Genomic DNA, 58,581 nt, shown 5'->3' with positions numbered 1-58,581 from the left:
CCATATGCATTACTTGGGTTCATCTTGTTAACATATTTATGGTCAATGTACATACATAATCACAAATGATATTGCCAAATTATGTAGACTCTGATCTCCATCATCATTTGAAATATGCTATTCAAATCATAGTCTATCTGAATTGGGATCTCTTTGTAGTACAAGGAGTGAACATCGATCAACTTATATGCAAGTCTAGAAGAATTTAAGATTACACAAAAGCATGAGACTTATAGTATGGATAAATGTTTGTTTCAAACAAACATGTAATCATACATAATCAAGATCTCAAAATTTTTTAATGCTAATTAACTTTTATAATGACCTTTAATTACGTGTATATCTATATACAATCGCAATTGGAATTATATATATATAAATGGGTTCCACTGAATTGAAGTAATGCTTTTGCTATTAAAAATAATGTTAATGCTTTCTAACGGCTTCCCATTATTATAATTCAAAAACATTATTCACAAGAAACCCTTTTTTTTTTATTGCTATATATCCCTTTGTGAATTCCTAAAGATGCATTGATCTTTCAGTTTGTATTTAGTTATGTCAGGTTTTGTTGCCCCATGATTAGTGTAGTTGGACCGATACGAATATTCAAATCTCATTGCACAACCATATTATACACACCTTGATGCATGCATATACGTATTTGGATCAATGATAAATAATATGATTTAATTAATAGTATTATTATAACAACAAGCCTGAATGTAGAGTCCAACATTTGTCAGAAACAGAGAATTTAAATAAACCAAATTGATAGGTGATACATTGTGTCAATATATATATATATATATATAGGAGAGTCAATCAGTTACTGTGATTAATTAATTAAAGGATACAAAGTCTTGTGGTTTGGGGACATATTAAAGCTGAAGTAAGACATTTCAGACTTTAAGCACATGCTTGTTAAACATCCCCTAATTAATCAGAATTAGTTGGTAACTAATCACAGGGCATAGACACACTGCACCTAAAATAAAAAATGCTTTTGTCCACACAGCCAATTTCTTCAAGCAGTTGATTCCTTCTGCCAATCTTAAAAATGGAATCGCCTGCTTCCTCTATTGGTAAGTTCTCATTCCGTGTTCATATTGATGTATTAATGTAAAGTTAAAAATTCTAGAAAGTGAATCCCCCCCCCCCCCCACACACACACACACATATAAAATATTACACAAAGTTTAAGGTGGGTCGCACTCTTTATAACTTTTGGATAGTGCATTTTTCAATAAATGTTAGATTTAATATATACTTTTGAAATGTATAACCAGAAAGTCTTTACATTGATTTCTTTCCAGGGTCTTCAGTTGTCATTTTTCCAAATAAAAAGTAGAGCTTCTAAGTATAAAGTGATCATTACTATTTTAATAATGGTGGTTAGGTTGAATGAAAATAACTTGATTCGCTTATGAAATGCTTGAAATTTGGATGGGTAGATTTGGATTTAAAATTTCACATTTTAAATTTATGCATTTAAAATTTTTCATTTGAGTAATTTAAATAATAAAGATTATTACTATTAGATAGTGTTTAGAAAGTGCACATGGAGATTTGAAATGAAAAGGGATTAATTAGAAGGGGTTTCAAATTAAGAAGTAATTAAGATAAAATTTGAATTTGAATTTTGATAAAACCTAAATCTATAAATTTTTAAATACCCAAATGGGAAATTTGACAAAAATCCAAATTTTATATATATATATATATATATATATCCAAATATAACATTAAAATTTAAAATTTGAATGTTTTATGTAGAGTTGATAATATGGGTACAGGTTAGCATAACTCTCATCCTATGTGGATTACATTTCTACTAACCCGTTAACCAATAACGGGTTGGCGAGCCAGCCTACTAATAAAAAAATATTTTTTTTTTTTAATTTTAAAAATTATAAATTCACCTCTTTTCATTGTTTTTTTAAGTAAAAAAATTATATTTAATTTATAAAAATTAATTATCCAAATAACAATAAAACTCTTTTTAAATCATTAAAAAGACAACACAAATTTAAAATATGTTAATATAACCTAAAATAAATATATATTTCATGTAATTAATAATAAAGACTTAAGTGATTAATAAAGAGCAGGGGCTGATTCAAAGAAATTTGAGGCGCCACCCAGGCAGCCACGCACAAGCACAAGGGAGCAACTGGCAGCATGGAGAAACTCATCCCTCTCGCATCTGTTTGTCTACACGTTTTTTCACCAAAAATTCATTATTTACTACTCGTTTTGTTAATTTTGTTGATTAGACTTTCATCTTTACTAATTTTAAGTTTTACGTCATATTAATTATGGAACTAAATTAATTAAATGCCAATCTTTTTATAAAGCATTAATGTATTTCTTATTTTCAATAACTTTTTTATAGTATGTGTGCATAACTTTAAACAACACATATTTTGAAATGAAATGAGCTAATTATCCTTAATACAAATTACTTCCTCCAATTTAAAATATGAGACACTTTTAACTATATTTATAAAAATTAAGAAAAGTAATTTGTATTATTAAATGTGTAAAAAAAAAGTGGGTACGAGTTATCTTAAGGCATAACCTGATCTGTATTTAAATGAACTAAATTTTTAAACCCAACTCGCTACAATTCTGCAAGTTGTCAAGTTGAACCTGCAGGTTCAACCCATATTATCATATTTACTTTTATGTATTGGGAGAGAATTAGCTTTAATTTATATATATATATATATATATATATATATATTCTCTAATAATGGTCAAATCTAATCCAGCAATATTGAATGAGATTCTTGTCTAAAAAAGTGATCATTTTCTTGATATGAAGGAATTTAAGTCTATTCTCAAATATTCTCAATTAAGATTCCAGCGCATATTGAAGAGAACTTTATTAGATCAAACGTCTAAAAAGGTATCCAACAGCTATATAAATTTGGACATGGGTAATCTTTAAAATGGTATTATATTTGATTTTCTAAAAAATTAATCAATGAAAAGAATCAAAATTGACCTTCGGAATCTGTATTGAACAGTGAAAAAAGCATCTCTGATTTAATTTGATTTCCCATATGTGAATTTAATTAAAGACCAAATCACAAATCAATTACATTGATGGGGTCGTTGTGGAGCAAAGAACATGGAGGATCTACAAGTAGTGTATAGAGAAGACATCGAAGAACAAAGAAGGGCCATTGTTGCTACATATGTTGTTGGTATTATACAAGAATCAAATGTTAGAAACCAAACATGAAACACATGTGGGGGTATAATTGAAGTCTCTTGATACTACACCAATGAACATATATAAACAAACCCAACTGGCAAATGCTCTTACAACTAAAATCATACAGACAATCCTGCTAACTGTGGTTGGGTCGAGTAGAATAAACTCGACACCATCCTTTGAACAAATAATCGATGATTGGAACAATGCAAATGAAAAGAAAAGAAAACCATGCATAATAGTAAAAATTAATCTATGTTGTTGGTATTATTTGTATCCGACAATGCTTGAATATACTAAAATACAGCATGATAGGTATAGAAGTGGATATTAGATTAGGTAGTTAATGAAAGAAAGTGTTGGTTGGCAAGAGAGCATATGTTTGGTGAGGAAGAGACATGGATCCGCAGCATAGATAATAGACCCCCACACACACTCACACGTGATCTTCCTTTGTCTCTCCCACACTTCACTCCATTACATTCAGTTTCCCCTCCTCATTAGTCTTTTCCCTCAACCACCCATTTTTTTATATTGTCAAAGATTCTCTCCACTACCATATCACTTTAATTTCTAATTAGGGTTTCTGTTTATATCATTTTAATCATTTTATTGGGGCTAGCGCCTCAAGCATTATTTTTTTATATAGCTATCTAATTGAGTCATATATATTTAATCAATGTCAGGTCTAGTTGAATTATTATTATTATTATTAAAACCTTTAATTTTTCTTCAATTATTAATTTATGGTCCCTAAAATTTAATCTTTATTAGCAATGAAGATCCTAAAATTTTATAATGATACCTAATTAGTCTTATGATGTTTGTCTCTAAAACTATAAGGACAAATCAATGGCAAAGTCAGAACTCCTAATCAAGGGGTGCAAAATAGTTTAATAAAAATTAACATTTAAAAAATAACTATGCTAGAACTAAAATTATAATAACCTAAATAGTTTTATTATCATTTTTTATTTTAAAAAAATATATTAAAAAAATTGATATAGTCTTTTATTATAAATATGCTCTTTATATCTTATCTAAATCATTAAAATTTTATATATCTACTAAGTTTTTAGCCTAAATATTTTTTATTTAATTCAGAGAATGCAAAATATTGAGAGCAAGGGGTGCAAAATTATAAATTTTATATACCTCACTTATAGTATTTTTTCAAAGTGAGGGGGTGCATTTGCAACCCTTCAAACCAATGTGGCTTTGCCATTGGGATTAATTATATATGGTTATAAAACTTTAGGGACTTAATTAATAAATATTAAACTTTAAGAATCAAATTGATTTTTCATTATCCCTTCTTCTTCATTGGTTTTTCGTTGGCAATGCGTGAGTGTGTCTGGTGAGGAATTTTCAGGTGGATTGAACTTGGAACTGGGCCAGAACAGGGTAGTCTAATTGTCACGCGTTGATCTCGTTTGTATTATTTTACATATAAAATTAATTTACTGGGATGTATAATATTTTTTTTTTGTTCTAGTATTATCTATGATACAGAGACAAATTGATTGATTTAAACAATGCTCTCAAAAAATAAAAGATTTTGCAATAGATATAATGCAAAACACGTGTTTTATAAATTTTTTTGATATAAGTCACACTATACATGATTTATATATTTTTTTAGTTACAAAAAGTTTAGATTAGGAAAGTCCCAGGATTCATTAAGCGTTTAGGTTCAAAGAGTGTTTATAAAGATATTTACAGAATATCTATCAATAAAATTATCATATTATTAATAAAATTTAAACCCATGATTTTGAATTATAGACAAAATTCTTACAAATTGGACTTGTTGGTTTGACTAATAAAAGTATTTTTATTTTTGCGCCAACATAAAAATATTACCGAAAGAGAGCATTTTTGCGGATCCACAATGTTTCTCTGAATACAAATGGGCCATGTGATGGCTTATCATAGGACGTAAATCACATGGGCTTTAGCATATCCACAAACAGGGCCCAATTAGACGCTAACTTCTTAGCAAAGCTCTTTCATTCTGAAATCTTTTATTTTTTTAATATAAATATATACATATATTTGCCACATTTCTCATTCTCTAATTGATGTACTCGTCCTTTAAATTAAAATTAAATATGTGCGAAGTGGGTGAAATTGGATATAAAATAAGACAAAATTTAAGTCCATTTGTTTATGTCAATAACAAACCGTTCTCTTATTAAATGTCAGCAATTGGATTTTATCATAATATAGTTACAATCTATTATATTAAGTTCTTTTTTTTTTTTTCTCACTTTAGGTTATTAAATATTTCTGATCGATTGCTTAGTGAGTATTTCTACATTTTAACCCTTAAATAAGTAATAAAGTAAGAGAAGTAGCCCAGTGTCCAGACAATTGATTGTAATGGACATAAGCAAATGAAATTAAACGATTATCTGCGATCATTACTATGCATTTAGTATACATTTTGTCCTATATAGACAAACTAGTCATGATTGGTCCCAAGCTCGTGATAAAATTATTTAATCGGCTTTTCCAGATATACTTCAGTTGCGGCTGCAAAGTGCACTGCAAACATAGGGGTGACGTGTTCCCAAATTTTACAATTTTTAAGCCGTGGCCCTTGCACAATCCAACTCACCTTATTATAAAATCTTGAATCCCAGCGAAATATATAATCATATTAAATAAATATATTAAAAGTATATCTAAAATATCTATTAGACTATCATCAATATTTTAGTTTTTTTTAATCTAAACTAATTTAGTCTACAGCTTGCCAACACTTTTTTGGGGGATACCTCTCAAGGAGATTTTAACTACGGCTATTTGGCACTTGAATGTAGGATCTTTAGTTAAGAGAAAGAAAAAATATAACTTTGAATTCATATATTTTATTTTATTCGTATTTTGCTTTAGATTATTGTATTTTTTTTCAATAGTGGATTCCTACATTTTTTTTTGGATATTGTAGGTTCCTTCAAGATACCTACACTTTGTTCATTTAAAGTATTGAAAAATAAAAATATAGGGACTTAAAATAGTACAAAAAATACAAGAATTAATAATAAAATACAAGCAAAATATTAGAATGTAAAGTTATGTTTTCATTAAGTGAAATTAACTTCCTAGCCAATTGATTCGTGCATCAGGTAGTTTTTTTTGGGGGGGGTCATGCATCAGGTAGTTCTTAAACCTGCATAACGATCCGCAAACCCCTTTCTATTTATTTTGGCCCATTTTTAGACAAGATTGGGCCTGAAATCCATGTGCACGGATGTCTAAATCTACAGTGCCTATATTTTGTACTTGGTTGGCCCAAAAAAACACCACTTACTTGATCTCTAGTTATGATTTTTTGGGGGCTGAGATAATTATTTAAACTTTTACCAAAAAAAAATATTTAAACTAGCAATACACGCTCATATGTAGACCTGTTTGGATAACCCTCAATAGCATATTTAAACTACATTTGAAATATACTTTTTTGTTAAATCTAATAAATAGTTGGATTATCCAAATAGTTTTTTATCAATTATAAACTGAAAATCAATGTTATATAATGTTTGGTAAAACAAGTTTAAAATGGAATAGATATATTTACATCTGGCTCAATAAGTTAATTCAATACCTTAGGTGTTAAAAATATAGGGGAAATGGCATTAAGAGCCCTAAAAACAGAGTTTATTTCACTTAGGGCCTAAATGAGTATGAAATTGATTTGCAGGCCTTGAGGACTCAAGTGCAATATTTTTTCAGAGTGAAAATACTATTTTGCCCTTTGTTTGATTTGAATCAGAAAATGTGCCCGAACCCTTCAGAGAAAAGAAACTGACTAATCTCTGTCCCCTATTTTTCTTCCTTCTCTTTGCTCTAGCAGAGGAAAAAACTGAAGGCAGTGCTCTGTTCTCATTTCCTTTCTGTTCTTATTTCACCGCCGTTCAAGAAGCTTCTCATTTCTTTGTTTATTGTCTGTTTGTCATTGCTCGAGTGGTGCTCATCATTTCACATGCCGCCATGCTCTCTTCACTGTTGCTCACCGTCAGCCTAATTCATTTGTCAACGGTGCCGTTCATCACCAACGCTCCTGCAACTTCACCCTAAGATTCTGTTGGAGTCTTGTTCTTGTCGTCTGAAGCTCTCATCGTCACATAGTCAAATCCAGTCTCCTGCTGTCGCTATGCATCTGAACCCTTTGATGTCTGTGGCTTTAGTAATTTCTTTTATTGTTTGCTTGAAACTCATAATGTCTTCGCTCTGCATATGGTAGTTTGGTAGTATGCATTTTTCCTTTCCATGGTTTGTTCCATTAGCAGATTACCTTCCCTCCGTCTAAAATAAATAATGTGTCTGGCTAAATGAAATAACTCATCCATATAATAGATTTAAAGATTGCTTCGTTCCTATAATTATCTCCATGAAATGCTGCAAGAGAATAGTGTCGGCTCAAATCCTTTTTATTTTGAAAAATCTAATGCATCGCTAGAAAAAGAAAGTGGATAGAATAAGTGGCTAGGGGAGGGATACGGGTTTGAGTTGTCCTTTTTTGTTTGATAAGGGCTTTAAATTTGAAAGGAACAAGAGAATGTGTGGGTTATGTACGAAGCATATGTAAAATAGGTACCATGTTATTTTGAAGCTGTGGGGTCATTTGATGGAAGAATTAGAGTATTTACATGCCTATACAAGCTTGTTCTGATAGTTCCTATCATAGATCTCATAAATTAACACACATTTCAATATAATTTAAGCACCATATATGATTGCCCATAGAATGTATGTAAGAGCACAAGACAAAATATATTGAGAAAATACATACACCAAAGCTCCTCTCGCAATGTCTAATCTTGTAACACTTCCCTTGTCAAATGAGTTATTTATATCATTTATTGCTGCTTCTAATGCTTTTTGCTAAAAGACAAATTTCATTGTTAAAATTAACATACCTTTGTATAGGCTTAACTACTCAAGCATGCAACAAAACTTTCAAATCTCTGCATATTGGAAATGGAAACTCCTAAAACATCATATGTTTACCAACAACTCCAAACTCTAAAAGAAAAGAGAAATCCCAAGGGAAAGTCAATACCCGATTATATTAAAGCTAGTTTAAAACTAATTCTGCATATAACACCAGATATTGGAAGGGGGAATACTATGCAAGACTAATGCATTTGTAATAATCCCCCATTGACACGATCGTTATTATACAAGCCTAGATAATTCAACCATTCCCTTCATCGTAGAACAAAGTAAGCAGCAGTGCATCACCCGTTTGAAATGTTCTGCAACCTTCTTGTATGTATTCAGATTAAATACTTTCATAAATCCCCATTATATATGCAACATAATAGCAGCGCAGCACATATCAAGGACAAATTTTAGATACAGGCGTTTGCTATCAATTATTTAACTAAAAAAATCACATGTGGACATTTTTCCGTTGGCTCCTTCTAAAAAGTTTATCCCCATGTTATAATTCATTGAAAAATTTTGATAGACGTTACCTAAAAGAAAAAATTAAAAGCTTTTTAACATATCAAACTGAGAGTTTATGACTCAAAACAACTACTAGAAATTCAGTTTTGTGGAATACGATAACTACATACAAAACATAAGCTTGACCTCTCGTTTAGGGTATTTAGGAATAAAAAGCCATGAGTTGTTTAAAGATTGTCGCCTTTACAAATTACAAAGAGAAGTGAAACAACCCCTCACCTAAATGCAATGTTACAAGTGATAAAATGAGCAGTGAAGGAGGATTGAATCTGTCTTTATATTTTTCTTTTTTTGTTTTGGTTCTGAAATTATGTCACTATTAGGTTACTATTAGTAAATTCACTTTTCTTGATTTGTTTTGCTATCCTTGATTATTTTCTCTTCTGCTAATCATAGTTAATTTATGCAAGTGCAAAGCATAAAATGGCTTCCAACAAACCATAAATGATATCAACAACGGGATGGCATGATTTTAGAAGAGAACTTTTGGAGATCAATAAAGGCAAGTACAAAAAGGTAGGCAATTCAAATGAGTCTGCAATTGAGATATGGAAAGAAATGAGCATAAAGGAGAGGGAGTCATATAAAATGAAGGCGATTGAAAATAGAGAGGTGAAAAGAAAAAAAAATATGACATTCCTTTCTACACTCAATGCTCTCCAGCAAAATTTAAAGAAATTGCTGAGTTCATAAAAGAGAATGGCCATTTAAAAGAGAAAGTTGAGGCAATTGGGTTTTCTAAGTTGTTGGATATCGAAGGTTTGAAAATCTTAAGAGAGTTATGCCATGAGATCATGCAATCTTATGATCCCCCAACTCAAAAAATGACAATAAGGGAAAAACAGTATTAGTGAGGGCAGGGGACTTACAGGCTATTATGGGGCTACCTCATTCTACAAGGGTAGCAGAGTTGAATGTTAACAAAGAGTTAGTAGCAGAATTGAAGAGTGATTATACATCAATATCATTAAATGACTTGAAGAACAAGATCACTTTAAATGATGAGAATGACAAGTTCGAGTTTCATTTTTTATTGTTGACACTTGGAACTCTTTTGTGTCCTGGTAGAAGTCCTCGAGTTACTGATAAGGCATTGAAAGTACTGGTATGTATGAATGATGCATGGTCTAATTTTAATTGGGCTACTTTTGTGTTGGAGGAGTTGAATCGAGAGATTCAGCTTTATAAGGAGCATATCAAGAAAGGAAAGTCAAAGGGAACTAAATATATTAGAGAATGCTTCTACTTCTTATTAGTAAGCTACGTTATTTTTTTTATTCTCATGAACCTTAGTTGTTACAATTATTCTTACATTGAATTGATGTTTCAGATTTTCTATCTCCAAAATTTTCCTTTGAACAAAGCTGTACCCCCAGCTAGTGAAGCAATGGGGTATTGGACTGAAGAAAGGGTTAATGAAATGGTAAAGGTTGAGCGCCAGAGCTACCATGGCTTGTTGTACACTAAAGTACCAGCCCACTGTGATACCAACCTTAGTGCCTTGACTCGGCTGCCTTCAATTACTGCCTTTCATGATAAGGTGGGCATACTTTTAACCCAATAGCATTTTTGGATCCCTTAGTTATGAGTAAGTAAACCCTAAGTTCAAAATAAGTGAACCTTTTAATGTGCAGGACATGAATGATGTGTACGTAAGAGTAAAGGCTTACATGAAAAAGGTCTATTTTGCTAATGTTAATTTGTGAACATTTCATTGTGAAACATGAACATATTATTGTGAATAAGTGCACATTTCATGTTTTGTAGGAAACGAAGGAAGTATAGGAGAGAATCATGTCTTACATGGCTAATGAGCTGCTAGAGTTGCAATCAAAGAGGGTTGTCATAGAAGAGGAAGAGGAAGAGGAAGAGGAAGAGGATGAGGATGAGGAAGAAGATAAGGTAGGTGAGAATGACAAGGACGATGAGGGGGGTGAGGAGGGGGAACATGATAAGGATGAGGATGATGCAGACATAGAGACAGAAGAACAAGCAGAGAGGATCTTAAAAACACGAAAGTTGAAAAACAAGAAGGTGGGAAGGATAAAGAGAAAGATAGAGATCAAGAGGGAGAAGAAGCAGAGAAATCAGACATGGATGCATCTGAACACAAAATGGTTGTCGAAGAGAAAGGGAAACTTCTAGTGAGGAGATCTAAAAGGAAGAAGAAGGCTGTTGTTAAATATCTGTGGATGCCACTTGTTACCTAGAAGAAGAGAAAAGTTAGTGACAAGTAATGGCTATATAAATTGTGCACGGATTGGTGTACAACAGAGGATGGTGGAGAGTAAGTAGAAAATTACTGTCATAAGAAATTAAAAAAATGTTCCTTACTACAAAGCATCATAACTATTTAGTTTTGGTTAAATGCCACAGGATATTTGTCTAAATGTACGACTACTATCTTTCACGAAGTGAGCTACGTTCTCTTGGACCAGCACAATGGATAAGAAATCGAGTAAAAGAATTTCAGACCTATATTTAACAATGAAAGTCCATATATGTACAATTGCATGTTCGTAAATGAACAACTAAAGGTGCATATATGTCCATGTAGGTAATTACTATGGTCAGCAGGACTCTATTAGGTGATCAGAAGGAACAGTCATCTCATGTCACGCATCATATTTTTGATGTTGAATTTATGGTTAGGATGATAAAGAATCCATCACAGTGGAATATAGATGAGAATGTAAAGCATATTATCCCTGAGCATTTGGGATATAACTTAGGCGACTGTGATTTCATATTTGGGCCTACGGTTGTTGGAAACCATTAGTTCTACTTTGTCTTAGAGCCAAGGACAATGAAATTTTATATTCTTGATTCTATGGTTGATCATGAGCAATTAGAGGCTGAGGAGGAAGAGATGAGAAAAGAAGGAAGAAAAGGGAAGGGAAAGTTGGCAAAAAAAAAACATCCGAAGGATTCAGTGTACAAGGGCCAAATAATGATGGGTGCAAATATTGTACGCTCTAAATTATGAACACTTGCTTTTGAATTTGTCAACCTTTTAGTATTTGTTGGCTGACCATTTACGTTTACAGAGGGAGCATTTCAGATCAATTTTGCTCAAGGTGAAGCCAGAATTATCTCAGGTGGAGTACAGTAATGACATACTCTATCCACGGGTCTTCAAGCAAGAGAACAAGTAAGTTATGCTAGTATAATGTTGAAATCTTTTTTAGAAACAAAATATTCATTCATATCTCATTCTATTGCCTTTATTGTGCAATGATGATTGTGGAATTCATCTCATTATGTGGCTTAAATTTTGGAACAATACTGTCAATGTTGATCATCCTCAGCTTACCATGCTTAGACACATAACACAAGAACTATTGGCCATGAGGCGTGACATATTATGCTGGCTGGTGGAGCATCCCAACAATGTCATTCGTGAACATCCACTTTCACTTGTAGAAATAGGCACATGAAAAGACAAACGTAGGATTGTAGAATTAGGTTCTCCGACTAAGATTATGTATATATTCGAAGATGTTTTTTTTGTAATTTGGAAATAGTTTTTGTTTGTAATTGGAATTATGTATATATTTGCACGAAATGAAAATGAAACCCAAAGTCTCAACCTTTCCATTATGTACAAGACAACACCCCCTTATGCATAAAACGATGTCTATGCATGTATAATTAAAAATCCATGAGTTCTAAGTAATTCAATTACCTTATTTAGCTGAAATGGCTACGCAAACTATGTATGACGGAACACCCACTATGCACAAGATGATGTCCATGCATGCACAACTAAAAATTCATGAGTTCTGAGTAATTCAGTTACCTTAATTGGTTGACATGGCTACACAGACCATGGATGACAGAACACCCACTATTTAGTTTTGGTTAGATGCCACGGGATATTTGTCCAAATGTACGACTACTATCTTACACGGAGTGAGCTACGTTCTCTTGGACCAGCATAATGGATAAGCAATCAGGTAGAAAAATTTCAGACCTTATTACAAGGCATCATAATTATTTGGTTTTGGTTAGATGCCACGGGATATTTGTCCAAATGTACGACTACTATCTTACACGGAGTGAGCTACGTTCTTTTGGACCAGCACAATGGATAAGCAATCGGGTAAAAAAATTTCAGACCTGTATTTAACAATGGAAGTCCATATATGTACAACTGCATGTTCGTAAATGAACAACTAAAGGTGCATATATGTCCATGTAGGTAATTACTATGGTCAGCAGGACTCTATTAAGTGATCAGAAAGAACAGTCATCTTATGTCACGCGTCATATTTTTGATGTTGAATTCATGGTTAGGATGATAAAGAATCCATCATGGTGGAATATAGATGAGAATGTAAAGTATATTATCCCCGAGCATTTATATTAATTGGGAATCCATCACGGTGCAAAACATCTAACAATTTCTTCTCTATATACAAACAAAAAATATATGTCATTCCCAATTATTCAAAAAAATATTAATTGAGAATGCTTCCATATACATAATTATAACTGCCTATGCACACTAAAGAAGTATAATATGACTATTTGTCATGATGGGTTAGGATTCTTGCATGTCTTGCGATTGTGTCCGGCCTCCCCACATCTTGAATAATGATAAATCTTTTTATCTTGGAATTGAGACTCTATCCTCCTTGTTCTTGGCCTCCCAGGAGGATGGCTGGTTAAAGGCGGCTGCAAGAAAGTTTGTAATAAGTTATCTGTCAGTGTTGCTGTATCAGGCTTTGGAATGTCAAAAGTCTCAATCGGGATCATATTATTGCCATAGATTTTTTCTTGACAACTTAAATGATACCATTCCTCAACATATTGATCTATATTGCCACGTGAAAACTTTATGGCAGCATATACATGAAGACATGGTAGTCCAAACACCTACCATGCTAGGCAAGAGCATTGATGTAATTTAAGATTTACTCGCATATCTTCATTTAATGTTTTCACCCTAATAGTGTTTAGTGTATAAAAATCTGCTTGCAATATATCACCTCTTAACACATTTTCCTTTAGCTTGGTCTCCACATTTGGTCCAACACTATTTGTCCATTTTTCCAATGCCACTTTGCTGTTGTGTAGATTCTTCGCTAATTTCTCCCTATGCTCGTACATAAAAACAGCAATATTATATTTCCTTTCCTTGACAACCCCAGAATTAAAGGACTCAGTAATATTGGTCGTTATGTTATCCCACCTCCTATGGGCAAACTTGCTAAGTGCCCATCTATCTATGTCACCGTGTGTTTCAAGCCATTAAAATAAATTTGAACAAAAATTCATCATATTTGACATTGCAACATTGAACTCACTAGGGAGTCATGCATAAGCTATTGCATCCAGGAGCTTGAATGCTGCATCCTTCATCACTTTATTCTTTCTCTTACCTCTTGTGACTTTCAAAAACTCTAACCCAAAGTTTTCTTTCACATGACGGTAACAGAAAGCATACCTGTCACAACCATATATTGCTTGTACACTAATGATTGAATTATGTCTGTCAGACACTAGTGTTATCTCTCGCGATTCTGTTATCTCCTTAATATTTTTAAAGAAACCATAACCACTCCTCAACTATCTCACCACCTACTATGGCATATGCTACAGGAAACATCTCATTATCTACATCATATGCACATGTTGATAGTAGAGTTCCCTTATATGGTCCACTCAAGAAAGACCCATCTATATATAGTATGGGTTGAGCACCTTCCATGAAACCTTTTATGCTACATCCATATGCAACGAACAAACATTGAAATCTATTGTATGGCCTAGCTATTCATTTTGCAACTGTGGTCGGATCACTTTCAATTAGCCTTTGACACATTCTGGGAATTAACATATATGATTCGTTTGATTGACCATATATTTTAGCCAAAGCTTTCTCCTCGCCTCTATATGCTTGATAATAACTAAGTTTCAAACCATGCTCCCTATAGATGTCTCGTCTAATATTATTAGGAGACTTGCTTATGGAAGTCCTCAGCTCATCAATTATTATGGATGACGTTAGTGTTGATCTGCTTTTATGGGTAACATTAAGATTATCTTGTGCAAAATGAAGATGTTGATCCTTGAAAGTTCTTATACTTAAGAAACTATTATCTTTTCCACCTAACTTGTATGCTCCAATATACCATGGACATCTCTCAACTGCACAATTCACAACAACTTGGCCTGATTTGTTCTTTAGAAATTTGTATCTGAACTTGTGCGCTAGGTTATACTTGTATAATGCCTTCCTAAATGCCATAGCATGAGCAAAAGTTTGTCCTACTCCAACAAGAAAATCCTTCCATTTGCTAGCATTCATCTCTGGAATAGGGATAAGAATACATTGGATAGCTAAATTATCTTCTCCACTTTCTGTTGGAATGCTTCCTCTAGAGTTGCGTAAGCTGAAGCCTTCCAAATCAATATCTCAATGCTGAGGAGATAGCGAACTTCCATATGAAAATGGTAAAAACTGATCTATCCTGCATTTACAAAAGTTACCACATTATTAGTGCTATGTATTAATAACTTGTATTTTACACAACTAACTATTCAATATAAACAAGTAAATATTCATGTTTGCACCAATATATAATCCAGTATTCCTAACAATGCATTTTTTGACCCAAATAACATGAATGTCAGTACTTACTCTTCAAGATCATCTTCAAGTACAGCCCGTCTAGCAACATACACATGAGCAACTCTTTTATTATATTCAAACAATTGTTCAACTCTAACATCATCAAGGAGATCTATGAGCTTGAATCAATCTCAATAGTGAACTTTATGTCATTTTCATTATCACCATGGAAAACTTCTAAAGATAAAAATGATCTTAGCTCTGTATATTTCATTCCTTTTGTTATGGTTCTTGTAATTACATTTTCACCCTCATGCTTCATACCACTATCAATACTCCTCAAAAATTCACTGCCACAGTGGAAGAAACAAAATAATTTTTCTCAAGAACTACTTTCCATCTTTTATATTAACCTGCAATGAAGAAATTAATCAATCTAGGTAAATGTTCACATACAGAAGCCTAACTTTTATTTTACATAACACAAAGTTCAACATAAACAATTCAAAGTTCATTTTCATACAACAGATACTCTAATGTCTTTGACAGCAGATTTTCTTCACATTAGGAGTCATATTATATTCAATTCACATGTCAAAATTCAATATTAACAGGTCAACCATAGATATTGTACAACAACTAATCCATTCTAAAACTTTCATAACCAACTTAATGGTTCAGCAACCTTTAGCTTCTATCAGTAGTTCAGGCTTTGATAACAAATTGCACAAGTAAGCAAATAATGTATAACACAATATCTAATATAGACAACACAAGGTTCATATATTCATCTAAAAGTCCATGTTATTCAAATTTATCATTAGATTAAGCTTCAATGGAATGCTCTCAAGTTAGGAAAATATGACATAACATAATATCTACTATGCACAACACAGAGTTCATATATTTTCACCTGAATTAACTTAATGATTTAGCAACCTTTAGCTTATATCAGTAGGTTAGGCTTCCTCAAGAAATTGCACAAGTAGGCAAATCATATATAACACAATATCCACTATGCACAATATAAGGTTCATATATTCTCACCTGAAAGTCCATGTTATTTTAATTTATCATTAGGCTAAGTTTAACAAAAGGAATGCTCAAGGTAGGCAAACATGGCACAACATAATAACCATTATGTACAACACGAAATTCATATATTCTCACTTGAAAGTCATGTGATTCCAATTTATCATTAGATTATACTTAACATAATGCACATCTCAATGTCAAAAAAAAAAAAAAACAGCTGAAAGTTTATTTTTACACAACAATACTCCAACATTTTTGTGAAAGATTTTCTTCATATTGGATCATATTTTATCCAGTTCACGCGTAAAACTCCAATATAAACAAATCAACCATCATTATTGTGCAACAACTAACCCACTCTAAAATTTTTATGGCCAAAATGGTTCAGCAATCTTTACCTCATATTAGCAGTAGAATCACAAATAAAATTTCAATTTCAACAATATCACATTTAATTTTATACAATAAAAAGTCCATCTCATATGCATCCTACCATCTCATGTAAGACCCCCCTTAAATGTTTCCATTAAATGAACTACTACATATTAAATGAGTGAAATAATCTCTGTCACCACTTCACCAGTAACTCACATGCAGTAATGAAAAACCTTAAATTATTTTTACCCTTAAATGATTTATGCAGCAATAATGGATGCCTCTCATTTCTACAGCAAGAACAATAAAAATCTCAGCTCATTTCTGCTGCAACACGTTAGAAACCAGGAAACCTCCACCTCAGATCATGAAATCATCAAAGCACTGCTTAAGATGTAGAGATTTTAAAATTTATGCACTTTGAAAGTTACTCCTCTCCATTAGAGATCATAAACCTTCTCATTCTCCAGCTGAATACCCATCCCCACGTCTGTCATTCTTTCTCTGCGTTGGATTTCATTTTTGTCCATAAGGGCAAAATAGTATTTTCGCTCTAAAAAAATATTGCACTTGATGCCTCAAGGCCTGCAGAGCAATTTCAGATTCATTTAGACTCTAAGTGAAATAAACTCTGTTCGTAAGGTCATTAATGCCATTTCCCAAAAATATAAATATAATTATAAAAATTATTAGTTTATATGACTAATCAATTTGACGATCATAATTAAATAATATATTTTTTATAAAAAATTATTATATATATATTGAATTTTACACATTTGTATATGATTATGTACAACAGCAAGCTCCCTATAACCTCTATACTTAACATTTAACTAATTTTTCAACTGATAAAAATTATTTTGTAATTTTACAAAATAATTTTAATAGAGTTAATGAATTGAATTATGTTTTCAGTTTTCAGACAGCTGAGATACCTGTCATTAAAATAATGATCGTAATATTTGATTTTTTTTTTAAATTTAGAATTGCGATTTTTTGCCAAATGTTGCTTTGCGATTTTTTTGTGGGGTCGTGGCGCCAGAGTACCAGAATTTAAATATACTAATTTTTCGCCGTCAAAAAGACGAAATAAAAAAATCCATTTGTTAAAATTTTAATAAAAGCAAATGTGCGCATTCGTCCAGAATTATATCTTTATTCATGTTTATTACATATATTATCCTGTTACTAACTAATTCTATTTTTCTTGCAATTGTTCACATTATTGTGTTTTACATTTTATGTGACTCAAATTCCAATATACATTTATAATATTGGTGGCTTTTCAGTGGCTGATAATATGCCGGAGTCCGAGATCTGAGATTGGATGACAATTTTTTTTTTTTATATTTCTTGTCCAAATTAATTTAAACTCCTATTATCTGATGTCATAAGATGTTTTTTATCTCAAATTATAAAATATTTTTAAATAAAATATCACATACTTCCTCCTATCTTACTTATAAAACATATCCTAAAAATGCTTTTTAGTTCAAAATATAGGATACTTTATAATGATTAAACTATTTTTTAAATTTCACTCCTTTTTAATCTGTGAAGGTATTTAATATAATTATATATTATTTAAAATTAAAGATAAAAATGAAAGTATATATTACTTTTTTATAATACAACAAAATTTAAATTTTTTTTAATACAAATGAAACAGTTGAAGGTGTCATATAATAAGGACGAAAAGAGCACTAATAAATCTCTTTTAAAAGTACATATAATTTGAAATGAGAGAAATAACTTATAAGTAACTTGAAAATACATTTGATATATTTATTTTTAACACGGTTATAGATTTCAATACTTGAATTCAAAATTTTAAAATAAGCTGATTTAATAATTTGCCAAGTTAAATTAAATGCCTATCTTGGCTTATAATTTATTCTCCTGCTATCATAAACTAGATAAAATAATGAAAGAAATATAATTCTTTGTATGAAAATATTGTTATCACATGAAATAAATATAAAACAAATAAGTGAACAATATCAAAATAAGATATTAATGAATTGTCCATGGACAATATAAAAAAGAAAAAAAAAACACAGAGAGAGAGAGAGAGAGAGAGAGGAGAGAGAGGAGAGAGAGAGAGAGAGAGAGAGAGAGAGAGAGAGAGAGAGAAGAGAGAGAGAGAGAGAGAGAGAGAGAGAGAGAGATTATCATTTCATTAAAACCTTTAAATACTTCTTTGTCAATAAATTTTAATAAAAAAATAATTTTTACCCTTATTGACAAGTTATAATTTCTTATTCAAGTCTTATAATTTTTTAAATAAAAATTATTATTTTTTAAACAAATTGTAAATGAAATTTGTTATTTTAAGTACTTGTTTTTTAATAATAAATATTGCACGCGTGACAAATTATATTATCTTGTTCAACTTTTACAATTTACATATAACAAAAATTGTTATTCTTTAAACAAACATTGTAATTGAAGTTTATTTTTTAATAACAAAAATTATATTTAATAAGTTATAATTTTTTGTTCAATTTTATGATTTACAAAATAAAAATTATGATGGTTTTTAAGTGAAAGTTATGATTGAGACTTATTATTTTTAAATAAAATAAAATATTTAATTTAAAAATTTATTAATATAAAGGTTTCTAAAATTTTCATTAAAATTATAACATTTTAAATAATTAAATTATTATTTTATAAATTAAAAGAAATTTTATTTATTTTTTTTTAAATTTAAGATGTCGGATTATTTATGAATTGATGTAGGGTGACTTATGTTGAGAAAACTTATTTTGTTTATTGAAAAAGGAAAAAAAAAAAAGAGAGAAAATATTATTTTAATGAATTAAACAAAATAACTTAATTATAAATTTTTTTTAAAAAATTAAATATTATCCTCATTTATGTATCAAAATTCCTGAGTCTTCTGTGGCCAAGAAAAAAAATTGGTCACGTCTTTTTAGACATGTTACTGTTGATTTTCCACCGCGAGATCGATTATTGGTTCACGATGATGTAATTTTCCACGTATCTAACGGTTTAGAGAGGTTAGGAGTCAACGACGCAGTTCACACTTCGTCGCGCTTGCTCTCAGACCCTTTGGCGTAAGCGATAAAGCAGGAAACTGCTGACGTTCAATTCTTCTTGTCTGTGGAAATGGAAAATTTTTAAGAAAGTGAAACAGAAGTGAGCTTCGAAGTATTCTACACTTCTGTCTTCACATCATTACCCCTGTTTTCAAGGATACTCAATTCAGCTCAATCAGGTTCAGATTTTCTCCTTCACGCCAAATGTCTCAATTACTTGCAGTGAAGTAAAGTGGATAATATTTACCTGGGATGTATGGGGGTTCATGGTTTTTGATCTTTGAACTGTTTTCCTGCTCAGTTTGGGGAGTTTCTTTGGTGATTTAAGTTATCGGTTCCATTTGATCGGTTTTGTGGTGTCAGTTGTTGGATGAATTTCGATCACTGCGTTGCCTGAGTGAGATAGATGAAATGTTGAATCTACGGCTTTGAAATTCATGTTATTGGTGTACTTGAATTCCGATTGGGTATGTTTCTGTTAATTTAGGCCTTTTTTTTTTTTTAATTCGCTGTCATTCTAGAAGAAGCATGGAGATTTGGTTCTTAATGTCATGTTTATCCTGGCTTCAATTGGGTTCTTCCGGGCTATGCAGGTTATGTGATTACTTGACTTCTTCTTTTCATTCTATTAAGCCGTCTGTATCATGGACCGCAAAAAAAAAAAAAGTCGTATATGACACTCCTACTTTATTTTTCCTTCTTTGTACTTGTTTCGAAATTCCTTTGATATTGGAACAAGATCTTCATGCTGTAACATTGAAAATGAATTTTGTCGTTATACTTATAAGGTTGCGGCAATCGTACAACTGCCACTGTTTTCTTGTTACGCGGTTCCATAAGCTTTTTCGTAAGTTGGTATTGACAATAATCTGATCGATCTGTGACCTTAAAGAAAATGAAGAGTGACGTTTAGTTTCTGCTGCCTTCCTGCTTTCAGGATATCGCTAATGTTGTTGGAATCAGTTTCTGACCTGTAATAGAAATTTGATGCACAATTTTTTTAATCTTTGAGATTACCTGAACAGGATAATAAAAAGCCAATCCTTAACAGTGCAGAGTGCTGCCAGGGATCTTGGCAGTTGCCACACATCTTTCAGCAAATTTAAGCAGAATTGTACATGATCAGGAAGCAAAATAGGAGAAGGTGCAGGTTGGAGACCTCGTTACTACCAATCCATGCCTTTTTGCCTTTTACTTTGGATGACTGATTTAGATGGATGTTACCTCCCCAGAACCTAATAGAAACCCCAAACCGACCATTATCCTTTGCTGATGGAGCAGTCTGAAAGCCACCATCAGCACGTAATTGACATCACAAGGAATGGTGATGCTTTAGCCAGCTCATCTCATGTTGCTCAACTTCCTGAAATACATTTGATGCACAATGAAGATCAACGGTCTAGTGGTACACGAGACCCTGCTCATCAAACATCTTCCTCATCTAGATTAAACTCTAGAAATTCCTCATCAACAAGAGGTGAGGGGTATCATCATCGAAGAAGGAATCCATTAAATTCTGGACTATGGATTTCAGTGAGCTTGTTGTCACTGTGGGTCAGATCATAGCATCAATAGTTGTCTTGTCATTGTCGAGGAATGAAAATCCGCAAGCCCCATTATTTGCATGGATTGTGGGCTATACATCTGGTTGTGTGGCCACACTTCCTATCCTATATTGGCGTTATCGAAGCCGTAATCAGAGTACTGAACAAGATACATCTCAACAATCTCAAGGATCTTCTGGAAGTGATCGTCCATTGCCTACCTCATATACTGCAGTCTCTGATGCTCATGTTTCAGATGAGGAGAATAGTCGTGTCACAGAATCAGCTGCGAGAAACAGTAGGATTCCTGGAGCCTTTTTTCTAGGTATGCTGATGTTTATTTTAGTAGTCGTGGAATTCAAAATTTTCTCATCCCTTTTGTTATTGATATATCAATTCATGTTTATAACTTTTGGTTTTATTTTTTTTTCTACTTCTTCCTCTTTTATATTGCTGTCTCTAGTAGAGATTTGTTGTTAAAAAGAATGTTCCTGCCATGTTGTCACCTGTTTTATATTAGTACTATATTATTTGGTGAAAATAATGTAGAATTTAGGTGAATTATGTGATTAAATTTGGTACGTACATATAGGTCCTTTGTTCTGCTGTTAACACGGAAAAAAAGCCTTATTAGTACTTTCTGCCCTCCTTTTTTACAACAATGATGAGCCCGAAGAGATCAGCTATGCTATAATTTCAGTGAATTTATATTTGATGAGATGAATGATGAGCTCAAGCCAGATGAACTGAACTAAGATTTTTAACTTCTTGCTGTGGTCAGTTTCATGCATAAATACTGATTAATTCCACTCAGATTTACCTTTTGATGTCAGTCACTTCAGTTCATGTTGAAGTCTAGAACCATATGAATCAGCTATAAGCAAACACCTCTACTAAGGCCAATGTGCATTTTACGTGCTCCTTGTATATTTGGAGATTGTTTAGAAGGAAAATTCTTTCAAAACTGTCAAAGTTACATGCAGTATTTCCTTGGCTTATTGAATGCTAAATTCAAGCTAATACAAAAAGCCTTTATCCGATCAGAGATTTTATTGTAATTTTCTGCTAAATTGCAGGCTTAATGGATTAGTAGATCAGTTCAAAATGGCCTTAGATTGCTTCTTTGCAGTTTGGTTTGTTGTGGGTAATGTGTGGATCTTTGGAGGCCATTCTTCTCCTTTCCGATGCTCCAAAATTGTATAGGTACTTTAGCAGATACTTTGTACAATTGCAGTAATATTTCAATATCTGATTATCTTCAACTACTATGGGCTTCTTTGCAGGTTATGTATTGTGTTTCTTACCTTTAGCTGCATTGGATATGCTATGGCCATTTATCCTATGTGCGACAATTTGGTGCTGCCTACCTTGCATAATTTCTGTTCTGGGCATCCGTGAGGATTTTTCCTCAAACTAGAGGCGCGACAGTGGAGTCTATTAACGCCCTTCCAATTTACAAGTTCAAATTGAAGAAAACTGAAAATAGTGATAATCAGGATGTCAACACAGCTGTGGATGGTGGTATATTTGCTGCAGGGACAGAAAGGAGCAAGCCATTCTGGAGAAGATGCTGTAAGTTATATAGTTGTCCATGTTATGAAGGAAAGAATAATAAATATAAGTAGAACCTAAGTGCTACTTCCTCCGATCCTAAATGTAGGAGCTAGATAGAATTTGCACATATTAAGGAAATTAGTTAAGTAGGTTTTTTGTAAAAAATGTATTAGTTTCTCTAAAAATACCCCCCCCTTTTTTATTTACATTGGAAACTAGCCCTACCACTGCAATCATAAGGGTAGTTTGGGAAAAAAAATAAATAAATGTGGGAGACAAAGGAGATTGAGGTCTTACATTTAAAATAAAAACAAACCTCTCAACTAGCTCGTGCAGTTAGGACAGGAGGGAATAGCATCTTAAGGATAGGGCTTTGCATCCATAGTAAGTTAGAAATCTTAGGGCCTATTTGGTTTAATGGATTTTGGACTTGGAAAAGGGAAAGGAAGAGGCAAAGAGTAATTACCTTTTGGTTTGTGTGTGGGAGACATGGTTCCTAGGATAGCAAAATTTCATTAGATGACAGAATCTGGGTTCTTGAGAGGGGCCGTTGGAATTTTTTGTCTTCCTGGGAAGCCAATTGCCCTCACATGCAAAGCAAATTTTCAAGCTCTACCTCCTGTTCTTCTTTCATGCCTTCACAGTCTTCGACGTCAGCCACCACCATTCACGCATTCATCATGCTTTTTTTGCTTGTCTGCTTCACACTCTGACATTGTACTTTCTCCCTCTTAAGAATGAGTTGTGATAGAATATGTCTTTATTATCTCAACAAAATGGCAGAATGGCTATTTCGTTTGGCTGACATCACATTGATCAAAGCTTTCTCTTTCCTTTTCTTTTCTCTTGCCTTTTTTTTTTCATTTGAGATAAAATAGTTTATAACGATTTTCACCAAAAAATATATTTATAATGAGGGTATCTAAGTCTTTTCATTTTAAAAACTCCCTTTGGGTACATTCCCATTCCTTTTCTTTTCTCATTCCGTCAGCATACCAAATGGGGCCTTAATGATTGACATGCTGTCATATGCAAGGAATGCCTCGTCTATAATGTAGGTTTGGATATAGTTTTGTCTGATCTATGTTGTGGATTTTCATGCGCTTTCCTCATGTTCGCCTCAGTTTGCTGCATTTGCTTGGCGAAATATGCTGACAATGATGATCTTAGGGAGCTACCCTGTCTTCATTTCTTTCACGTAGACTGTGTTTGATAAATGGTTGAAGATAAACGCAATCGTGTCCTCTTTGTAAAAGTGATGCTGGTAAGATTAGTGGGGAGCCTCCTTCAGCCGGGGAATCCAGTTAGTTTTTAATGAGGATGTGTGTCGAGTGATTCAGAAGTTGTCTGCAAGGCTTGGTAGCTGAAGTTGGATCTTTCAAGATTTACACCGAACATATGGAATTTGCTGCTTTATGCTTTTCGAGTGATGTATGTGACGTGAGAGCTGAAGCCAGACGCACTGATGGCTATGTTCCACAAGCATATGGTGTTTCTTATTCATGTATGGAAGTTAAGAATGTGCTTCACCTACCTCCTTTTGCTGATTTCGCTCCGTTTTGACATTCTTGTTAAGCATTGTTCTGTAAAAATAGGCTGCTTGCACCTTCTGATTTTTTTTCAATTAGTGGTTCTTGTTATGTATATATGTAGCAATTTTAATGGTAATGCTTATTTTCATTGAATTTAAAAGCCTTTTGAGCTTTTTTTAAGTATTCCGACAATTCTTCTTAGCGATACTTTTCTATGCTTTCACAGAAGGAAAAACAATACTACAGATCGTAAGTGGATTCAAAGAGGAGCTGATTTTCTAAATTAATGTTAAATATTACTACTAAGAGTTCAGCATTAAAAAAATCAACAGCTAGATTTCACTTCATGACTAAGATGATGCCAATTAATCGCAGCATGCTACTTGTGATATCATAAAAATCATTGTAAACAATAAACATAAGCATCAAGCACTAGCCAAACGAAACACGGATAACAGACTGACAGAACACAACTGCCCTATATATATGATCCTCTTAAGAGCAATAGCAAAAATAATTACAACATAGGAAGCTTAGCTAGGCGCATGACGTCTAAAAAACTCCGCACAATAAATATCTCCTCAATGGATGTTTATCTAAGTCATTTATCAATCAGTTCCCTCTCAATAGTTTCCAACAGATGACTACAATACAATTGCAAGAACATAAAACTTGACTAAAATTCATCAGAAGCTAAAGCTCGGTCAAAAAAGTTGATTTTGATGCAAAATTTTCCGAGTTCATTGTTTATACATGATTGAATACGCTAACAAAATAAGCATGGTACAACAGGCTCGGTGTACGTATGTGCTGTTGGCTGGATCCAGAACCAGAAACCTGAAAAAATTCCCGTAGCTCTCTCCCCAATAGTTAAATGACAATATTGGAAGATGGTGCAAATCCTTGGAGCCCTGTACCATTTCTCTGGAAAATGGGGTGAACAAATGAAAAATTCACCCTAGAGCATAATTGACGTAAGATTATACACATTTGCAAAAGACATAACTTAGTTGAGAACGAGTAACTTGCTCGCAGAACTTGCCATGGCTTTGCTACAAAACTCAGTATGACCTATAGTCACAAATTGCAACTTGGGTCTATTCAGAGAAATGTCAAACTAGCCTGGTTTCCATGACCAACCAAGTGACAAGAAATTCTGTTTGCTCCAATATACGTATTCAACTTTGTCAATGGTGAGTTTACTAAATGCCTCTAAATTCCCATTTGATGTAATGGAGTTTGCATTTTGAGCACCCACTGAAAGGTTAGGACTCCCATTTTCAGCATTCTTACATATCTGATTCAAGATCGAGTTAGGACAGGCAGAGCTACGGCTGCCCTCAAAATATGTAGAATAGGGAAAACACTTTGCACAACATGTTTTCCATCCTGCAATAGTGAGCACAAATCTTAGTACCAGAAGCAAATCATATCATTTCCATTGATACATAAAAATCCATTATGAAGTTATATCATTAACAGGTAATACTTAAAAAGATAGTTCCTACTTCTAGAGCAATGAGAATGAAAACCATGAGATTTAAGTGCTTAATTATCTAATAAGAGCACCAAGATAAGCAAAAGTTCTGGTTATGCAACTTTTAATCTACCATTAAAACATTGATACAAGTTAAGGAAATTTTAAATCCATTACATTGATACAAGGTAAGAAATACAGAGAAGAGAGAATGAAAACAGAGAAACAGCCTACAAGTTAAGGAAATTTTAAAACTACCACATCAAATCTCTAAAAATTTGGCTAACTGAAGAACACAAATTAAATTCAGCAATTATGCCGGCACCTGAATTGGTGTCACTTCAAGTTGGGTGTCACCGAATATAGGTATGCAGGTGCATTGTTCAGTTGAATGTTTAGCAAAACGAAAACCTCAAAATTAGGTTAAAATTTTATACTCACTCGATGCAGTATCCTGCTCATCAAGGACTGTTTCAAGAAGTTTATGAACTGCAACACAGTCTTTAAGTTTCCACTCCTTGACTGGTCCCAGGGCTCCATTTCTGGGCAGGGAAAATTATTGCAAGTTTCATAAAATAGCATTACATAGATTAAAAAAAACAGAAAAAAACAAATGGGAAATAAAAAGCAAGTACCTTGGTACTAGATCATTGGTTAAGACTTCAATCAACTCTACAGCCTCTTTCTTTCTGTTGGGATCCAAAATGTACAACATTTCCGCAAAAGCAGCTCTATGCATCAAAGAATCTGCAAATAAGAGAGCCATCTAATAAGACAACATTGTAATCAAGCTTGAGCCACATTAGCCACCAACAAAAGCTGATTATTACAAAGAAATAGAGAGATGACTTTGAAAAATTCACAAGATACTGACTTAATTAGGCAGCCTTCTGAACAACAAGAGACAGCATAGTACACGCTACTCATGCTAGCATTGCTTGTCCTATTAGCACTAGGAACTCAAATAATATAAGGCATGAACTTGTAACAATAGCATTGACTACGACCTTCATGTTTTTCAAGGAAAGAGTTGTTTGCCTCGAAGAGAGATTTCTCATGCAATTGACTGTGCAAAAGGAATGAACAAGAGTTAGATCTAATCTCAACAGGATCAAGATTATTGTATACATTAGCCACGTAAATATGAAAAAGAAAAAAGTAAACATGAGAACCTAATGGTAGGGCGTTCAGCTTCTAAAACACTCCATATGAGTTTCTCACTGTCAGTCACGGGAGCATTCATGGACCCCACTTTATGGAAAAATTTAATCTGCAACAGACAGCAGATAAACGACAATTTTTTTCTTCAGGTAGTTGATAGAAACAGAAATTGTCACAGGAAAACACAATGAAGACATAGCAGAGAATTGCAAAACAGGAAAAAAGAAAAAAGGGGGGAGGACCTGGTGACAAATATGGAGGAATACTTTTTTTGATATCATATTCATAATGTCATATTCTTTACATGTGATTCATCATGCATATAACAATAGATAGACTAGACATGTACAAACAAATATGTGACAAGTACAATAACAACATAGATTGAAGCCCAGATGATCAAATATTTCGACATTTTTATTATTTTCATATATTATACATTGAAAATGTAAGCTTCATTAACCCACTAACTTAAGAAGAAATAACATACCAAGCAACGATGAGAATCAGGGTGTTCAGCATCCAATCTCAGCAACTGCTTCACAGCCTACAAGTCAATGAACTAGCATCAAATTGTACAATGGTAGAGGAAGCATGATATCAGCATACCATATGAGCTAAAATTAACAAAATTGAAATTTGGTTTTGTCAATGTTTAAATTCATTCCATGATGGATTTAAAATTTATGAATCATTTAAAAAAAAAAAGAAATAGAGCTCCCCCAAACCCTTGTAATGTGCTTAAAATAGCAAGACAATCTCAACTTTTAATACAGGTCAAGTATTACAAGCCTATTAAGGGTAAATAGGATAAAATGACTGATAAAGTTGAGTTCCTTTTTAAAACGAACCTGAAAGGCAAGTAAAATCTTCTGCTTTCTCATATATAATTCAAATGCAAGAAAGTGTGTCTCCAATGAATCAGACGAGTTCTTCTGCAGCAACTTCAAGTATTTTGTTGCTTCCGACAGGGGATCTTCAATCTAAGTGCAAACAAGATACAAATGAGACGGGAAAGTAGCTTTAAAATAGGTCTAAGCCAAAACAGACATCATATGAAAATGTGAATCTCAGTGGGCACTACAAGCAATGGAAATCAACCTGCAACAACTTTTCACCCCGTGGATCCGGATCAACAGGTTTTACATGCCGCTTTCCAGATTTTGATACACCACTGGTGCTTGACTCTTCATTCCTTCCTTCTGCCTCCTAAAAGGAAAATAAATCAATAGGTAAGCGGGGTTCCAACAATAAGTTCAGCAGAAGCTATAGAAAAGACAATACTTTCTTAGCTCGCGCTTCTGCCTTTTCTCTGTTTTTGCCTCATCTTCTTTTTCTGAGATGGAAGCAACTTGGACATATCTTCATCCTCCTCAGCTGCAGACTTTGGAGGAGAATCATACAATTTTATATAACATCTGCAGCTCATAAAAGCAGGACTTTCATTTAGGCTGAACTGTTATGGCAGTCACAAATTAACTCTTTAATGAAATTTGTGACAAAACTATAACATCCCGCTCAGCCTCACAATGGGAGTGGGAGCAGAAGAATTTGCATCTCAAACATAGAAGGAATGAAGAGCTTTTGACTTTGCTAGACAAATAACAAATTGTTAATGATTTGTATGGGTTTGTGCTTGGGCTCATCCACATGACCTAACTAGCTTTAGGCTACTTGGTTAGGATTGCCTCAAGCTTGTATAGCTTTCATATGTCTCATGGCTTTTAGATGTGGGACTCGTATTCTCCTACACTCCTCAAATGTAACTGGACTACACTCCTTCTCTGAGTCCAGTTATCATTTGGGCCCAATTTTATTCAGAGTAGGCTTGCACTCTTGAACCCAAGAGGCCTCAGGTCCTACATTTTTTTTAGTCCAATTATTGTCTGGGTCCAATTTTATTTTGCCTGGGCTTGCGTTCCTTTTTCTTCACTGTCTGGACTTGTATTCTTGAACCTAGAGGACTCAAGTCCTACAATTCTCTTTCTTTTACAGGTTTTGTATCTTACAGCAGTTAGGCCTTTACCATGTTAATTTTTCACAAGGGTTTGCACATGGGCTCATCCAAATCACTAAAATAGCAGAAGCTGCCAGGTTAGGATTGCCTCAAATTTATATAGCTTTCATATTTCTCAAGACTTTCAGATGTGAGACGTCTATTCTCCAACACACGTCACAGAATACTGCCAAACCTAACAACTCGTGCAATGTACTTATTAAAAAAAAAGAACAAAGCAAAGCAAAACAACAATTTATTCACCTGATAGCTCCAGCGGCTGCTTTATGAAAGTAGTCATGTGAGTGCAGTCTGTCTTGAAATGCAAGCATTTCCACATAAGTTCGCAAAGTCATTTTTCTTAAGCAGTATGAATGGAAATCAAACTGATCTTCAGTAATATCAGCATAATGCTTCTCCACTGCCAAAAATTTTTTGAGAGCCCGCCCAAGATCACCTTGACGGAAATAGCTTTCACCCGAGGCAAGCTCATACCTTTCAAAGATAAATGATAAGAAAAGTGCATTAAGTAGCAATATCCTTTGGATAATACCCAATGTTACACATCATCAGATACAGACCACATGCACTGCATGTCATGGAGATTGTTGTGCTGATCCCCATCCTTCGTGAACAAGACAGCAGTTTTTTCAGCCAAAGCCACCTTGTAACAATGGAAAATAAAAACAAAGTAGTCAGAAAAGGTAAAAGAGAATTTCACATGACAAACACAGTTCAGGCGTGAATACAATTCAGATTCAATGATAAGAAAGATGAAAACCTGATCAGCTTGCAGCATGCGCTTAACACATTCACTGTTGATATATCGATCAGCAAGATCCATGCATCTAGCTTCATCTGAAAACGCAGCAGCAGCAGCCAAATCACCAGCATGCTTCAGTATCCGGCTCTGGTATACAAAGACAAGCAAAAAAATTCAACAAAATTTTATGCATACTATTGACAATAAGGAAGCATCACTGCTGTGCTAACCAAGACTCTTTGACCTCAACTCAATATCACTCATCTGTGCCATCAAGTTTACAATTAGCTCACTAGTGATGGTATCACTTTAACTCTGTTTTTCTTAATTGATTTAGATGTCTTTTTCTATCATTTTTTTAACAAAATGTCTTTTTCTATCATGGAAGAGCCCTTTTATAATAACACTGACATGCTAATCTCAACAGATATTATCATGTTGACATGGTGAAGACATTATGGTTTATGCAATGGAAGAAAAACATTAGCATCTGAAATTTGAGCATTTTTTCACTTTACTGCTACATATAGCATAGCATGAGAGTTTAATAGGTAATCAAAGCATAGGTGGCTAAAGTAAGATGTTCTACACTACGAGTGCCAGAAGGCTAAAAGTTATCAGCCTATGCAAACAAGTGTTCAATTGTTATACTCCATTAAACAGAATACAAAGTTTATAATATCACAGAAGGATTTACGCAAAAATTAACTAGACCAAAACAAGAACATAACAAGAATCATTAGAGGTATGAACAAACCTTGACAGAATATAGATCAATAACAGTAGGCGTATGTTCTATAGCCTCATCAATTTTTGAAAGAGCAATTTCATGTTGGCCCAGTTTATCATGATGCTGTACCAGAATAGAGTTCAGAAGAGAAAACAAAAATAGAGGAATGCACAGAAAATGTATAGTAAAAATATCAAAAATAGGGTCACCAACCTGAGCCAATAAAAATAAAATCCACATGAGAGTTGAAGGGGGCTCATTTTCTAAACTGTATACAAGATAAATTACGGTTAGCATTCAGTAGAGGAGAAAAGTTCCAAAGCACAAAAACAAAGATGAAACAATATGACATGCTACATGTCTCTGCATTCGACATCCCAGTCCAGAGATTGGCCAACACATTGTGCACACAATTTTGCCTGGCCAAATCTGAAGCCACTTTATTGTGCCCATCATGTGCAGAATGCCATGGCTAAAGTGTCCAACTTTTCAACATGCAGTTATACTTGACATGCACGTTAATTTGTCTCAAACCCATAAAAATTAGACCTAAGCATTATATGACCTAAGATAAAACCTATCAATGCCCAAGTTGGTCTTTAGCAGATTGTCATTCTCATATTAGTCCAACACGATTGTAAATGTCCTTTAGTAAAACTCTATCTTCACTAATGGATCTTCAATAAGAGATCATTAAATGCTAACCAAACCTGCTACACATATTTATAATTCTTAGGCTTATCTTACCTCCCAGGGTATTGACCATTTGTCCTAACTGAATGCTCTAAGTCCAGAATAAGTCGTTCCAAAATGTCTGCCTGTTAGAGGCAATAAGATCAAACACTTTACTACCAAAAGGAAGCGAAATTTTCCACTAGCATATTATATTGTAGCCTTGAAATGATCCAAAATCTTTTAGCATTAGCAGAGAAATGATAAAACTAACCTTCCCAGGGTGATGGTACAATGGAGAAAGATCAGAGAACAGGGATGGAACCCCCTGAAAGTACCAAACAGGAAATATCAATTAGTTATGAAGGTACTTGACTAGAAGAGGCTATATGTTATTCAAAAAAGAATTGCATATACCTTAGTTAGGAGAGGCCTAATATAATTATCTGCTGCCTCTTGAAATTTTTCACCTTGTAGAAAATCAAGGGGTATTCTCTGGCAAACATAGAGATCAAATGGAGAATGAGTTCCATTCTAATATACGGACACTCCAATAAAATTGTTCATTATAAAACTATTGGAAAACCAGGTCACTATACTAGAACACTTCTATAGATGATGGATTCAAAATAATACCTGAAAAGTTTTCCCTCGTAATAACTACTAACCCAGATCAATCATAGATGGAACAAAAAACTTACAATAACTTTACTTTTCATGCCTAGTGATATTTCAAAACACTTTTCCTGTACATACCACATTCCTGTTTTGTAGCAAGGTAACAAGAAAAAAGAAGGGAGAATGGCAGTGAGGGCTCCCGGAGGAGAAAAAATAGCAGTAAAGGCCCAAAACAACTGAAGGTTCATTTATACACAAGTGAATCCATGAACTCGTAGTTGTGCATAGATGAACTTTCAGTTGTTTTTGGCCCTCACTGCCACTTTTTCTCCTCTAGGAGCCCTCACTGCCATTCTCCCAAGAAAGAAATCCTGGCCTTCTATGAAGTGCGTGTGTGCAACACGGTTCTGTCTCTCACTTGATCACTTCTTTTTTTGTTTTCATTATTATTATTTTTTTTGGGGGGGAGGGGGGCGCCGCTATGCATCAAAGCAAAATGGGGTACTAAAAATGAAGAAAATATATGCAGCATGAAAACTGAAACAAAGACACAAATGAAAATCTCTTTCTTTATACGGATAATATGCGAACACAGTAATTTAACTAAGAATTTACTCCCCGGGACACAATGAAAATACAATTCCTTTTCCATGATAACGAATAAAAACTGAAAAGAGGGGGAATGATAATTTCAGCAAAGTTTACATTGAGGAAGATAACTGAGTAGAAATGGCAACTCTACATTAAAGAACCTACAGATAAATGCACGAGTTTAAATTAATTCCGACAAAATTTGAATGCTAAAATTACTGATAAATAGTCTTAAGCTTTTGCTACCTATAAAGAATGAAATACTTCACATAAAATATATTTGAAAAATTTCATAAATTTCTTCCTGGTGCAATGCTCAAAATCTGAGAAATTATTATATTGCAGAATAAGGTTTCCGACACTAAGCTAAGTAATTTTCTAGAAAATATTTCTTATAAACCTCATTTAATAATTTTTTATTTTAGTTTTATGTAATATATTGACAATTCAGAGGTTAAGATAATTATTACTTAAGCCACCCACTCCACTTCCCAAATTATTCCAATCAAATGAATGTGCCATGAAGCCACTGTGAAGATGAAGCAGTGGAGCTTGATGAAGCCATGGTGTTGGAGTACGCAAAGGGCTTTACCCAAAGGGTTTTTGAGTTTTTAGTTTAATGAATAGTTAATAACCTTTATAGATTATATATATTCAAGATATATATTATATATTTTTATAGGGTCAACATTCATTTTTGCCCTTGAACTATTTTTGAATGAGCACTATCCTAAACTCTTTGCCATAGCAATGTCACCCTTGATGTTAAATTCCCTAACATTGACAGTAAATTTGTTGATAGAGAAATAAGTCTAACCCAACAAGCCAGGTGGATCCAAGTAGGTGATAAGATCTCAAATAGACTTCCATTAAAGATTTATCAGTGAACGGAAACCAGGACCGGATTGGCCAGTTCAACTGATAACCCAATGAACTAGGTAGTTGGCCAGTCCAGTTTATGAGCTAATCCAGGGTAGTGTCAACCCAGAGTAGCTCCTGACCAACTATCTTAACCGGGTCAATGACCAGTCCATTTTTCAGTAACTTGGAATTTATTCAAGAAGGAAGCCTTAGAAGATAAATTAAGTTTGATTTCATTATTTGAATTGGGAATATTTTAGGATAGAATTCAGGAGCTTTTATTTAGATATTTAGTTTTTTTAGGCTTTATTTAGTTTTTATTCAGTATTTTATTCAGATATAGATTTTAGAATACTTTATAGAGTATTTATTTAATTATCTAGTTATCTTGATTTCATTTAGTATTTTGAATTGTATTTGACTTTATAAATATGACTAGCAACTCAAAAGCTAGCATATCATCAATAAAAATAGTCTTTCAACTCTTTGGATATTCTACTCAGCGTGACTATTAAGAGAAGTAGAGAAGGAGATTCTTGTTTTATATCATCTTAATAGATTTGTTCCTCTCATTTCATTTTGTTACTTTTTTTCAGCACCTAACAGTAGGCTAGTGGAGAGTAAGAAGGGCAAAAAAGAGGTGACCTATCGGAAGATAGGTTGTTATTTCTCCCAATTGAAGACGTTGAAGACCATACTTACTGCACAGATCATTTGACAACTCAACTGACACCACAATATTCCCATCGATCCTGGTACCAACTTCTGATCCTCCAGCAATTGAAAGAACATCAGTGCGCATGTGACCACACACTTCAATCCGCATAATTACCAAGCAAAATTCACTAGCACTGACTAAAACGCTAAAGATTTCCAGAAATGGAAAACCCGAATAAATTGAACAAAGACCAAAAAGACAACAAAGAGCTCACAACAGATGAAGATGAAATATGATAAAGCAGAAAGAGAGAATGGAAAAGAGGGCAAACAAATGCAAGAGACAATGAATTTGGGGGAAGCACACAGAATCAAAGGATAGGAAATGGTGGTCTTTATTTATTTGTTTCAATGTTTATTTATCCATAATAATATAGGGATAATGTAGCTTTTACTCGCTGTTTGGTTGGAGGGAGAGGGATGAAATTTTCCCTCCCCTTGTTTGGATGGGACAAGGCAAGGAGAGTTTAGCAATATGGAGGGAAGGGAAAGTTTGTTAAAATTTAATTTTGCCTCCCCTCTGCTCAAAACCCTCCCTCCAAATTGGGGGGATTCCTCCCCCTTCCCTCCAATCAAACATAGTGTAGTCCCTCAATTTTTTCTCTTTTATCGATTTGATCCCTCAAGTTTAATATTTACAAATTTAGTCCCTTAAGTTTATTTTATCAACTTGATCCTTATTATTTAAAAATGATGTTAAAATGTTAAAATCTGCAGACATGGATAACAAAATATTGATGATAACCAAGCAAATTAACGAAAAGAAGTATAATTATTTAGGTGAGAAAAATATAGACTTTGAAATTTTAAAAAACAAGAGAACAAAACATAGTATAAAGACTTGATAAAAATCAAACAAATTTGAGGGTTAAGTTGTTCTCATTTAACTACATATGCATGCCAAGTCATTAATATAATTTACACATAAGATTATTTTGAAAGTCAATTTTTTTTTTCAAAACTTAAAGGACTCACATGATAATTTAAGAAAACATAAGGAATCATATCAATAAAAAATTAAACATGAAGGACCAAATCAATAACTAAGGTAAACTTAAGGGATTAAGAGTCTTTCATTATCCCTTATTATTATCGTACTAAATGAGATATGGATTCGTCAATCGTGGGGTTTCTGCTGCCTTTGCTTGCATACATCTCCCAATGCGTGTAGCCATTGTTGACGACATGGATGTAACCCCTCTGGCACCACGGCATCCCCTACACCAGCTACTCGCCAAAGTGGTTGAAGGCAATGGTAACCTACATGATAGAGTTCAACTAGTACTCGTCGCTATGGCCCAGCAACATCACCTCATTGTAAAGCGATTAGTTGTTGTGAAAAAGAATCGCCTAAGGTTGTTCGCATAGCTTCTAGAAGTTTAGAACTTGACATCAAGACAAACCAGCCACATCACAAGTGGGCCCCATGAGGCTATACAAACATTTTTATGAATTTAACATCAAGGGCAACATTGCAACGTTTTAATTACTTTAAAGGTAACATTGCTACAACAAAGAGTTTAGACATTGAGTGCTCTTCCAAGAATAACTTAAGGGCAAAATTGGATTTTAACCCTATTTTGTATAATTGCATATAGGACCTATTTGTTTAAGCTTTTTTCAAGAAAAAATATCTTATTTTTTAAAAAAAATCTATTCTGTAAGATTTAGGATGTTGATTTAAACTTCTGAAAACAATTAGAATCTAAAAAAAGAAAAAGATTTCTGATTTTAGCATCTCGAAAAAAATCTGTAAATGAGAGAAAATATCATAAAGATGCAAAGATACACAAAAATATCATAAAATTGTAAAATAACTAAATAAAAATCATTAAACAGAGATCCACAAAAAAATAAAATTTACAAATAACTAAATAATAACAACAACAACAACAACTTTTTCTTGTTATAACCCAACATAAAATAATGTCTATTGTTCATAAAATTTCTGTAAAATAAATCTCATTTTATAAAATCTCTAAACCATATAAAAATCATCAGTAATTTTTTAATATTAAATAGACAGGCCCAAAACATCCTTTATTATTGACTAAAGGAAAGAAAAATCCAGAAGGTTCGTGTAAAAGCACGGAACTGATTTTTTTATAATTAATAGTCCACGGTGGGAAGAAAACACCAAACACACAACACACAGCCAGAGGTAGCCAAAAGCATTTGTTAGAGCCATCACTGTTCATTTTGTGAGAGGAGACGATGATTAAGGCAGCTGGCTCACACAACTTTTGTACAATATATTGATGATTATTGTTTTGATGCATAACAATTATATTTAAGAAATTAAAGAGTATATAAAAATACAAGCATAAACTATTACCTTAACAGCAGAAGACCACTTATACTGCAGTCGAAGTGATTTGTATAATGCATCTAACCGTTCTATCTCATCAAGAGAATAACGGCCATTATCTAAATATAATCCAAGACATTTTTGAAGACCTTCATAGTATCTGAATAATAATATGAAGCAAAAGAAACAGATTTAGCTAGAGACTCTCAACCAGAGTAAATGGTAGACGGACATCCATAAAAAGATTATCAACCATGGGCAAAGAGAAAATGAAAAAAAAAAAGACCCCAAATGGTCTGATTAAATAACCTTCAGAAATATTTCAACATGATTATTCTTCACAACCCCGGAGACAAATGGGTTTTATATAACATATTATCTTTCTTCTATTGTTAAAATATAGACAGCATATTGTAACAAAAAGAATAGCGATGAAGATCAAGGTGAGTTAGTAGGAGATGCTCTAAGGTATTCAACAGGGTTGGTTCTTCCATCTAAATAGCTACCTTTTGGGGAAGGGTTCCTCATCCCACTTGAGTGGGCTCAAATAGATAACAATTCAGATCAAGTACAAAGTAAAGACTAACATCAATTTGTTCAAGGCATGGCAGATGAATAGTAATTATAATTGAACATTGAACAACATAAACAGAACCTTTAGATGCAAAAACAACTCCAAAGGAAAATACAAGTGTGCAAAATGAGACAAAAGCAAGGGGAAACATGAAAGGTACAAGGTCTTGATAGACTGTGCAGTTAAAAAAGTGCAACAAAGAAACTAAGTGGCCAGAAAGATCACCTATAATTGTCAGGATTCATAGAAAGTAAGGCCCGGTACAGTTTTTCACCTTCTCCGAAGCGACCAAGCTTGACTAAAAGAGATACCTCTTGCTCTTTATATGCAAGCTTATCAACCTAAAAGGAACACGAAGAGAAACAATTTAACTTTCCATTCTCCTTGCACTTAACCAGTTATATTATAAAACTAACCCGGTAAATAAAACATACATACAATTTTTGATTCCTTCTTGTGCAACTCCTCAAGAGCTCTCTCAAGCAATCCTGATTTCTCTAACAAGGAGATCTGGATAAAAATATCATCACATAAAAATACATTTTCAAATCAGTTTAAGACCAAAATTCATACCATTCGAAACTTTTAATATTCTTGACTATTCAGAATCAGGTGTAGAATTGACAGCCGCAGGATTTACATTTAATATTGCCATTTGAAATAGCCAGATATTTCCAATACATTTAATTAGTCAGTCCACGTAACTAGAGTAACGTGAAAGAGACCCATTTATCCAATAAAAATCATAGGATACTGGCTATAATGTCAAAATAATGTTCACTCTCAATACTGCAACAAAAGATCTTATGATCAAATTGATAAAAGCTTCAAAATATGATAAACTTAGCATCAACCACAAAATTGACTAATGGTCGATATAATTTACTCCAGTTTCTTTAGCAAGAATGGTTGGCTGTCTTAAGCCTTGATGTTAGTTACATGGGCATTCTTGTTATTGAAATCAAAGGCTATTCCAGATTTCTCAGTCCCTGGTTAATAATAAGTTTGTTTCTGGAATCTGGGCATAATAGCTTAAAGTTCAAAATCTTCCCATACAGTTTCTAAATACGTATATCAAATTATAAAAAAAAAAATTAACATGAAATAGTAAAAGACAATAAAACTTCCACTGGGTTAATGTAAAATACAGCTCAAACGCCTGATATATGAAATGGCATTAAACAAGAAACAGCTGAAGATAATGTCAAAGGGAAAACCTTACTTTATATAAAAGCATTTCCCCATGCTCACAACGTTCATTTTCTGGAGGATAATCATCTTCTAATGTTCCTTCATAAGCTTCTAGAATTTCAACAGCCTTGGACGCACTGTTACATATTAAAGAAGTCAGTACAAAAGACTGTCAAAAGAACCAAATGATTCTAAATCAATAAACAGTTAATAAAAGCAAAGCTAGTGTAGACCCTAGTAACATAATCCAAGCCTCCAAACCAAGCTACTGCAGTAAAGTAAATGAGAAATATCTCTCATATACATATATCTACATCTTTACACCATTAAAGAACCTTTAGGCTAAACACAGCAACAATTTTCTCCAAGCTATTCCCAAAGCAATTCATTGATAAATAGGAGGAAAGTGATACGGTATTTTTTTTTTTTAAAGAAAATTACAATGATCGAGAACATTCAATAATATGGTATCACAATATCCATGCCAAAATCATTTTGACATATGGCATTACAACCAAATTAGACACTTTCATTCCAACATACAGATTAAACATGTGTTGATAACCAACTATGTCAGTAACAGACTAGTGAGAATAACACAACTAATTTTTGTGAACAATGAAAGAATAAAAACCGTAACAAGTTCAGACCTCATAGTACAAGATCATAACTCCATGGATTGTATTATGATACTAAGTAAATAATCTCTTACAAAGTGGCATGATCAATTAAACAACATCCAATAACATGTTTTCTTAAGATGCCACAGATTAAGCAAAAGAAACAGTGCCAAACATGAGAGATAATCCTGAGATCCACATGTTAAAGGGTAATCATCAAGGCAGTTCACGATGTCATCATACAAAACCATTTAAATTTCCTCAATTTCCAAATTAGTGCTGTATACCCCAAAAATTCCAACATTGCAAGTGACTCCTGACATACAAACACCACTACCGCTCTAAATCATGGATTTTTCTTCGCAAGATCATGGATAGAAAACCAGAGAAACAACAATTACCAATAGCCTCTATTGGAAAATGGAAAACAAATTCTGACTCATCAAAGGCTCTTTCTGAGGATGGGGTGAGCGTAGACATCCAAAGGTAAAACCCTTTCAATGTAACAAAAAAATGGCTGCTTCTCTTGCTTTTATAATGAATAAATTAATTTGAATGAATGCAATAATAAGCTGATTCCATCAGCTTTGGGACATACATGTAAAATGCATTCATAGGCATGATCATACGAGAAGCAGGATTTTTACTCCTCCTCTTTACAGAGAATGAAAGTATAAACAGAACGGAACACAATGAACATCTAAAGTATACCAACACCTAAATCTAAGGAATAAGATAATACTTAGAGTTCAAATCGTGTGCAACAGCAAAGCCAATCCAGTTCATGCGATGATTTGGCTTCAGTGTCAGAAGTTGTTGTCTTGTCTCAACAAAGCCACTCAAATCTCGCATTTGAGCCTGAAGATGAGTAAGGATAAAAAGCACAAAATGAGAGAAAACAATAAATGCTGAAAGAATTCACTATATAAATACATTACATAGATACATTTAAGGGACCAAACCTACTTCTAAGATATTGTTTTTGGTCCAGTGGAAGACAGTGCAGCTGATAATTGATAAACCATTATTGGACGTTCTTCTAATAGCTTATGCTTTAGGATAAAAAGGTCCTTGACATAAAACCAAACTCTATAAATAAGCAGTCAAGATTTCAATTTGTGTTGCCACCATCCTTCTAATAAGAATAAATTTCAGCACCGTGTATGTTGGGCTTGAATAATGTCCATGCTTAAGGCTAAAGTGCTTCTTGGTAAAGGGCTTGTTAGAGATAATAATATAACCATTCTTAGCCCTTTTCCTAACAGCTTAAGCTTCCAGAATGTTATGATCCTCACCAATCAAGTTCTGTGTTCTTCCTCTTTTGCCATGTCTCTTAATATACTTCCAGTATGTAACCCTATCCCATAGTTACCTCTTGTTGGGCCATAGATTAGCTGAGTCCAAAACGAAGATAAATTACAAACTAGGTGAACAGGTTAGACGTATAGGTTTTTGGGGAGCTGTCCTTTGAAGTTTATGGAACTTTTCTTTTATAATTCTCTATATAAAAAAACAAAGGTTTTGCAAACAGAGAGACATGATCAACCACCAATCTGGTTAATCTAACACATTTAAGCCATAAATAATAATCGTAATACAACACAGTTTAATCCTGAAATGAATTTAAATTGACAACAAAAGGGCATTAATACTTTGATTTCTGAGTCAAGTAACTATCAACTCCGCTAAGAATTTTAAATGACCCAAGTATATTTACAAGAGTATACAGTCTAAAAGGCAAGTGAAGTAATCAGCAGAGCAAGAACAGAATTTTCTAAATTGATGAAACAAAACAGTTGAAATTGTCATATTCCTAACTATGACAGAAAAATGATACCCAAGTTAAAGTCTTTGCACGAGAGAGAGAGAGAGAGAGAGAGAGGATCTGAGTTTCTATGCTACAATTAAGCAAAGAGGCAAAAGGCATTAAATTGCTACCTGTAAGAGTGACAGGTCACGTAGAATTTCAATATTGTCAGGATCTATTTTCAGTGCATTTCGGTAGCACTTAATTGCTTCCCTATATTCTCTATCTGATCGATAAAGCAGACCATAAACATGCCAGCAAACATGACTTTTTAGGTCATTCTGCATCAGAACAAAAAATTAAGCTGCATTATCTGACAATGAATGAAAATAGGTTAAGGGTGTATAATCAAAGATAAAAGAAGACCTTTAGTCCCTGACGAACAAGATCATATGCTTCAGACTTACGATCCATGCAATTTAAAGTCAAACCCTTCATTGATAAAGTTTCTATCAACCAGAGGTGGATCAGACACAATAAGAAGATGGTCAGAAAAATATAATGAAGTATGCTCTAATTGAGTGTGAGGATATGAAGAGTGTAAAACTTGACAAACTATTAAAATTACGTTTCCTTGAGAGCCACTTAAAAGGAAAATGAATTGATTACAGGCCAGAAGTGAAAGCATGAGAAACAAACCAAAATGCTTACCTCCATGATCAGGGAATTTTTTTAAAATGGAATCAGCTGCTTTGAGCCCCTTTTTGTATTGTTTGGTTTCGTAAGATTTCTACAGGAACACAAGCAAGGAAGAATAAGCAACAGCCAACAGTTACGAAATTTTTTTTTTTTCTTTGCATAAAGATGTCGCTATGACTACGATCAACAAAATCTACTTAAATCCTTGCTCACGAACATGAACTTTTACACATTGATAAACTAAAAATTTCTAAAGGTTAAAGCACCAATACTTATATCAAGAAACCCAACCCTTTCTATGAAAAGGACCAAGAAGTAGGAATAAGAACGATGCCGTATTTTCCAAAGCAGTATATTCACTTAAAATTCTTTCTTTCTTTAAGAGAACACTCTTGGAAGTTGTTGAACGTGATCTCTTAATTAATAATATTTCTAAAAGCTTAATAAATGATAGAGCACAATGGCGTCTTGCAATCCATGTAGCCGACCCCACCTAGTGGGATAAAGGCTTGTTGTTGTTGTTGTTGTTGTTGTTTTATTTCTTTTACCCCTCTTTTAAGAGGTAGATAAAGCATTTGCATAGTACAATAACAACAGTAACAAATTATTTCCAGAAGGAATTTTCTCCACTATATATAATATCATAAAATTTGATCATATTCATTATGCATGGTATAACCACGTGATTTAGTTGGGTTGTCTGGGCAGGCACATTGACGACGATAAGCCCCCCACACTTAGATTGATCAAGGGAAAAGCCGTTCACGCTTCCTGCTGGCAGTACACTCAAACTCTAAAGCACCAAACTTTATTTCAACTGGCGCTAAATTCTGACAACCTTACGATACCCCAAAACCACAAAATTGAACTGAAGACCCCCAAATTAGTTCCTTTGATTTCACAGCAACAAAAAAAAAAACCATAACAAACTAATTATATAAATAACAGAACCTAGGGTTTTAAGATGGCAAAGCAATTGAGAAAGTAGGAGAAAGTGAGCAAACTTGGATCAAGCCACGAGAAGCAATCCAAAAATCTAAATAAACAGAAAATGAGAAACAAAGAAAAAAAAAATCGAAGGCTGCTTACAACAATAAGCTTGAAGAGGTTGGCCTCTTTAGGGGGCAGAGAAGCACCCATTATAGCGGGTATAGAGAGAAAGTGAGTTGGGGTTTATGGCGTATGAGAGAAAGCAGAACAAAGCGTCAGGGAAGGGAAGTGCGACAAGACAGAGAATGATGGCGTTTATCAGCAACCCTACTGTGAAGAAGAAGCTGAGACAGGAACGAGGATGCTGCAAAATGTGAAGAGTTAAAAAGGGTGCGCGCGTGTGGCCACTCAAAGATGCTGCTTCGCGTAATTGACCTTCCAATCGCGTGGGATTTCATCGGCAAAGACACTGAAAATTCTCTGCATTTACCGCCTGAAAAAATAGATTAAAACGTATAAATGACGGTAGACAAAATTATAAAAAAGCAAAAACCGTTCCAGAAATTATAATTTTTTATATTAAAAAATTAGGTGGATTGAGCTTGAACCTTCGGGGTGTGTGTGTCATTTTCTTTTTCTTTTCTTTCTTTCTTTTTTTTTTTTTTTTTTGCCAACGAGCCTATGGTAAAAGGACCAACTGTGTATCAACTTGACTCATATTTGTTAAAAAGGCATATATTATTATTATTATTAGAATCAATATTGCACCATGGCTAATTCATGACAGTATCACGATGAACCATCATTTTTCAAGCAGTGCCATGATACTAAAAATCTCCTTTTAGGTGTTTTTTTTTTATATGGTTATGTATCTGATTGAATCAAACTTGAATATTATCAGTCCAATCAGGGGTAATTTTTTTAAAAATATTTTTTAATTTACACAAAGTCAAATTCAAAACCTCGTGCTTAAATCACAGTATCCTCTTCCACCAAGACTAATATTCTTGATCCCTTTAATGTTTTTTAAGTATAAAATTGTGTATTACATTTAGTGGTATGGTGGATACAAAAACCGAGTTCTATCTGCTAAAGAATGAATGTCAAAAAATAGTTATCCTCCCTAATATTTATTTATTATTTTATTTTTTTGCAATTCTTAAAAAGGAAATGAAGAAGAAATAATAAGTACGAAAAGAGAAACTAATCTATATGTCTAAATCTATAGGAAGTGCGTCACAATATATATTCTTTTGTATTATTTATCGCAAATTAAGGTTTCACCATAGTATTTTTGTTTCGGCCAAAAGATCTATTATTTTTCCTATCTTTATATATATATATATATATATATATATATATATATATATATATATATATATATATATATATATAGCCAACTATTATTTTTCCTATCAGGTGAAAATCTACTCTCTCTTTTCTCAAAATTGGATTAATTAATAGAATCCACAAGTCGGGTGGGACTCAATTTTAGCCTGGAGTAACTATACTTGCTACTTGCTAGGATCTATCTATATATCTAACAATCTAATTAATTCATAAAAAATCATAAATAGTGCTACTTAGTACTCACTATACAACTCATATCATGTATAAATAACACTATCTTATTAACAACAACAACAAAAAAGATAAACTATGCATATTTAAATTTTATCTGGATTAAAACGTTAAATTATCTACATACATACTACTGCTGCCCTGTCATTTCATTTAATCTTCCACTATCACAATTTTTTAAAATTGTACACGTCCAAATTAGTTCATAATATTCCTGATTTAATTTTAAATTCTATCGTTTTGATTTTAAATTTTATCTGGATTAAGACATTAAATTCTATCATTTTGATTTCAAAAATATAAGACTTTTTTTAAGAGTTGGATGTTAAAAAATGTAAAACATTTTTAGCTTTTCAAGTTGTAATCATTGTCTTTTTTTAAAAAATACCCTCATTCATAGTGACTTTTTATTTATTGTAAAATGTTTAATAGAGATAAATATGAAAAAATAACGTTAGTTTGAAAGTAGATAATTATTTTATTGAGAGTGAAATTCAATTTAAAATATCTTACATTTTTTAACGGAAGGAGAGAGTATATACTATTGCTATCCTGTCATTTCATTTAATCTTTCACTATCACAATTTTTTAAAATTGCACACTTCAAAATTGGTTCATAATATTCCTGATTTAATTTTAAATTCTAGCGTTTTGATTTTCAATGTTTGGCTTAATCACTGGGAATTTAAGATGTCTGCATGTCGACACACCTTATCTTTCAAAAATAACCGTGACCTAGTTATGAATCGTTATACTGTCTGTATTTCTCGCTGTAAAGTCAAAGCATATTTACAACTTTAGATAGTGCAGTCACTGTACCTAACATGCAACACTTTCATTTTTCAAATATAGATTACCTAAATCTGGCAAATACACATATACATATGGCTTACCTTAAAAAGTTGTATAAAAGAAAGTGAAAATACTTTTCCAGTTCCAACACAACTAAATTATATGTTTATTCACTTTTTGCTTCTTTGAGAATAAAAATAAATAAATCAAAATAGCATATAGATGAGGGTCCAAGATGCTGCTCATGGCCACGGGCCACCACAACTACGTATCTTGAGAACACAGCGCTTAAGCATTAAGCGTGCATGCCTACTTTTTTTTTTTTTTTTTCCTTTTTGGCTCCTTTCAAGCATTAAGCCAAGATCATTTAGTTCAAGTAGCATCAAAGTATCCTTGTGATATTCACATCTGGGGTTCAAGCTGTGTCCGTGAATGTTCTAGCGCTTGCAAAATAAAAACACAAAAAATGAAATGAACGTCAAGAGGTTAAGTAATAGGGGGAAAAGGATATGAAACATGCATGTATGAACAATTTGAGGATTTGAAAGGCTTTGCACCCTAACCACTAACGTAAAATTGAGGATGAAAAAGAACACTAGCGTCCGGCTGTAGAAGATACAATTGGGGTGTTTCAAGGCCGATTGAAGAGAACAACAGAGGCCACCCAAATTCCATCCCTCCATTTTTTTTCCTAAGGTATCAAGTTCTGCTGATAGCCAGTCACGTCCAAATAACAGCTCCACATCCTTAAGGCGACAAATTCAATCAGCTTTTACATGATGTAGAGGCTAAATTCTTGTATGCAAGATCTATTTCCTCTTCAGTCATCTCAACTGTCTCATCACTGTCATATTCAGGTGCACCAGCAGATTTGGCTTTTGTTCTTCCATTTCGGTTAGTCTGTTCTTTATTTCCCCTAGACTTCTTTCTCCGCTTATCATCTAAATTGTCAAGTTCCGCCTCATATATACGTTTACACTCCACTGCCTGTTTGTATAAATCTTCCTTTGATACCGAGGCTGTGTTGTTTCCTGAGACATCAAATTTGGCCAGCTCCTCAACTACACGAGGAATGAAGTTCCACTCCTCAGTTGCTTTACAGATATCCTGATGAACGTATTTAATAAGCTCAAAAGGCCAAAATCAACTAGCAGTCCAGTCAAGTTTAGGCTAGAAAAATAGCAGGCAAGTTGTATATTATATTCTATCAATAAAATAATGATGTATCTTGCATTGAAACTAAAAGTAGCATGTAAATTGAACAAATCTACAGAAAAATCAGTGCCATAATAAATTAAGAAAGATGAGCTGAAAGGGACATATATAAAAGCGCCTATTGTCAGAACTCAACTATACAAGTACAATAAAATGTTCCATGGGCCGCAAAATATGAGAAGAAAGGTGCGAGGAAAAGCTCCGGCAGGAGAAAGCAGGATTAAAAGAATCACTCTAATGCAATTTAATGACTAGATCTTATTATTATTAGTTACAAAGTCAGACTTTCAACCATTCAAAATGTAGGGAGGAATGGCAGGCAACTAATGTAACATATGAAATGGGGTAGGTAATAAGATTTTATCAAGAGAATGTGAACTACCAAATACTGCTTGGGTTCATGCGAGAAAGACAGAAGTTATTTAACATAAGGTTTTGTTTGGTCCAGACTAAGGATTTTTAATGGACTAAAAATAAATATTGGAAAATGAAGTTTTGGTATACATGTGAATAGAAACAAAAAAATTTATTAAGCAAAGTGTGGTAGTATAAAAATAATAAAAGAATGGAGATGAATAAAATGTAAAATACTGGAATACCTCTCAAAATAAAAGTATAAAAGAAGGGAGCTTGGCGCAGTTTTGGAATTTGACCATGGTTTCCTTGAAGCATAGCAGCATTTCATTCATGAAATAATGGAAAATTTTGGTTGTACAGCTTTCCTGAGCCAATGGGCCAAGGAGTCCAATTCATGCATGCTAAACAAGTTTTTATGGGAATCCATGACTCCTTCCCTTTCCTATAGTCGTGTTTCCATTGAATAAAATGTAACCTAAATCTTGTCTGACAAGTAACTAATTATATGATAATTTAACACTACCTCCAAAAACTTTGACATGTTCACATTCCTTTATTTCCAAATTAGCTTGAAGGGCTTCTTTTATCATCTCACCGCAAGGCAGTAGCTTTGCAATTAATTGTTTAGTAACAAAAACTGATATTTATATAAAAATAGAATCGCCCACATAGCACCTGGAAAGTGTTGGACCATATTTTAATGATTCGAGCCTTCAATGTTCTGTGTACAGTGAACCCTCAGACGAAATCGTTGAATGAGAACAGAACTTTGTGCTCTATATTTCTCAATGCCAAACTCTTCTGAGTCAGCAAAATTTTAAATGAAAGCGCTGCATAAAAGATTATAATCTACGTATGCATGAAACAATTAATTATACTTACATTCCAAAGTGGATAGAATAAGCCAGAAAACAAGTTTCTAAATTGAAAAAGTAACAATCATCTTGAAAGGGAGAAAAGAAAAGAAAAGAAAGAAAGAATAACCTGTTTTTCCTTGAGGGAACTGGTTACATCTTGCAAGCAAGTAAGAATCCCCCCTGCAGCTATTTTCACTATCTCATCTTGGTCCGGCTAAAACATAAAGTAGAATTAAGAGCAGGCCAATATATGATATTAAAAAAAATCTTAAGCACAACTTAATTGCTATGATAGATAGTTACTGCTGTCGAGCATTTAAAAATACAAGCGTTCTATAAGAAAATGAAAATAATAGCAAGTGAATAAGTAGACAAAAGAGAATGTTTTCTTACAAATGCCTTTGGACTCTTTGATTGCTAACGCATATTACATTTTATCTAGGGTCAGAAAACATTTTGGCAAAAGGGAAACATCACTTTGACCAAACATATTAATCAAACACATGATAAAACAGCAGAGTTTCAGGCTTCACAAAAAAGAGCAAATATTACAAACTACTATGGCAAATCAAAATTTAAAAGAGAGAACATCAAGGAATGGTTTGTTTAAAGGATACAAAACTCAAGTGAGACACAAGTTGCGGACTGCCAAGTGCCAATAGAGAGATGTGGAAGAGATCACTTAGTTACCTTTTCTTCTTGACTCTCCAGCCACTCAATTGTTCTATTCAAGTCCTCAATAGCCCACTTCTTCATTTCAGAAGCAGAAAAGCATTTCTTAAAAGGATCAATTTTATTTCCCTGGAAGCATGTCATGAAACATACAAATATATCATGCAAACATACAAAATTAAAATTTAGAACTATTATTCCTGGAGCCCAGGCATTGTAGCTTACAGAAAGGTCAGCTTTTACCTTTAATTTTGTTGAGGTAGATGACGTTGAAGGTGACCCTCTCTCAATATGCTTCGGGGATTTGTTGGGAAGGGATGATTTTTGACCTGCAAGTATTGATGAATTCATATGGACAGAAACAACTCATCAATACGTTAAATATAAACAACAGGCTATGAGTTTCAGCACATTACTGTCGTGCCTAAATGTACTTCCAACAAAGAAAATGAATGTACAGATGACCCTTAAAAAGTATATGTATTCTTTGTCATTTCTAGAGAGTTTCAATTTCATATGTAATACATTATATCACTAATATATAATCTATCGGTTAAAATTTAAATCAGCCGTATTATTTTACCATTTATTTTTGGGGAAAACATTTCATGGAGATTCTGATGCTCCCTTAATTTATAAGGACATAAGCCAAAACAGAAAACCAATTGCTTGAGTAAATTCCAAAAACTATCATGTGGAATAGATTAAGGTAAGGAGAAGAATGATAACTAATAATTTCTAACGGCCACATCAAGTGACAATTGATAAATTGATATCAGTCCTTACAAACTCCACTATTTATATGACATAGGTCAAAACAAAGTACTTCAGTAAATTCTAAAATCTGGTAGAGAGAAAGGCAAGAAGAGTAGTACCCAATATAGTTCATTTCCAGCATTGCGTTTAAATTTTCAATTTTCCTTCATCACAGGATACTAAAAATGAACAGACAACACGTTCAGATGTAAAACTTAATTTATAAAGAAGCCTGCTATTTTCACTGCTTTCTGAATCACTCAAATATTTTGTACAATTGAGATGCAGGCAGCAACTGGTGTAAGTTGTAACATTCATTTAGATGTCAGCCAAAATTTTGACATGAGGTTCTAAGTATAGTACACATACAATTATATTACCTTCATCTACTTCTTGTAATTTATCCACTCTACGCCATGGTTTCCCAACATGCATGAGGTAACTTTCAATATCTATGAGCTTCTTTTGGGTGTAACACTCTAATATCCAATCCTAACAGTAAAAAATTGAACAAAATAAAGTTTAGATTATGTTGAAACTTGTCAAACCTTTGAAAGCATACAAATTATCCACATGCAAATAATTAGGTAGACCTTCGAAACAATTGTTCCACAATCAGCTTCAACTTGTCGAAACTTGGGTGTATTAGGAAAAGCACAAACCAAGAGAGTGCAATCTGAGTTCCAGTCAGGCTTATATTCTGCCCCCATTTCCAGAGCATGGGACCTCAACATGCTGCGCTCAGGATTGACAAAACCAGACAGCACAAAAACTACCCCTTCCTGTACATTAAAAGTTGTATTACCTCAGCGTTGACAAAGAATACAAAGACAAATCCATGAAGATCATCAGTTGAAAGTATATTATTGAAGATACCAGAAGTTTGGAGAAGCTTTTTGATTCCAAACTAGAAGCAGTAGATTTTCCACTATTTTCAGCTTGCTTGGAAGTTGTCCTGACTAATTGCTCTCCGCTCTTGTTGGGTGTCTCACACTCATAAGATTTCTCATCCTCACCATCCCCCATTGATTTCTTCCCACAACTTCCTTTCTCGTTTTCCCTTGATGTTATCCATGAGGGCAGGTTCCGCTTTGAACCTCTACTATTATTAGCGTCGTTTGGATTTGCTTTACTATTGGACATGACAAAACACACTGAAAGGTTACCCAAGTGCGGGAACTCAAATTCCTCGTCTGGACGACATAGAAACCTGTGCAGGAGCTGATCGAAGTGAAAAAAGAATAAGAGAAGGAGAAGAGCATCAAAAGGATTCACCTTAATGGACTTCAAAACTGCTTTGGCTATGACAGAAACAACTAGCATTACATAATAATTCGAAGTACAATTTCACTACGTATCCGGTGTGCACACAAATTGTTAAATAAGTCCCCCGCCCCCCAAGTTTCTGGTAGGAGCCTAAATGGGTAGCAGGATACAGCCAATCCAGAGAAATGGGGAAAAGGGTGGGAAACATGAGATATTGTATTCAGTTGTTATAAAATAGAAAAGGAAATTTAAGACAATCATTGATCAATGCAGAACTCTCAGAAGCATCGTCCAAGTAAAGCCGCAACACTTGAATCTTAAAAACCAAACTAACAAGAATCGCATGAACGATCAGAAAGAGGAATGGATTAGAGTTTGAGAATATATGGGGCATGAGAAAATGAAGAGGAAAACCTACCTGTCCTCTCTCTTTGCTCTTCCTCCTTCGTCGCTGCGACTAGTAAACGAGTCTGTCCCCTGCTCAGCTCCATTCCGTTCTTTGCCTGACGAAGACGCGGACAGCAGTGGTTCATTTTGTGGTGCGCAAGGTACAAAATACGACTAAAGATAAATGTATGATGTCTTTCGATCATCGCAGTGGACGTGCCGGAGTGGTTATCGGGCATGACTAGAAATCATGTGGGCTCTGCCCGCGCAGGTTCGAATCCTGCCGTTCACGCTTTTGCAATTCGGACCAAAGGGTTATAAAATACTAAAATGCCTCTAAGTCCATGAAACAGTTAAGATATTACACAGCCTCTCAATATAAGCACCTTTTTATGTTAAATTACCATATTATCCATCAGTCCTAAATCCTATCGTTTCCTCTTCTCTATTGATAGCCTGAGCCCTGAATCTTTCTCATCTCTTGCCGCCGAGAACTTATGATTGTTCTCATTGTTTGGCTCCAAACCAGAGCTTCAGCGCTCTCCTGCTGCGCAACACAATCCCTGCTTTCTTCCTTCTCACTCATCATCCCTTGTCTCCCTTCACCAATCCCGTGAAGCTCTTTCCGGGAGAATGTAAGGAATGCTCGTCTTTTTTCTCATACATTCCTTCTTGGGTTGTTTGGTTTCCTTGAATCCGAATGTGGGGTGAACGAAGTTTGTCTTCCTTTGTGCCGGGTTTGATCATCTCAAGTTCTTTTATTTGGAATTTGCATGATTAAATGAATTGTTATGGCCGTTTTTGTTCTTTTTTTCCTCCCGAAATTTTGGTGCAAGTCAGTCAATGGAATGAAATGTGGTTTTCACTAAGAAATGGAATTAAATAAAAAGAAGGGCATGTGATTTTTACTAAGAAATTAATGTGATTTTTATTTAGGGTATGTGATTTTCAGATATCATGTGGAGAATTATTCTTATCTCGACTCCCTTCTTGACGGTGCAGTGAGCATGAAAGTTCTCAGCGGTGCTGGGATGACATTGGTTGAGAGTTTAGAGTCCAGAGCAAGCAAAAGTGATAAGGACATTTTAGGATTCAAGACGGACAACATGGCAATTGAATTTGGAAAATTATTTACGTCGGGGACCATAGGATTTCGGAGTACTTCGAGACAGGAGTTGAGAGTATTTTGCAATTTTTTTATGTGACTTTAGAATAATTCTTCCTAAAATTATTGCTAAATATTTTCTTCCTTAAAAAATATAAAATATTTTTAATTAAATCTCACATTTAATAAAATAGTAACTTATTTTTAAACTAATATTATTTTTTCATGTTTATCTCTAAGTAATAGATTGTTTTACTTTAAAATAAATATAAAATAACTATTTAATAGGGACACTTTTTAAAAAAAGACAATGATTACACCTTAAAATATTAAAAGTGCCTTATATTTTTTAACATTCAACCTCTCAAAAAATACCTTACAACTTTTAATGAAAGAAGTAATTGTAACATCTTGATTTTTAATTCCCTAATTTACTAAAATTAATAAGGATAATTAAGTAAGTTATTGTGGTGTGTGGTCAGAGGAAAATAATTAGTGTTTTTAGTTAGAATTTCAGGTATAATTTAGATTTAAAGTGAAATTGGGTTATTTGAGAATCAAAAAGTGGAGAAAAACAAGTTAAAAAACCTTTGTGCCACATGCTGCAGCGCACAGGGCCATCGGGTAAGAATTTTCCTTCTTTGTACCACATGCCGCGTTGCATGGGGACAAGTGCTACGGTGGACAGTGCAAATTCTATAGATATCAGTCGTGAAATGAGACAAACACAGAAAGGAAAGGGAAACGGAAGAAAACACACCAAACTTTGCTAAGGCACGATCTAAGGGAGGATTTGAAACTCCAAATCATCTAAGGTAAGATTCCTACACCACTTTTCTCTTTTTCTCTTTCATTTTCCCAAGGATTTGAATGAGGATGATGATTTCAATCCATATGGGGTATGGGTTCGAACCCATTGACTCAAATAGAATTAATGAGAGTTGTTTAGAGTATTTAAACTTAATATTAATGATTTTGGTGGTGGTTGAATGATGAGCTCTATTAATATTCGAAATTTGCATTTATATGAGTGGTTGAAAAAATGTAATGCCATTAATAGGAACTTAATAGCTCATTAATATTATTGAGAATTAAAGAGTGATAATAAATCTAATGGATAGGCTCAAACTCATGTAGAGTGAACGTTAGGTAATTTAGAAGTAGAGAGTGAGAGTTTAATGCTTGAGTTGGTAATGTTAATAAAATTCAACCTGATTGATTGTAGTTTTGGCTCTTGGTCACCTTTTTAGCTTGGGAATTCAAGCTTGAAAGCTTTTATATTGAGAGATAAATTTTTAACCTCTCAAAAGTTTAAGGTAACCAAGGGAACACTACTTTAGATAGTTATATGTTAAGGTAACTAAGAAAACACTACTTTAAGTAGTTATATATTAATTGATTGTAAATTGACTTCTAAATGTGAATGTTGCATGCATGAGTTGATTTTAAATGTGAAAGCATGTGTTAGTTTCAATGTGTGTACGAAAATTGAATGTGCATAATGTCATTTATGGTTTGAAACTTAAATGTTAAATCAAGATGTTTTTGAACTATGAACACACATATATCTTTGAAAAAAAATGAATGTGATGATGTGTTGTAAATAAATAATGAGTGATTGATTTGATAAAAATGAGAAATTGTGATTGAAAAATGCGTGTATGTGATATAATTAAAAAAATTAATAAGATATTGATGTGTACTTGGGTAGCACTTAGTCGTAAGCCCAATATGTTAATTTTGATAATGACCAAAGGAAAAAGTGAAAAGAATGAGTATTGACTATGGCATGATCAGAGGGCGGGAGTTTGCCTAGTGATTAAGAGTAGAGAAAAATTCATTTGGTATTTAAGTTGTCCTTTGGTGCACGGAGGTATAGCCTTATCTCATAGTTTGTCGAGAGATTATCCCATAGTTTGTCGAGAAACTAAAACCTAGCTATCTCCACTAGTTCAATAAAGAGAATAGCTTAGGGTATGAAACACTTCAGAGATTTGAGAATGGGAGAAACTGTGGTTTGAGAGTGAGTCATGTGGTCTTTGGCCGGGTCATACCTCATGATTAGTGAGCTTAGATAGTCTAGTCACATCAACAAAGTCATATTCAATGTTATAGCTCATGATTTCAGTTTGAAGAAATAAGGAGGATATAAGATTAATTGATCATTACATAAATAAATATATGATATATCACACATGTTAAGTTGTGGCAAGTCGCATGAATAATGGGTTATGATCACATATTTGAGAGTAATGTGACAATGCACCTAGTATAAATGAGATAAAGATGTTACAAAATAAGCAATAATGAGTTATGTGTGAGTATGTTTTCAGTACTTGTTTTATATGCATGTGCTTGGTTTATAATTGATATATAATTGCAGAAGGTAGGTTTTACCTTGATTACTGAGTGGCTAAACTAACCCCTTTCATTTAACACTTTTCAGGCTTTAGTTTTGATGCACAGAGAGAGAAGGCTCAAGAGGTTAGGAATTAACATATTCTTATTGTATGCCTCTAACTTAGATATATTTTGTATAATAGAATTTGAATGCCAATTTTAGGTTGCATGCCATCACACTTATACTATTTTGTTGTTGCAAATGTTTAATTTATATCTTGAGTCCTAAGTATTTGTGTATGTTGAGGTATATATGTTTATAGAGCCAAAATACCAGTACAAGTGTGAAAATAATGATTTGAACATGTTTTGATTGATTTAGGTGCAATGCAATAATAATTTAACTACCCCTCTGTTTTTAGTAAAAAGGGGTTAAGAAGTGAAATTTTGTTCTGCTATTGTTTTAGTGCATGTGACGTGTAGTACTGATAGTCCTAAGTTCAATGGACACGATCCAAGTGTTAGAAAAGGCTTTTGGTACTTGTTGAGGGTTTTGAACACCCTTTTTGTGTGGAAGTTATGAAAAGTGATAAAATTACATTAGGGTGTCCAACTTCCTGATATGACTTGTTTTGAAAGAGAAACTCATGCCATTTAGCTAGTTCATATTAAGAGTTTTCTATAGACACCTAGATCACGTCATTTGAACATTAGATGAAGAATCAGGGTGCATCAGAAGTTCCCCAATTCTGCTGTCAAATGACAGCAGAATCAATTGAATTTTCATGCAAAACGCTGCGGTGCATGGCGCCTGAGCTATGGCTCGCGGCACGTGGCATAGAGAGCAACACATCGCGGCGTATTAACCTGTTATACAATAAAAGAGTTGTTTTTCACTTGTTTTCGATTTATTTCACTCCTCTAAAGTATCCCATGCTTTCATAACTTATTTTTACTCTGATACAAGAGATATTGATCATTTTAAACTCTTTATGATTATGAAAAAGTTAAGATCTCTTACTTTTGAATTAAACCTTGGTAATCCCTCTTTGAATTAATCCTTTAATTATCATGAGTTATATTGGTTGATTGTGTTTGGTGGAATGAGATTTTATAGTAATCATTCCTATAATTTTATTATAATTAAACTAAATTATTATTACTAGTGCTATTATTATCGTCAACTTATTATATATACAACTCTCGTAGAATGATACTGATTGGCTAGAAATATCTTTCCTCTCATTTGTCAACAATCTTTGTTATAATGTTAATTCTCCCCTTCCAGTTCAATCAATTTTTTATATATCCATATATTAGAGGTGTAGTCTATGTATTCAACTGTCGTGCCATTTTTGTTTTCAAATTTTGAATGAAGAAATCAAAATTCACGAGAGCATTAACTTTGATGTGCATTTGGTTTTTAGTTTATCAAAAGTTTATTTGATAAAAGTCAGTTTAGAGAAAGTCAATTCTTGTAATAAAATTTGTGTTTGAATATATTTTTTCAAAAGTTAATTTGGTACACTAAAATTTATTTGATTTATGATAGTGAAATATACTTTTAAATGTACAATTACTAAAAAGGACATTAATTTATGATAATTTATAATTTTTATTATACAAATATAATATATTTAAAATATTTAAAAAATGTAATAAAGATTTTAAATAACATAAATTTTGATTTATAATGCTAAAAATTTGTTATCTAGTTATTTATTTTTTTTAATTTGTAATTTTAAAAAATGTGATAAAGAATTGTAATTTTTATTATACATTAATGCTAAAAATGAACATGATTAATTATTCAATTTATAATACTAAAAAATTGATATCTAGTTACTATTATTGAAATAATAATTATATTTTTAATGAATTAACTATTTTTTAAATAAAAGAATAAGAGATTAGACTTGGGATAGTATAGTCAAATAACATCCTACTTTTCAAATTCACTTTTCAAAAGTTTCAAATAATTACGTTTTAAAAATTTACTTTTAACTACTGTTTGAATGTACTTTCAAGATGTATTTATCCGTAAAATATTTTACCCAAACAACTTTCAACTTCCTGAAAGTTAAATTTTGCTTTCTAAATGTGAAATGCAAGAAAACCAAATCGGCCCTTAATCGTTTGCGCATCTCCATTCATGCTTGTTGCCCTTCCCCATGCCTATTTTAATTTTTCAATTTTCTGAGAGAGTTTCATTTATTTCCCTTTCTTCTTTTCAATTTTGTAAACCAGTCTGGGCTTAATTTCACAGGAGTATTAACTCCATGGTCATTGGCTTCTCCATTTATCTCCACTACTCCTTTACCATACATCTTTGCGTCTTTCAATACTCTTTATCTTTAAAAAAATATTGAGCCTCCCTTGGACATTGCTATGGCGATTCAAATTTAGTGTAAAGCAAGAAAGGAAGCTAGAATATCACTTCTCAAAAATAGAAAGTGACAAGCATGGGGTGTGAATCACACCACACATTTTTGTAAAATGCATTTCATTTCTAAAATAAATTTTGATTTATATTGAAATTTTAACATTCTTGATAATAATCATTATAATAAAAGATTTAATATTTTTGTATAAATTTCAACAAAACCTCCTTCATAAATAGGATCTCCTAAAAGTTCTACAATACATTGCCTCAATCAAAATATCATATCATCCGAGAGCTCAACTCTTTTCAGCCAACATACAGTATATATATATGTCAAAATAAAACCTAACTATAACATTTGTGGAGCAATTAAGCTTACTTTTAAATTAAAATACATTAGTCTTAAATATTTATATCAAAAGGTAACAATACCAAATAAAATTTTCACCCAGTATAATTGTATACCCTTCAAAGGTCAATGATAGAATCAATGTCAGCTAATGAATTTGAAATCAAAATAAATTTTTCAATGAATAGCATAAAAAAAAGAATTTAAAAGAGTAAAATAATAAATTTAAATAATTATGTAAAATAATTAAAAAGATGATAATTTAATATAATAAACTTAACAAAATAAATTTTTCAGTGAATAGCATAAAAAAAGAATTTAAAAGAGTGAAAATAATAAATTCAAACAATTATGTAAAATAATTGAAAATATGATAATTTAATATAATAAACTTAATAAATATGTAAATCTTAATCATAACCATAAATTGAGAGTGAATTGAAATTTCATTATTCTATCCTACTTGAAGAAAACATATTAGTCATATGTAAATCAAAGTAGCACACTTATTAACTGAAAGCACTGAAATTTCAAATACCTAAGTTAATTAAGAATTTTAAATTTTGAGGACTTAACAAAACAAGTAACAAACGTGGACACATTGTTTGGGGGGTAAATAACCGACCACGGCTTATGCTACAAAAAACAAATGTGGGCACATAGTCCATGAGGGTAAATAACTAAATGTAGCCTGAGTTATAAAACAAATATGAACATACAGTTCACGAGGATAATACTAACTAAACGTAGCTTAAAGCCACAAAATAAATGCAGGTACAAGACCCACAGATAACAAACACAAGGACAAAGCCCACGAGATAACTAGTTAACTATTAACCACAGCACTACAGGCTAATGGAACTGCCGTTAGCAACAGTGTTCTATTTAAAGTCTTAAAAATCATACTTTCAACATGCAAGAAAAGTAATCATTCATGAAATAAAATTTTCATTCTCAATACTAAACTTGTATAAATTGTTTCAAATCTCAAAACTTGCCAAATAATACTTCATAGCTAATATACAAGCTTGCATTAATTGAGTAACTAAGAAAATCAGTTTAATAAACAATCATGCCTTCATCAATCTTGAAAATATATTTCTTAAGGAAAAATAGATGCAAATATCATAATTTAATTACTCTTCACCATTATTCTGTAATTTTCAAAACTAAAATAATTTAATTAACAAAATACTCGATATTCATCATGATTGTAAAAAAATGGTTTATATAAAAATATAATATTTTCAATAATAGACTATTTTTATTGGTAAAATAATAGAGGATGCTACTCACTTACTCGTCGGAGTTTTAAATTTTTAAAGATATTCTTCCTTTAATTCTTGTCTGAGTCTTGTTCTTCCACACACCTTATAGAAATATAAATAAATAAAATTTTAATAGATTTTCAATTTTTAACACAATCCCAATCAACCATTATCATTTAAAATTCCAAAACTAAAATTCATGTTTTAGAGTTGGTCCAAGCATTATCATTCATATCACTTTCCTCCTCCATATAGCTTTAGCCATGCTACTCTATTTACTTGAGGCAAAATTTTCTCTTAGGCTTTGTACCAATTACTTTAGGTGTATTATTTCTAACCACTCAATTAAATATCCAACAATTTACCATTAACCATACAAATCCCAACAACCCATGAAATTTCAAAATATTTAAAATTAAGTTCAATTCTTCTAACAAGCATTTTAACAGACACTTTATAAGCACTAATTTTAAATTTCATGCGTAAGCTCTTCTCTTTCAATTTCATCCTAATCAAATTCTCAAGATCAATCAATCCAAAAAAATTAATTTATTTTAAAATTCATACCTATATTACACACACACACATATAATTATGAAGCTTTTAACTTAATTTGAATTTCTTCCTTGTTTAACCACACAGATAGCTGCAGAGCCCCAGCAGAGAGGAAAAATTACAACTTCAACATTATTATTTCTTACATTCACATGCATAGTAGACTAACAATGGAAGGGTTCAAGACTCCTCACTTCAACCTAGCTAAACTAAACAATAGTGGATGGACAGAGAGAAGAAAAGAAGAGTCTTGAACCTTGAACAAAGGAGATGAATTATAATAGCAGACCTTTAACAAGTAACCCTAAATCTTGTGTGTTTCCCTCCCTATGAATGAACTTAGATTACAGTATCGAAAACAAGAAAAACAAGAAGCATTTTGGTGTGAACCCATGGAGACGAGCAAAAAAAATGACAAAGAACCAGGGAGCAACTCACGATAGTGGCTAACAACATAGCATCAGGCACATTAGTGATGGTGACTCACACGAATGACTGCAACCAGCGATTAAGAAGGAAGAAGGTAGCGATTATTGGGAGACAGGGCAAGGGTTCGATCTAAAGCTCTCAACTCTCTCTGCTCTCAAATCAGTCTAAGAAAGGAAGAAAGAAGAGATTAAAAAAACTTAGTTGTGATAAGGGTAGTTTAGTAATTTTATA

General features: G+C 33.0%; 3 protein-coding genes and 1 non-coding gene across 5 annotated transcripts; 2 read left to right on the top strand and 2 right to left on the bottom strand.

Moving 5' to 3' along the window:
- Positions 1-19,753: 19,753 nt before the first annotated feature.
- LOC129291654 (E3 ubiquitin-protein ligase At1g63170) lies at positions 19,754-24,543 on the top strand. Its single transcript, XM_054929134.1, is given in 13 exon segments — positions 19,754-20,220; positions 20,779-20,997; positions 21,000-21,284; positions 21,287-21,609; positions 22,327-22,476; positions 22,478-22,500; positions 22,581-22,626; positions 22,628-22,705; positions 22,707-22,852; positions 22,854-22,873; positions 23,976-24,061; positions 24,063-24,086; positions 24,088-24,543. Coding segments are annotated over 12 exon segments (1,284 nt in total). The 5' UTR covers positions 19,754-20,220; positions 20,779-20,966; the 3' UTR covers positions 24,160-24,543.
- A 416-nt stretch (positions 24,544-24,959) lies between these two features.
- LOC129290697 (N-terminal acetyltransferase A complex auxiliary subunit NAA15) lies at positions 24,960-42,450 on the bottom strand. Its single transcript, XM_054927574.1, is given in 27 exon segments — positions 24,960-25,772; positions 26,302-26,402; positions 26,496-26,607; positions 26,868-26,926; positions 27,033-27,130; positions 27,512-27,568; positions 27,873-28,004; positions 28,123-28,230; positions 28,306-28,344; positions 28,346-28,439; positions 29,282-29,512; positions 29,599-29,681; positions 29,799-29,927; positions 30,538-30,633; positions 30,724-30,778; positions 31,258-31,328; positions 31,457-31,510; positions 31,600-31,677; positions 36,305-36,437; positions 37,077-37,192; positions 37,290-37,361; positions 38,074-38,179; positions 39,405-39,520; positions 40,601-40,750; positions 40,836-40,918; positions 41,121-41,199; positions 42,198-42,450. Coding segments are annotated over 27 exon segments (2,775 nt in total). The 5' UTR covers positions 42,249-42,450; the 3' UTR covers positions 24,960-25,500.
- A 2,338-nt stretch (positions 42,451-44,788) lies between these two features.
- Positions 44,789-50,095, bottom strand: LOC129289768 (DNA-repair protein XRCC1). 2 transcript variants are annotated; one of them, XM_054926524.1, is made up of 8 exons: positions 49,953-50,095; positions 49,145-49,489; positions 48,862-49,050; positions 48,649-48,760; positions 47,756-47,841; positions 47,531-47,641; positions 46,968-47,054; positions 44,789-45,518 (listed from the first exon to the last, which is right to left on the bottom strand). In XM_054926524.1, the coding sequence occupies exons 2-8, from the start codon at positions 49,409-49,411 to the stop codon at positions 45,177-45,179; spliced, it is 1,194 nt and encodes a 397-aa protein (XP_054782499.1). In that variant the 5' UTR covers positions 49,412-49,489; positions 49,953-50,095; the 3' UTR covers positions 44,789-45,176. The 2 variants fall into 2 exon arrangements, with proteins under 2 accessions (XP_054782499.1, XP_054782500.1); XM_054926525.1 differs by having other exon boundaries at positions 49,145-49,478; positions 49,953-50,031.
- A 36-nt stretch (positions 50,096-50,131) lies between these two features.
- TRNAS-AGA (transfer RNA serine (anticodon AGA)) lies at positions 50,132-50,213 on the top strand. The gene has a single exon. It is a non-coding gene; the product is annotated as a tRNA-Ser (tRNA).
- The last annotated feature ends 8,368 nt before the right edge of the window (positions 50,214-58,581 follow it).

This window comes from Prosopis cineraria, unplaced genomic scaffold (genome assembly GCF_029017545.1).
Source record: "Prosopis cineraria cultivar Desert tree isolate PC_DT_omini unplaced genomic scaffold, ASM2901754v1 PC13, whole genome shotgun sequence".
NCBI classification, from domain to species: Eukaryota; Viridiplantae; Streptophyta; class Magnoliopsida; order Fabales; family Fabaceae; genus Prosopis; species Prosopis cineraria.
Note: the sequence above shows the minus strand (reverse complement) of the source record. Positions and strands in the feature narration are given on the sequence as shown.

What these genes read in the sequence shown, in the direction of transcription:
- LOC129289768 (XM_054926524.1), bottom strand. Translation starts at nt 49,411, where the DNA reads ATGTCCAATAGTAAAGCAAATCCAAACGACGCTAATAATAGTAGAGGT. An exon ending in ATTACAAGAAGTAGATGAAG is followed by an intron (nt 47,842 to 48,648) that starts GTAATATAATTG and finishes CAATACTTGCAG; the next exon opens with GTCAAAAATCATCCCTTCCC. An exon ending in GTTCCCTCAAGGAAAAACAG is followed by an intron (nt 45,519 to 46,967) that starts GTTATTCTTTCT and finishes TACGTTCATCAG; the next exon opens with GATATCTGTAAAGCAACTGA.